Here is a 60948-nt window from a genome sequence, read left to right on the forward strand (position 1 = left end):
ACGAAATGGCCAACCAGAGGGAGGCACAGCTGATCCTAATTAACAAGACGAGACGCAGACCTTCAAAGTAAAACTGGAACCCACAGATTGAACTACCAACACAGACTCAGGGATGTGAAACAGATATATAAAAAAGAGAGAAAGAAAATGATGAAAACAAAGAAAATAAAAAGTGTGGAAGCGTGAGTGGGAAATTGTCTCCAACTGGGGGAAGCAGTGACGCTACAGGTCATCTTCTTCCCCTGCTGGACACAAAAGAAAACATAATTTGGAGTATTGTGGATGAAAATAATTAACAACAACATCAAGAAGATTTTTGTGTTTGCGGTTAAGACCAAATAGAAATATCATTTTTGGGGTTTAAAGTCAGTAGAGATCAAAACAAAATAAGTAGAGATGTGTTGCTTTAGGAGTGATGAAAACATATGCAGTCACAGTGAATAATGAAAGTCTCTCAGTCTGTCGATTACAGGTGGGGAACGGACCTGGATCAATTCTCCATGGGCAGCAGTCGGGAGAAAATTATAGGTTAAAATCATTAGAAAAAATAGAAACACCCAGCCAGAATTTTTGGCTGAATTGCTTTGCAGCTTCTCGTCCTCGTCCTGAACAAGCAAGCTCCAAGGAAGCTGATCTCTCCCTGAAGACACCGAGTGCAGTTTCAGAAGCACGAGCATGAACATCAACAGTGGACAGGAGTCCAAGAGACAATACCAGAGTTCTGAGCAGAGAGGTCCAGCAGCACTGTGGGCAAACGGCATCAGAAAGAGAAGAACCACCATCTAGATTGGATGGATGGAGATGCGTTTCCAGCAAGCTGCAACCTCACTGTGTGTGAAGGACTTTTGAGAAGACTGTCTGAGCTTGACATTTGCCATGTTTGGAGCGAGATGGCAATGAAAGAGACAGTGGGACAAAGAGATACACGAGACAAAGCTGAAGAAAACTGACTGCCATTGGACTGAAAAGTGGGAGAGAAGGAAAGGAGCAGAAGAGGACTGAGGCTGCTGTTTTAGTGTGGGGAATCAAATTAGGTTAAGGAATCTGGGGAGACAAACGACTGCCTGGAAGTGGAGGATTGACACAGTGTCCAGACCACCACAAAAGGGGGAGGAAGACAAGCACTGAGGTATGCAAGTGTACTGTTAGAAAAATGGAAAGGTGACACGTTAGAAAAATGGAAAGGTGACACCACACATGCAGATAATATGCACCAGAGATAACAAAAAATCATACACAAAGTGTTACACATTAAAAGAGGGCATTTGTAGAAGGGGTTGACAACACACAGCGTGGTTGCCTATGGTAACCTGCAAGCATTTGGGGTTTAGCTGTGCCTGACTATGACAGAGTTTTTCATTTAGATGTTTCTGAAACAAAATTTGGAGTGAACGGAGTTTTGTTTCAGAAAAAAGGGGGGAAGGTACATAAAAGGATACATAAAAACAGAAAATGTATTAACCCGACTAACACACACACACACACGTAATGAAGATCAAACACAATTTTAAGTAGGTAATGCTGTTACCATCATCCTGTCTGGTTTATTGAGTGGGTTGAGAACTGATACATAGACGACTGAATTAGTATTATTTTGGGGAACATGATAGCAGGGGTGAACAGAATCCTGCAGCCAGAGTTTGAATGAGTGAAACTAGCAGATTTTTTGTTTTTGTTTTGTTTTTTGTTTTGTTTTTGTTTCTGAAGTATGGGGGAGGTTTTACCATGGCACCAAGTTTTAGATTTGGTGTTTTCTCACCTATGAGAGAAAGAATATTCTGTGACAAGTCCTAAGACCGGGCTTCTGTATTTTTTATTTTCTTTTGTTTTTCAGTTTTATTTGTCATTTGTCATTTTATTTTTATTTTTGAACAGTGCACTGATTTCTGTTTGGGAATTTCTTTTCTTTAAGCAGATCTGCACGTCGGGAATTAAAAGTGCTACACGTCGTCAAGAAAATTGTTGCAAGTGAGTTTCTCCACATTAAAATGGGCTCAGGAGAAAGCCACTTATCTGGGACAATTAGAAAATGAGAGTCCCTGCCTAAAAAGGATTCAGCGATGTAATCCGATCTAAAGTTCTTCTTTTTCTTTTTGAAATGACGTCATTTTGCTGAGAGTGGAAACTAAATGCGACGATGAGTTCCACTATCAGCAAAGAAAGAAAGAATGGATGAATGAATGAAATGGAAATAAAAACAAACTGACTGACTGGTAAAAGCTGACAAGACTTGACCACAACTCAAGGTTAACCTCCACCTAGACAGGACAAAAGGGTGGATGAATTTATGTGTTTCCTTTTACAGGAGCAGAAAGATGACAGCAACATTCGAGGTTGCGTGACGATTTAACCTTTTAAGTGCCACTTTCTGTGTCTGTGCATCTACCAGGGGTGTTATTCACTACCTTGTGTTGCTCACAGAGGAAACTGTGAGAAAGTGTGTACACACCTGCGCAGCGCTAACATTTGCATTCTCTTTTCTACAGCATTACAGTTCTTCATGTGATTTGATGATGTGATTTCTAACAGAACAATCGGTGGATGTTTGTTTCTCTACTACAGGTTATGAGTTGGTGATGCTGTTACACTGTGTTGTTGGGAAAATGTTGAAGGTTACTTTGACGATGTGAATAACGTGAGAAATTTCCTGTGTTGAAACCAGTGTCATTCTTTTTACAGCAGGCTTAATTTTATGGCCTTTTACGGCACCTCTGGAATGTGGATGGCCGACGCCTGCCCACCACACGATCCATGTGTTGCTAATGTTTGTTTTCTTTAAGAGTGCATTGTGGAGGATTCAGCAGAAGCAGACAAGTGACATGAGAAAAACAAATAAGGGATGCAGTGTTTATGGAATAGTTGAAGATGGGCTCATTAGCTGGCCACTATTGAACTCATAGTGATAAAACGGGTGGAGTGACATTGCTTAAGGGAAGTCACAGATTAAATTGTGGAATAAATTGGGATGATTCATGATTTGGGACAAATTATGGTAATAATAGTGATTTAATGATTGGAGAAAACCTGCACATGATACTTGTCTGTTATGCTGAGTACTTTATCACTCTCATGATCTATAGTTGGTTGCAAATGTGAAGTTTGATTTAACAGATTTGTCTTCCAGGTTACAGGCTCCAGGTGGAGCTGGGAGTTAAACAAGCTTAACATGTGACTGCTGGTTAATGTTTTTACACAGGGTTACAGGTTGGAGTATGGCTGCTCCAAGTGGGAAACCCTGGAGATTGTTTTAGAGAGAATGTGCAACATTCTTGTACATGTCTCATTGGGGAGTTGACACATGGTGAAAGCCGTGTGGCGAGAGGAGTGTCATTTTTTAATCTGTAGATGTCATGAGGTGCCATGACGAGAAGGAGTGGCTGAGAGGATCGTCCACAAGATGGGAGCTGAGGCCAGGAGAGAGGCTTCAGGAGAATCAGAGATCATCTTCAGCACAGCAGACATCACACAGAGAGCTGTGCTACTGAGCTTCCAGGAGATCAAGAGGAGACTTCAAACAGCAAGATTTTAAATAAAATGAAAGATTCAATGTTGACGCTGAGGAAGACAACTAAGGTGTACGACGTGCTCTGCCTTAAATCTTCAGCAGCGTTGGAACATGAGAACCTGAGGGATGGAGAGAGCGTGCCAAGCTCCAAAAGTGACAGCGCAGAGGAAGTCCAGCGATTGAATTGTGATTCTGTGTAAGGCACAAATACTAGGAGACTGGGAAATAGTTGACACCACTTTTCCCAAGGATGAAGATCACCTAAAGTGTGTCACTTTGCCATGCAGATTTGATGCTCTGCAGAGAAGCCTTCTGCGAGGGAGAGATGTAAACAGACGAGCCTTTTTATCTACATTTAATTTATGTTAACTTCTCTAGGCTGGTTGAGGGGGAATTGGAGAGAAACGGTAGTGTTAGGTGTGACTGTGGTTATTGTAACTGTGATTTTTTTATAAGTGAATTGCCCAGAGACAGACCTGAATCCATTCCAGCGAGTCCACCATCACAGGCCACGGTGAAGCGAACCAAACGTAGTGAAACAGGTAAATCAGATGAGTGTTTTGATTATTATGGCGGTATAGAGTTGGACTACGTTAAAGGGTCCACAATCTGGTATACATTTGATCTTTGTGCTGTCATTAAATGCAAGGGCTTGCTGAACAGTTGAGTCCAACATTTTTAATGGCAGTACAAAATCGGATGGCGTTAGATATGTTGTTGGGAGAAAAAGGGGGCGTTTGCGCGATGTTTGGGGATATGTATTGTACTTTCATTCCAAATAACAGTTCCTGACGGCTCTGTGACCCGAGTTCTGGAAGGCCTAAAGACGTTGTCCACCGCAATGTAGGAGCATTCGGGATTAGATGACCCGCTGGAAGCGTGGATGACCTCTGTCTTTGGGCAATGGAAATGTTTCATTATGTCAATTATGGTTTCTTTGTTTGTTTTTATTGCAGTATTAGTGACATGTGGGTGTTGTTGTGTGCCTTGTATCAGAGCCTTGTTCGTAAGACTCATCAATCGTGCTGTGGGAGAATCTGATACAAAGGCCGACACCATGATGCCACTTTTGGGAAATGGGGAGTCACAGTATGAAAACATTATGGTGAGAGATTTAGTTTAGTTTTATCTGCCATAGGGCAGATAAAAAGGGGGATTTGTAGGAGTTTTTAGCTTATTTTAGAGTTTAGAAATGTGTTAATGTAACAGAGTCATAAATCACATTGTTATAATTACACAAAATGTGTTCTAAACCCCCAAACTGCTCCTTTTATACCGGACTTTTAGGACCTCCAAGCCTGTAGTTGTGTTCATTATCAGTTAGAGCCCCTCCTCATTCTTTTCTTCTTCTTCTTTGGTGCAATACTATAAATACAGTGTACCCCTTTTGCCTCTCCCCTTTTTCTACAATTCCCCTGTGGGAGAGGTGTGTGTCATTTCTTTCCAACACCTTGAAACACACATAATTCATATTTAGCCACCCTGATGTTTATGATTGCGATGTTAGTTCAGTTATTGTCATTATTAAGCCTGTTTTTGTAAGATGTTATAAGTGTGTAGTATGTGTGTATCATAAATGTGTTTTAGGCGCCATAAATGCTAGCATGAATATATACTCCTTGCTAGCTTGGGAGCTGTGGTGGGTTGAGCTAACCCTCTTCCCCACTGTTTGTATTTGGTCTAGGAGCTGGAGTGGGCAAATTATTTACTTGGAGGTCTTTCTTTCTTTTACCTTTTTTATCAGGTATGTCGGATTTCATGTTGTTGTTTTTGTTTTATCTTATGTCAAATATGTTACGTGTAAATGCATATTTTATGTTTAATGTAAAAAATAAATGCCAGCCCTTTTTCTACAATTCCCCTGTGGGAGAGGAGCTGGAGTGGGCAAATTATTTACTTGGAGGTCTTTCTTTCTTTTACCTTTTTTATCAGACACAACGCAGAATCACACCGGTTACATTAACATAGAATGTAGAACTATTGTAGAGACATTGACACTGCCCTCAATATAATAAAGGCCTCATTGTGTTGTGAACTTAGGAGTAGATTGTAGGAGACCCCTCCCCCACTTGAACTGTGAAAGTAAAACAGAGAGGAGTTAATGCTGAGTGGAAATTCCCCACAGAATGTTTGGGTGGGGGTCTCAACATTTATAACTGGATAACTGTGGTCTGGAAGAGAGATGGGTTTTATGACCTAGGGAGTCACCTACACCCACAGTGTTTTAACTGTCACGCACACACATCCACACGCACACTCACTCATGTGCACTCACACATACACACAGGTATGCGCACACAGTCACACACGAGCACTCACATAGACACGTGGGAACGCGCACATGTAGGCATTCATGTGCTCGTGCACATAGATACAGACAGAGTTTGCAGCACACCGTGGGGGGTTTTATGATGGGGTCGCCCCTACAAAGCTGTGTTTCACAGAGAAAGGAGTGAAGATTTTTTGCAGAGGGACACACCGGCCTGGTCTTCCCTTCTAGAAGTGCATGCTTAAATGAAGATGAATAAAGATGAATAAAGGTTTTGTGAAATGACTACTGAGTTCCGGTGGCGTCTCTGGAAGTTTCGACGAATAAAAGAACCGGGGTAAAACTGATTTCGTAACAAGACATAGGCTTTAAGCAACCATGAGCCACTGATAAGCGTGACAGATCAATAAGTCTGTGTAAAGTGCACCTCTTACACAGAGAAAGTCAATGAGCACGCAATAAAGTGGACTTGGTAGGGGTAGTTTATCACCAGCCTTGCTGAAAGTTGAATTTAATTTATATATACAGTCAGACTTTAAAGAAAATTTTATTTGAAGTTTATAAAATCCAGGTTTGATACTGTTACATATAAACTAAGAGATGTTCACTTCTGGGTCTTGCTGTATCGGAATTTCACCTGTAGGAGACCTTCTTGACGTAAGCTGTGTTTGTTACGGGAGGACGGTGGAGACACCGTACGAGTTTACTGTGTCAGCAGAAATAAGGAAGTCAGAATTACAAGACTTTTTGTGTTGTTGTTTTCTGATATTTCAGTGCTTAGTTGATTATTGTGAAAGCCCAGGACGGGAACCAAGTGAGGCAGAGCTGTCATTCTTTCGCTTGTGTGAGAGCACATTTGATGATTTTCAAATCCAGTTTTACTGGAGCAGATGGACCGCGCCCTAGTAATTTCCATAACGAGAAGTAGAGCTGTCTCCGATTAAAACATATCGGGGTTAAAGAGTGCTCGAGGTTCTGGGGAGATTGGATTTGGCTTTTCTCTCTCTCTTCCAAAAGTATAAATTTTATCCCTCAAAATTGAAATAGCGCTGATTCCTCTGTCCTCACACACTCAGGATCTGAAGTTGTTCTCTTACATTTTTTTCAGTATTACAGTACACTACAGTACTTTAATCCATATTTCCTGATTAATGAGGAGTTACTGAAGTACAAGCTTTTTTTTAAAAAAAAGTTACTGTCTTTACAGATGTGGCAAGAGACTGAAAGCATGCTGTTGTTTGCACATTTAATATTCAGCTCTGCACAGGAGCTGAAGCAGGATGCAGCCTGTTGCTTTTACAGTATAATACTTGTAATAAAAGTACAGTAACAGTAATTAGTGACTGAGTAGCCCGGGGCGTTTCTCTTGATTTCTTTAGTCGGTGTAAATTCATTCACCTGCACGGGTTAGCTAAATGAACCCTGACAGCCGAGTGCTCATTTTAGCTAGCTAGGTCTCAGGAGCTAGCTAAGGACGGTAGTTACGGATTAGCTTACAAACACGTTTAACTTACCGAAAAAGTGCAGCAGGGCCTCGGGTCCTTCTGTCGGGTAGTCCAGTTTACTGAAGAACACCTCAGGCTGTCAGGTTAAAACACTCAGTCGTGTTTTCGTAGTGTAAACACTGGGCATCCTCTCAGAGCCTACGCTCTATCTGCTATTCCCGGACAGAGATACGCAAGTTTCTCCGTGACTGCAGCTGCCAGTCAAAGCTGCTATGATAACGTTTCACCCCAATTTAACATCACCGCGGTAGGAATTAGAATCAAACTTATGGGAAAGGAGACTCATTGGACATCAATCAGCGGGATGAGAACTATTGATAACAAAAGAAAGAATCTTTGGAAAAAGTTTATCTTAGGAGAATTAATTTATTTTAGTCTGACCCCAGTCCCATCCACTAACATGGAGGAGGCGGGATTTATGACCTATACTGCAGCCAGACACCAGGGGGCGATAGAGACGTTTTGGCTTCATTTTTGGGGAGCTGTCGCGTCGTCCATCTTTTATACAATCATTGATACGCACCTACTGGCATGCCCCTTTAAATTTCTTCATAAATGTTATTTTCATTCATTCATTTTCATTCATTTATTTGTTCATTTTCAGGCACAACAAATACCTATATTGAACATAAAATGCACAAAACAAAAAAACTAAAATTGCCTGAAAAAGGAGTGGGGCGAAGAAAACTTATTAAATCCCACCCCTATACTCACTCATCAACAAAAAAAACAATAAACTTCCCGCAGCTACGCCCATCATTGCATACAGACCCATCAACAGCCCCGGGCAGATACAAGCATCTAAGCGGCAGCTCGCAAACAACAATTAGAGCCTTCATAACTGAATACAGAATATATAAATTATAAATGGCATTACCACAGGTAACAGGCAGTAATAACTACAAGTAACAAACACACATACATATACATACATATATATCTACACACACATGTACATATATGTACATACATACGCACACTTTTTTTTTTTTTTTTGAATCCATACCAGCAATGGTAAGAGAACAGACATTACAGAGCACACTAAAAACCATCATTGAGTATACTGTGACCAGACCAACTGTTTGTAGAGAAATGTAAATCTATGAATATTTTTGCATTGTTTCAATTGTAAACTCAGACTGTTCCAGATTTTCACACCACATACAGACACACAAAAACCTTTACGGGTTGTTCGAGTTCTGGGTAATTTGAATTCTCCAAAGCCTCTCACATTATAAACCTTTTCTCGAATTTCAAATCTAGTTTGTAAATTTGCCGGTAAAAGTTTAGTAAAAGCTTTATACAAAATTTTGGATGTATTGTAATTAACCAGATCCTGAAATTTAAGTAACTTTGCCTGAAGAAAGAATTTGTGAGTATGATCTAGATAACCAGCCTTGTGAATAATACGCAGTGCTCGTTTCTGTACTGTGACTAATGGATTAGTTGTATTTTTATATGTATTTCCCCACACTTCCACACAATATGGAAGATATGGAAGAACCAGGGTACAGTACAGAGTACGAAGTGCATCTTTATCAAGGAATTGTTTCACTTTGTTCAAAACTGCGAGGCTTCTGGAAATTTTGGTTTTTATGTGTCTGACGTGGGGTTTCCATGAAATTTTATTATCAATTACGACTCCCAAAAATTTGTTTTCACTCACATTATCAATTGGTACACCTTCAATGATAATTGGTAATTCTATATTATATTTTAAATTACCAAAAAACATTGCTTTAGTTTTATTTATATTTAATGATAATTTATTTATGTCCATCCATTTTTTTTTTAATTAATTTTAGCTCCCTGTTTATGGTCATTACAAGATCAATATAATCATCGCTACTGAAAAATATGTTGGTGTAATCTGCGAACAGTATGAGTTTAAGTACTTGAGAAACATCAAAAATATCATTTATGTATACATTGAAAAGTTTTGGTCCCAACACTGACCCTTGGGGAACACCACATGTATACATGTATACATGTGGTGTTCCCCAAGGGTCAGTGTTGGGATTACCAACAGTGTTGGCATTACCATTCAGAGAAACTTGGTATTATAATACCAAGTTTCTCTGAATGGTAATGCCCTATGCTAACATATTGTTCCCGACCCGTTAGGTAACTTTTTAACCAGTTACCAGCTTTCCCTCGAATACCATATCTTTCCAATTTATCCAATAAAATTGAGTGATTGATTGTGTCAAAGGCCTTTTTGAGATCAACAAAAATACCAACTGCATATTTATTTTTATCCAGTGTATCAGTAATTTCTTCTACTGCCTCAATTATCGCCATTGAAGTGGTTCTTTGCGTTCTGAAACCATATCTGACCAACATTTATTATTTGATGTTTTTCAAGGAATTTTTCTAATCTTGAATTAAAAAGTTTTTCTAGAACTTTTGAGAATTGAGGCAGTAGAGAAATAGGCCTATAATTGGTAAAACTGTGTTTGTCATTACTTTTATATAGTGGTATTACCTTCGCAATTTTCATTTTTTTTGGAAAACAACCGGACTGAAATGATAAATTACAGATATATGTTAAGGGACTAGCAATATTCAGAATAACCTGTTTAACTACAGACATATTTATGTCATGATAATCCATTGAAGACTTACTTTTACATTTTAATGTGATATTTATTACTTCTTGCTCATTTGTAGCTGAGAGGAACAGTGAAAAGGGATTTGATTTTATATTACTGATATTTTCATTTTTATGACACGGGATGTCTGCTGCTAGTTCAGGGCCAGCATTTATGAAGAATTTATTGAACCCATCGACAATATTACTCATGTTGTGATTTTCACCATTTGCATCAGTAAAATATTCAGGATATGATGTTCCAGAAGATCCTTGTTTAATTAAGTTGTTTAACACATCCCAAGTTCCTTTTATATTGTTTTTATTTTCACATAATCTTCTTCTATAATAAAATTGTTTGCTCGTTCTTATAATATCAGTCAATTTATTTCTATATGCTTTATATCTTTGTTCCACTTCTTTTGTTTTTACTTTGATGAACTGTTTATACAGATTGTTTTTCTTTTTGCAAGCATTAATAATTCCTTTTGTGAGCCAAGGACTTTTTTATCTTTTTTTTCTTTGTCATGTGTTCGTTTACAGGACAATGTTTATTGTACCACATAGTAAAAATATCTAGAAAATTATCATAAGCCTTGTCCACATCTGACTCTTCATACACCGAACTCCAATCTTGTTGTGCTAAATCTAAATTGAAGGCATGAATTGCTTCTTCATTTATTGTTCGCTTTGCTATCATGATCTTGGTATCTATTTTTTTTTAAATCACAGTCACACAAAGTAAAAACTGGTAAGTGGTCAGTTATATCACAGACAAGCAGGCCACTTATAATTTGGAAATCCATGACATTAGTAAAAATATTGTCAATAATAGTGGCGCTATGTGATGTTATTCTGCTTGGCTTTGTTATTGTTGGATATAGTGATAAGCTGTACATCGTGTCAGTAAAGTCATCAATGGCTTTTAACCTTGTTGGATTTAGCAAATCAATGTTAAAATCACCACAGATAAATAGTAATTTTTGGTTCACCGAAGCAAACGTTTTTTCTATCCATTCATTAAAAGTGTCAATACTTGAACTGGGTGTCCGATATATGCAACTTATTATAACATTTCTCTTTTTGTCATTCATAATCTCAATAGTCAAACATTCCAAAATTCCATCAATAGCCATAGACATAGTTGTTACAACATTATATTTTATAGAGTTATGAACATATATAGCAACCCCGCCGCCCGCCTTATTTAATCTATTCATGTATTTTAAATCATATCCATTCAAACAAAAATCTATTCCTTTATCGACATTGAACCAAGTTTCAGTGATGGCTATAACACTAAAGGGGCGAGAAAATTGTTGCAAATAGTCCTTAATGAAATCAAAATTAGAGTACATACTTCTGCTGTTAAAGTGAATTAATGAGAGCTTCCCGTCTAGGTTAATTTCTTTTTCATATTGTTCCTGAGTGAAATAATTACAATTTTTAACAGAAGTAGAGAGAAAGTTACTTTCAGAATCTATTTCTGGATCTATTATATTATGCTCCTTATATTCACAATCTAGATCAATTACTTTCTGTTGAAGAATTAATTTCAACGTGTCCATGTCATTTCCTGGTGTAATTGATATATTGGTGTCAGTTATACTTGTCCAGAACCTTACAGAGAATGTGATGATTTGATGGATAATTAAAGTCAGTCATATATCCACAAACACAACAAGCTGAAAGTCAGTGATGCTGCTCGGTTTGCAGTCCTGAATATCACGGCACAAGCAGGATTCACTGCACTGTTAATGTGAGCTGTGTTATATTGCTGCCTCTGTTCGGTGGTGTTGAGCCAAACGGACTTTAACGTGTGTTTGAACGAGCTGACGGTTCACTCGTTAAGCTGAAAGAAAGATGCTTTAATCACAGCAGTCACACATGTGTCCACTGCACCATCTGGAACTCTTCTTGTTTACACTCGTAATAACACAAACACTAAATCCTGCTTCTCTGGTGCTGTTGTGTAGCAGTGCATACACCTGAGACTGTCACCTGTCTGTCTGTCCTGCACTCTCTCTCTGTTTCTTTCTCTCTGATTGTGGAATAAAAGTATGAACATGTGTTTATAAGTTACACTTGTGTTTGAATCCTGCAGCTTATCACACATTTGATTTCCATGTGTGACAACTGCAAGTGTCCAGAGTGAGGACAGACTGAGGGACCCACTGCTGCACATCATCTGTGAGGCTTTGCACCCCTGGTGATCCACCAGGACAAACTCAGCAGTATGTGAGGAAGAGGAGGAGGAAGAGCCAGCAGCAGCTGACAGATGGAGAGAATAGACAGACTGTTCCCTGTTTGTGAAGGACTGCTAGGAAAGTTTAACATAACTGTCTGTCCTGAATCAGTCTTATTAGGTAATGTTCAAATAATTTTATCATCCCAGTGTTTTCAGTGTGGGAGAAAGTACTCAGAGTACTCAGGGCCTTCAAGTTACACACTATGAAAGGCAGCAACAAGTTTAATGTTCAGAAACCTAAAGTATGTATCAGCAGCAGAATGGACCTAAAAATAAATGTTTGTTTCAGTTCTATGAAGCTTTGAGTATTTTGGATCAGTACCTGCTGTGTTTGTTGCATCATATTGCTGTAACTGTTTATATGCTTTATATATTCTGAGCTAAGTTGATCTATAGTGTTACATCATATTCTATAAGGATGTTATGTGTTTGTAGACTTTCTGCCCAGTTTGACCCATTTAGCAGACGTCAGCCTGTTTAAGGCTCTGATATCTATTCTGTGTGACTTAAAGCAGTTATGACATGGTCTGATTTTCTCACCCAATAAAGGAATATTTCATATATTAGTCTACTCTTCATTCTATCAGAAACAGTTATCACAGCTCCTACATTTTGTTTTTACACATATATGTAAGCATTGAGCCAAATTTAGTAATGCCAGCATATTACAGTTTTTCTCGATTGGTTTGGCTCATTTCTTGAAACCGAGATGACATTCTCAAAATAACATGGACAAATCTCCAAACCACCTTGCAATTGTTCACAACAGAATGGCATTTTTCATTGGTTTTATCAAATTGCAAATGCTTTAGTACATGTCTCAACTGACTCTGTGCTTCTTTTCAAATGATTATGTACAAGTAGCTACAGTTAGCACAATGAGCCCACATTTAGCACATTTTCCAAATAAATAGATCTTGGCGATCTAAACTGATTAGTTGATTTTTCAGTGAAATGGTTACTCACTCCAAAACATATCAGCATGGTTTCATTGTGTAAGTCATCATATGCACAATTGTCTGTTCAACTGTCAAAATTAGTCAAAGATATAATACCATGGAAGAATATCTTGGAAGTTATGACAGTACTTGACAATCAATCAGGTGAAATTAGAACTAACGAAGGAGCAGTTTCCCACATCTCAGATGACCAATCAAACAGGTTGTTTAGATACCTGACAGGTGTTGTCTGTGATTATGGCTGCTGCCAAATGTATATAGACAGAGCTTGGCCTGGGGCCAGTTTCATTTGCAGTGTGAACATGGAAGCACCTTGCCAAGTACAACAGCAACTTCCTGCTCGAGGAAGAGGAGAAAGAAGAAGAGGAAGAGGAGGAGTGAGAATGCGTGGAGGAATAGGGGGAAGAGGCCGAGGAGCACGGAGGCACCATGATGTCCCAGATGAAATCCGGGCCACCCTTATTGACCACGTTATAAACCATCGCCTCACAATGGCAGAGGCAGGTCGCCGAGTGCAGCCTAATGTGCCTCGGTCTACAGTCTCCTCCATCATCCAAACCTTTCGCAGGGAAAACAGGTACAGAACTATGCTATTGAACTATTCAGTGTTGGTGTGTGTGTAGGCCTAGAGTACTGTAATATCTTCATGTGATGTCATATGATACTATAAAAATGACAAAGAAAAAAAATGGAGAAAATACTGTGAATAGTATTCCAGTCACTGTGCAGTGCATCACACTTTTAGTACCATAAAACAGCAGTACAATTACATTGGTAACTCATTTTGTAACAAATTTACAGTGTTGACCTTTGACTTGTATGTCTAGGATTGGATGACAGCCTCAATTGGGTGGCAGAAGAAAACTTCTAAATGAACAACAAGGACGAGAAATATGCAACATGGTCATTGCAAATAATGCCATCACACTGAGACAGATTCGTAATGCAATCCTGCTAGACAATGTAATGTTCCAAAATATAAACTCTATCAGCATCTCCACAATAGACCGGGTATTGAAGAAACATCAGATGACCATGAAACAGATTTACAGGGTACCATTTGAGAGAAACTCTGACAGAGAGCAGTGCGTCGATGGCCAGGGGGATGAGGATGGTGGCCAGGAAAGAGAGGGTGACAATGGCGACCACTGAAAATATTACTGTACTATAGTTCTGAAACTTTATTTACAGTATGGTAGGCTAGAGTTTGTTTTGGTTTTTTGTTTGTGTTTATAACTGTTCACATTTACAGAATCCTGTATATGTTTTCTTTTCACAGTATGTTCTCTAATGTTAACATTTCTTTGTACGAATAAAAATGTTTACAGTTTCCTTGAGTATGAGTGGTTTATTGGAGGCTGATTTTAATGTAGAATCTTTTAGTTTTATTCATAGTGGTATTCTGTTGCTAGACCTGTGCCTCAGTGACAAAACGTCTAAGCATTTTGACTTGCAGTGCTTAAACAATGCCAAAGGTATAATGCATTTTGGGGGCATTGACTATTTATAAGAGAAGGATATTTAGTTTTGACACATGGATAAACTCTTTTGGGAGAGATATGAGCTTTTGCAGGCGATCCATGGTGTTGTGCTAAACCATCCAGGTTATTTTGACAAAAGCACTAAATGAATGCACATGTGCCAAGGCAATCGAGAAGGATCTGTGCTATTTTGACTGTACTGACCTTTTATATGGGAAAGGAATCTGCTTTTGAAGCATGGACGAAGAGTTTGGGGAAGGATATTTGATTTTGCTAGTGAGCTATAATGTTGGGCAGAACTGTAAGACTGTTTGGCCAAATGACCTTATGGTTTTGAGAATGTCATCTCGGTTTCAAGAAATGAGCCAAACCAAGCGAGAAAAACTGTAAAAGAAAAATATTTGTCTCTTATGTATAATACATCTGTATATACACTGTCAAAGATGCTTGTCTTTGAATGAAGATTTTAGGTGATAGGAAAGATAAATAACTGCAACTTGAATCTCTGACCCAGAGTTCAAGCTCACTGCTGTAATGTAATATATATATATATATATAGATAGATAGATAGATAGATAGATAGATAGATAGATAGATAGATAGATAGATAGATAGATAGATAGATAGATAGATAGATAGATAGATAGATAGATAGATAGATAGATAGATAGATAGATAGATAGATATAAAAGCCATATTATATTTACATTACAGCAGTGAGATGATTTTAGTCTCATGAACAACATTAGCTAATTGTTATTTACTAACTAATCTTAAATGACTGTTCAGTACATAAATGAAGCCCAACAATCATGTTTTACAGTCCTGTGGTCTCAGCCTCAGATACTCAACTAATCAAAGTGATGTCATGACAAAAAAACATTTTTCTCCTTCATTTCTGTCACACAAAGCTGTGTGTAACATTTCTCGCAGTTAGTATCATGGTTGCTAGGCAACCTGAACAGCGCGAAGAAGGGTAGACCGTCCCATTTCACAATCCTCTCACTTCCGCACTTCTCGTACGCACCGTACGTAGTACGCGTAGTGCGCGTACTTCAAGCGTGCGGTCTCTTGCCAATCTTGTCATGATATGAGTGAACAGTTGTTGTTTAAGGTGCAGTTCATGTGGAAGCCACCGGAGGGTGGTGTGGAGATAATAAAAAAGTGATGGCTAAAACCTAAGACGGTGTCATGTCTGCTCCCTGAAGTAATATCGTAACAAATCTGACCACTACCTACCGGCACACTTTTGCACCGGAGGTTTTTGTAAAGCTTTTATTTTGGTATTTCCGTTGATCCGTATAGTATATAGTTAGTTTCCTGTAACAATGACATTTAACATTTAGATTTAACATTTAAAATTGTGTTTTAAATATGAAAATTTACAAATATTTTACTAAATGTTGTAAAAAATGACTCGAAAAAACATGTTTTTGTAAGGTTTTGAGCTAAATGTGGAAAAATGTTGCCGTTAATTTCAGCATGTTTCACTTTACAAACGGCGCCCCATAGTTAAAATGCAGCCACCAAATAGCGAGCAACAACAGATGCCGTCAATGAGCATAGGGAGGGAGGTGATAGAGCCTCGCTTAAACCATCCTGCTACATGTGTAACGCTGATAAGGTCTCATAAAGTCTGCAAATTAGGTCAGAAGCTTCATTGTAACCAAATGCAGACAGACTAGCTAATATCACCTGTTACTTTTATCAGTGAACTCGTGCTTCATGACGTGTCCTAAAGGAAAGTGAAATCAGCAGGACTGGGAAGCATTTGTGCAGGGTGTCCAGAACTTTCTTGCCAATCAGAGAGCAGAGAATTATGCTGAGCTTGTGTATAACATGCTGGAAGCATTTCAGCTCATGAGTACCAGAATGTCAGTGGAGATGCACGTTTACATTTCTCATCTCAACCAAATCACGGAGATGTCATCGATGAGCATGGGGAAATATGTCATCAGTGATGGGAAACCGACATCAGGGAACTTTTAATCTGAGCGTGATGGGAAAATACTGTTGCGTGTCCCTCAAACATCTTTTCTTTAGAGCTTAAGTGGCAGGAATGTGCTCTAACGCCGAATAGAAACATCAAAACTAACATTCTGGGAGAAGGAAAAAGGATCGATCGGATAGTTTGGTGATGTTCATCTCAAAAACGTGACGAGCAAATGTGAGTCGGTCTGCTTTCATTAGCTGAAATGTTTCGATCCGAGGCATCTGGGGTGAGTGCTCCGGAAAAAGCCGAGGTCTTACGACGGCTCGCGAGCACTGGTGTCTTAGCAACCAGTGTGTTTGAAATCTAAGTTTCCGATGGGAGCAAATCCTCAGCTAAATTGTAGCCACCGCTGAGCCAAAATGCTTAAAACTGAACTACTTTCAGAGCGCCTCGCCAGAGCCAGTCTGGAGAAGCGTCGCAACATAGAGACTGAAAGAAAAGAAAGGATTTTTAATGACAAGCTGAGGACGATCGGGGTGCGTGTTTGAGGCTCTGCTGTGGGTCTGAATTAAACAGAAGTGGAAAGTCCGCGGCAGAGAAGCTTAACGCACTGTGTTTGTCTCTAAATGACTGTTCTACAGGTTGACAAGGAAGCCCTGGATGAGCAGGTGAAAGAGAAAAGGGAACAAGTAGAAGCTGCAAAAAAGGAACAAAACGCTTATGGTGAGTTACTTCAAATTTGTTTCCTGATGTGATGTCATTCAATCCTTCATTAAAGTGAACTGTGATACATGTGTGTCATGTGATCGTCATGCAGATGCTGATATGCTCCGTTATGGCAAAGTAGCTTGCATTGTCGACAGCCGCCAAATGAAGGAGAAGCGTGCACTGGAAAAAGCCGTTGTCGCCTACAGGCAGCAATACCAGCACCCTGAAGATCGGCGAGAGTATGATTTGAATGATCCCAGCCGTATTAAAAAAGTAGAGCAGAGTGATGCACAGATGATGCCTCCTGGCCTGGTGGGTGAAGACCCAGAAAGTAAGATCAGGCAGCAGAACCAGAGGGAACAGCTCAGAGAGTGGCTCACCCAGCAGCAGACTGAGCAGGCAGCGGAAAGGCATCAACAAGAGCTGGAAGGTGGGTTTTGCCTTAAAACCATGCTTGATACACATGCTCAGTTCAAACACAAAAGTCAAGCTCACGTCATAGTCTCTACTGAAATTTTTAGAGCAGCGTTATGACCAAAGCAGAGTAGGAATGGACAACAGAGCTGTGCAACTTCAGAGCCTTGAGATAGAAAGGAGAAAGGCAGCTGCCATCGCCACTAAAGACTTCAATCGGTCTATGGTGAGTCAGAGGAATTTAACTGCATTAAACGCTGCTATAGGCTTCAATAAACATTTTTTATTTCCACCTTGTTACTCATGTGTCTCCACGGGCAAAGGCTGAAGAAAAGCGCTGTCAAGACAAAGAAATCAATGGCAGGCAAAGCCAGTTTCAAGGTACCCTGAGTACGGTGGCCGTGCCCGGCCTGAGTCCCAGCAGTGACAGGAGAACAGCTCCTGAGAGCCTGCAGCAGATCATTCAAATCCAGAAACATCAAATGGAGGAGAAGAGGGTAAAAAAAAAATACATGTTTGCACTCAAAGTGTGGATTATTTAAAAGTTAGCCCATATTAAGCATTTTTCTCCTAATGTGTGTGTTGTCTGTGCATGTAAAGAGAAAAGAACTGGAGAAGAAACAAGAAGAAGAGCGGCACGATCGCGTGCGCCTGAACTCAGCTCGTACCACTCTGCTTATTGAGCGGCAGCAGGCACGAATGAACAGGCAGCTGAGGCGAGACCTGGACAGCGCCAACGCCCAACTGGCCGAAACACACAAACAACAGTTAGTAACTTTTGAGCAAAATTGTTTTTATTAAATTTAACACAGTGTACACTGTCTCGCTGTTTTTAACAACGCTTCATTTTTAAGGAAACCAGACATTAAAAGAGGATGTATTGATGACAGCTTCTTCTCCAAGTTCAACACCTGCAGCAGATGAGGGGTGATGCACCGCTCTGATACCAGTGATGGTGTTGCATAAAAAGAACAATGAATAACCAGCTGCTTTTATGTGAAATGTAGTTCAGAACATTCATGTTTGCATGATTTGAAAACTATTAATTAAATTTCAGATACTGCTTTAAAAAGTAGCCTCTGAAAGATGATTACTTTTTGTGTTTCAAGTCTTTCGCGCAGTTTTGCCTGCATAAGCAAATATTAATTACTAGTCAGTTGAAGGCATAAGTGTTAAAATTACATTCAAGTAAAAAGTCTTACAGATGTTTTTTTTTTTTTTAAAATGCTGTCTTTAAAGAAAAATGTTCCATAGGTCATGTGATTTAAAACACACACACACAAAAGCTACCTGTCACACTTATGCAACATGCGAGAGAACCACAGAGAATAAAACAGCAGTTAACAGCTCAATCACTTAAAGCTGTGTGACACCGTTACTGTATTTAACATGGCATTGTGAGTCTGTTCTACCTTTTTTAAAGGCTTTTTTTCCCCCCCACAGTAGCCGACATGTTATGACACATTATTTCATTCATTACAAAACATTGTGGGCAACAACACTATATTTGTGCCGACCACAAACCTACTCAGTGGCTGTTTCAGCAGTTTTTGACATTTACACTCATGATTCAGCTTCGACTGTCCTACAAAAGGCCCCTTTCACAGCAGAAAGGACTGCTTGTATCATTGTTTGTCGTTTTCAAATGCAAGTTTACTACTAAAAGGCATTTTCGGAGACAAACTTATCCCATCTTCTCTGCCACAGAGACAGTGCTTTCTCCTTTTGCTCGGGACTCAAAGAACTATACCTGAAACACAGACACAGGAACATCAGTCACCCAAAAGCATGCTAGCGCACACAATGCAACTACAAGTCACATCTTAGCAGAGCTTCACCTGATAGAGTTTATGGCCAGCTGTTTAAGGGAGCCTACATGGGAACGCATGCCCCCCAAACCAACGAAAGCTTCATAGAAGTCATAAGAGAGGCCAAATGCACCAAATATGGCGGGGTCATCAGAGCTGATGACAACCGGGTGGTTTTCAGACATTAGTGCAGCAGCTGGATGGTTTCGCAAGTCTTTGACCAACTTCAACACCTGGGTAAGGGTATGTGGAAGGAGAAGATGAGACAAAGGGTTTTAGTCCACTCGCACTACAAACAGGAAAACATTACCATCCATGTATAGCAGGGGTGGGCAACTCCAGGCCTCGAGGGCTGGTGTCCCTGCAGGTTTTAGATGTGTCCTTGAACCAACACAGCTGATTTAAATGGCTAAATTAGCTCCTCAACATGTCCTGAAGTTCTCCAGAGGCCTGGTAACGAACTAATCATGTGATTCAGGTGTGTTGACCCAAGGTGAGATCTAAAACCTGCAGGACACTGGCCCTCGGGGCCTGGAACTGCCCACCCCTGATGTACAGTATAGTGGCAGATAGCAGTGTACCTGGTTGGAGATGGGGCACACCTCCACAGCAACCCCATATTTTCTAGACCACTCTTTGGCGACTGGATGGCGCGTTAGTGCAAATCCATGTCCAATGCGTGACGTATTAAAGAGAAGAGCATCCAATATGTTCTGATCTACTTCCGTACCCTGAGAATCTGCACACAGTAAAGACAAAGAAAATGAATGACTTACAAATACTCTTTTGCACTCTCTGGATTAAACATATAGTAAACTTCACATTTGTGCAGTTTTACATATGGGGGTTAAAAACAAACTTGTGATTGTTATACTGGTACACTGGAATCATGATGAATTCTCACTTGTCTCTCCAGCATGGAAAAAGAAAGGAAGTGGGACCCCTCTCTCTACAGGGAGCGACAAGGCATCTCTGTAATACCACAGGGGTCTCCCGCCATCCTCCCAACCCACCTGTAACGCAAACACAAGTTTTCGTGTGTTCTTGTTTTCAACATATATAGAAGCCATGACACCATTTCAGTCCATTTGGGATCTTCCAGCATGTTTTGTTTTCAATGGTTTCAAACTGTAAAAGTGTTTCTTACCAGATCAAAACCAGCCATGATATCAGGAAAGTCTCTGTACAGCTCCATAGCCTGCTCCACAACTTTAAGCATTGTGTTAGTGTTTATTGTCCTGAAATACACAGGAACAGAATACTTTATCAATTCCAGTTGCTCCAAGACGGTAAGAACAGTAACTAACTAAATTAAATAAGTTACAAAATATAACAAAATAGCTCCAATAGTTACAACCCAATCGCTTCCGTTTATCCTTTTTTTTCCAGGGTCGCGGGGGGCGCTGGAGCCTATCCCAGCTGTCATAGGGCGGGTACACCCTGGACAGGTCGCCAGTCTGTCGCAGGGCCAACACACAGGGACAGACAGCCATTCGCACTCACATTCACTCGCACATTCACACCTAGTGGCAATTTGGATTATCCAATTAACCTATCCCCACAAGCTGCATGTCTTTGGACGGTGGGAGGAAGCCGGAGTACCCGGAGGGAACCCACACAAACATGGGGAGAACATGCAAACTCCACACAGAAAGACCCCGGCCTGATGGTGGAATTGAACTCAGGACCTTCTTGCTGTGCAGCAACAGTGCTAACAACCGTGCCGCCCCAGTTACAAATACCTCTAATTATTATAGGCAGAATTGATCAGTGATTAAATCCGCATTTTATCTGTCAGAAGCAGTGTGGAATTATAAATAAATAGTACTGACTAATTTTTAAAAGCACTCAGAGCAGCAACCTTTTGGCGGTAAAGATGATTCTCACGCCAACAAAGTCAGGATGGTTTGCTACAAACTGCCTTGAGATGTCCTGGCAGGTCTTCAAAATCCAGGCCTTGTCATAAGTGCGGCCATCCAAATCATATATCTAAATATAACAAAGAAGAAGAAATTAACACGTGTGAATCCATTGGGTACATCAGACACACAGGGAAATCAGTATATATAGAGTATAGTTAGAATGTAAGTATTAAAATACCTTTGGAAGTATAGCGCGAAGTTCAAGATACATAACATTGTCCATGTAGAACTGGCTGAGGCCCTGGTAGAAATAGTCTTTGAACACAGGAGCATAAGTAACCAGACCATACGCTGCCTGGAAGGTCTCTTCAAATATACTCCACACCACAGTCTGAGTGGGGTACACTGCCTCTGGATCCTTATCAGTGAAGAGCGTCAGATTGCCCATGATGCTAAGACCAAGTATGCAGATATGGTTGTGATAAGACCAACAACTGGCTTATACTCCATACATCAAACATGCACAAAACATTATATTGTTAACATTTTCCTGAGGTTGAAGTTAAAACTATGCAGGATTATTATTAACTCTTTGAAAAACAACAATCACTACATTGTCAAATTAAACCGTCCTACCTTTCATAATAGCCGGGCTGTTTATGATTACGATAACAGACTTCATTCCCTTTAATGAGACTTCACCTTGTTCCTAATAGTTTCAGTTAACTGATAATATCCGGATGTAATATTTCACAGATTTAAAGCCACTTAGTTGTGCCAATAAAATACAAATACAAGAAGGACAAATAGGGATGGGTATCGTTTAGGTTTTATCCGATACCGGTGCCAAATCGGTACTTTTGAAACGGTGCCGGTGCTTAAACGGTGCTCGAACCGGTGCTTAAAGAATGGAGAACACAAACTTTGTCCAAAAACCTCTCATGTTTAGCTGTTTTCCACTTTTTCTTTGGTCATTTTAGCCTTTTTGTCCAGGGTGAAGGGAGTATCTGCCATCAAACAAGAAGACAGCCGCATGTAGCTATGATGGTGTTTGTTAGTTCACCTTACATGCATTAATGTAATAACGTGGTTAGCCTACTCAATGTAAATTACACTCGAACAACATTAAGCGACTCACGCAGAGAAGAACGGCTGCTGCTGCATCATCATCCTCATCATTTCTGCTACACTGGCAGGGCTAGGGGCCAGGACTCTATTCTTCGGGTTTTTGGGGGATGTTGCTCCGGGTCCGATAACTGGCAACCCACCCAACGTGCACAGTGTGAGGTCTCGCAGCAAGCTATCAAATACAGCGCATTTCTCGGCTTTTAAAAAAACGCTATGAGTCGCCAGGTGTTTCATCAGTTTCGAGGAGTTACCTCCTTTGACAGTATCACAGTATCAGCTTAAAGCACTTGTTGCTGCTGAGTTTGCATATTTTGCTGTGAAGTACAGCCAGACTTTTGACCGCTTCGCCTTGGACATTTTTAATCTGTAGCTCTGCTCTAACAGAACGTACGTACCTGGCCCCGCCTACTATGCTCGGAAACGTAAAATGATTGGCTAGAATCTAAAGTGTATCACAGCTCAGGAAAAAAAAGCACCGAAATAAAGCACCAAAATGTGCGCTGCTTTTCGGTCTGGTTACTACCGTTTATGTCAGAACCGGTGCCATCATGGCACCGGACACCGGTACCCATCCCTAAGGACAAATTGATACTGTTGCCTATTAATTTTAGGAGGCCAGAGGTCAAAAATCAGAGGTGCACTCGAGGCCATGTGTTACGGGGGTGCTCTCACACATGATCTCAGCATTGACAGGAAAATGTATGGAAATGCAGAGAAAACTAAATATACCAATAAGAAGCCTCACAGAAGCTTAAAGAACTCGGTGGGACGATTACATAAAAGTTACGCAAGAGTGTTTCTGTCTCTTTCTAAATTATTATTTTTTGCAACACAGACAAGATCACCTGTTGTCGAGATCTGTGGTGTTCACGGTCTTGGCCCTGAGGCTTTCCAGCAGGGACCAAGAAGAGCAATATGGCAGAGGCTTCGGTTGCTGAGACGAGAAGATGAATCTGACGGACCGGCTAGTAAAGCAAATATAGCAATGTGGCCGATAGCTCGCGTTCTTCACCAGCCATTCTACATCTACCATGGAGAAGTCATGGAGATGTAGAGCTCCACCTGAAACCGTGAATAATAAAATTATAATGAAATAAAAACTGTGATACTCTGCATAAATATTTTGCAACATTTCCTAAATGAAAATTTTGTTATTTTCCAATATCTTTTGAGAATACAATATTATTGTGTCAAAATTAGGTTCTATCCATGTTTCTGTCAGTAGCTACCTTTAGGCATTTTCTGCAGCAGCTTGAAGATGGGACTGTTCCTGATGAGTTCCCTGGCTTTGAAGAAGTGCATAGCAGGAGGGAATTCCTCTCTTTCCATCTCGTCTTGTTTCATTTTTAACAGGCGAGCATTCAGACGCTGTTCGGCGTCAGTCAACACCTGCTGCCCACCTGTCTGCATGGAGGACTCCTGCTTTATTAGAGCCTCTCTCTGCTTGGGGTCCGGGATGGACATGCCACCGGTCAAGTAGAGTATCGACAAACAGAGCACAGCCGCGTGGGGTCGCTGTAGCAGGGCTGCCATTTTAGGTAGAGAAGGTGGGAGCTGGTTTAAGACAGAAAACGCCACGAGTTAAAGCAAACTGCACTGAGAAAGCACGGCAGCCTCTTTGCGGAACAGAAAACAGTTGTTCTGGGGTAAAAATAAAACGCCAACCTATAACACCGGCGAAACAGAGAAAACAACCAGGTGCCGCTTCCTCAGCGGTTATTTCCCTTACAAAATTCTATCGTAATCAGAATTACTTTTTAGAAGACAAATTCACAACTTATCACAGCAGACTAAACACAGAAAAAGAAACAGGGGCTATCGTTAAGTTACCTTAGGCTAACAGCAGCCCGACTTACTCAGAGTGTTGGTGCACAGCGACTAGCTTAGCTGGTGAAGACGACTTTGTAAACAGTCCCGGCGAGAGTCGCTTTATGAACAGAGATGATCGGAAAACCTTGCACGACTATGTCAGCTAAAAACGTCCGCATTCTCTTTTAAGTTGCGCTTTTAAGACGACAGACTCACGAAAGTAAACACTCTGCGAGACGCAACAACCTCCGTTGTATGTTTTCTCTTTCTCACTTCGTCGCTTTGCTTAGAAGCCTAATGATTGGCTAAAGCTTTTCCCTGGAATAATTTGATTGGTTACTCTAACAGCGGAAACCAGTCGTCAAGAGAGAAAGAGAGAAAACAAAGTAACGATTAACCAAACAAGAACGAAAAAATATTTTTGCTGGTGACATCATAATTACCCTGCAAACAAACAAAAAAAGAGGAAAAATACGGAAAATTCATTTCACTGTTTGTAAAACAAAACAAAAACCTTATGGTTTTGTTGATAATAAAAACGAGCAGTGGGTGGGGCAAGAGATACACAGAACTTGCCATCCTTGTTTCCTTTGTATAAAAGCAAAACAAACTTTGGTTATTGTTTCCACAGCTTCATCAAGTCAAGTTTTAGTACATTTTGATCATATAGTAGTTCTTTAGCATTACTGGCATGTTGCGTTTTGCATTTCCGTATTTTAAAAGCTAGTTGCACAACAATGTGCGTAATTGGGCTCAATTAAAGCGCCTTAATTACATGCCTCATTTGCATTTTCTTTCTAATGCCAATTTTGGCCTCATTAGGCCTAAACAAAAGAATATATTACTTTTTATTAGGAGGAGCCCTCTGACGTCACATCTGTGACTCCTGCTGACAGGAGAAGGGTCAGACAAAGCAGCATTCAATCTGTGGAGGGTGTTCATCACGAGGATAAACACTAATCAAAAGTGATGGTGTAAAGCCTCCAAATACATTAATGCATTGTCATGCATCAGCCGTCACATTGTGGACTTTTTCATTTCATTATTTTTAACGTTTCAGTTGCTCCAATAGTCATTTAAAAAAATAAATAAATAAACCCAACCCAGTGTTTATTTCTCAAAAAAAAGGCCAAAGTGATGTTTGAGAAACATTTTTTTTTATTCCTAAGAAATGTACAGTAGAGAAAATACTCCATTCCATTTCCAAAATAATCTATGTCAGTCAGATAAGAACTTGTAAACGTCACTTCAAAATGAAAGACAGGTCTTTTCTTCTCCAATGGCTACTGAGGTAAAAGACGACTGCTTAAAAACATCAAAAACATTGAGAGAAAAAGAGACAGACGCCAGAATTATATTAAAACAAAGTCCAAAAATGTACAAAAATTCTTAAAACAGCAAATAAATATGATTCACATTTAATCACGCCTAACTGGGTTACAACTAGTGCAGAGATGACAGCAGAGTAAAGTGAAAGATGAACGCGCACTTCCAGTCATCTGGTGCCGATTGTATGCACCAGAAGAAAAGAGAAAAAAAAAAACCAAAAAAAAAAAAACATCTGTACACACAAACACACACACCTGTACATCATAAGATAACATCACAACCTTACAGACCTTATTAAAAAAAATAAAACAAACTGCCCTTCATACATTAGACAGCACGAGTGAACACACTACCTCCTTAGTGGCCCCACTGAGCTCACCAATACTGCCTATTTTAACAAAATAGCAAATCATCTATGACAGGTCTTCTGTGATACATTTACAAAATTGTCTCATAGCGTCTAGCTTTCCCCGACCCAGCTTCTTTTCTTGAATATTTCATTACAACATCCTATAACTTAAGACAGTCTAATGCTGCCAAACTGTATACAGCCCATTACAGACCTTAGACTGGACTACTGCCCACAACCTGTAGGTGAAATGGCGTTTGATCTGTAGAAGTTAAGACATAGTCCCATCTTAAAATACTAAATATTGTCCATCATTCTCTAATAATATTTTTAAAAAATGATGATAATGAAGGTGCAATACCATGGAACAGTGGACGCCTCAGCACCTGCAGACAGCCGAGTAATCACCTCTACTTGAGGTCGTCAGTGAGCACCATAATTAGTCACAGAGATCCGACACACAAGCTTTTTATTTCCCGCCAAAGATGGTAAAGCATTGTAAGGCAATTTCATTCTCAGTTCTACAGTCATGAGATCTAAAAGTGGTGCTAACATCAATTCATGCTGGTCACAGAACGTCACCCCACAGGAGTCTGGCAGAGTACGAGAAGAAGTGGATAGACTTTGTAGATGCCACAGACTGGCTAGATGAGGTAGATTATTCTTTTTTTCGCCATTGCTAAACTTCCCCAGTGGGGCTCGCAGACAAAGAACCAAAATTCATTGTGATGACAAATGATTTGACATCAAATTAAGTGGAATGTAGAGTAACAAATTAGATCCTATTAAAATCCAATTAACTCTGACGAAAGCAATATATTTAAAAAAAGAAAGAAAAAAAAAAAGGGGGCAGTTATTTATTATTAAGGCCAATGACTCTCACAAATCAACTTCTTCATGAGGTGGATTGATTTACCACAGCTGCAGTCTCATTTTCTTTATGCTGTTCCTCCTTCAAATAATTCAGAACAGTACCCGTATAAAGAAACTGTACACCCTGAGGATATGTTTAGTACTGACACGGGGAAGGAACCGTAAAGGAACAAAGAACTAAAACAAACTTGTTGGAGGACACTCGAATAGCCAAATAATTTTTTTTGTGTATGCATTTGCTCTGTGCACGTATATACACCAGTGAGTATATCGTCCGAAATAAGTCTGTGCAGTGAAGGGCGGTGATTAATATAGTATACACTCTTAGATACATTTACGCATTAATAAGTATCGACTAAAATACGACTATCCAAGGCCACTTGGTTCCAGGATGTCCAGACTAACAGAAATCCATAGTGCACAACAGAGAATCACACATATTTAGATAATAATGACACCACCCTTGCCGGTCCCTCTCTGCTACTCAAAGACATTCAAACAAATGAAGGCAGCTTTGAATGATGCATATACTGTGTGTGTGCTCCAGAGAAAGAAAAACATTAGAGATTGGGTGGAAATGAACAAGAAATGGGTGGGATGACTTGTGCTTCAGATGGATGATCAGTGTTGTTTGTTCTTTCACAAGCAGCTGCTGCACTGCATTTCCTGTCTACACATTCACTCATACATTCATAAAAACAAACCAAGGCAACTACCAGGGGCTTTTGAGTTGACTAGGTTAGGGTGACAGTCTCATAGTACCTCCTTTTGTACACCTGAGTTTAGATATGGTTGGAGAAGAAAATCGTGGTCAAAAAGAAAACAAACAACCAACCCCAGTCCATCTCTTCTTTTTCACAGTCCTGTCAGTAGGTGCAGTATCCTGCCCTACAGTCAATAGACAGGATAAGAACATTATGTTCAGTGGTCACTAATCCGTCCTTTTACAATCTGACGGCTCACGTCGAAGAGTGCTGTCCAGTGTTCTTGAAGGCAATGTCTCCTGTGTTTAACAGGTTGACATAGTGGTTAAAAGGGGCGCCCCTTCTGCAGGAGGTTTAAAGTTCAAATGCTCACGCTGGGAAGCAATCATGCTACTGGAGTGTCCTCGAGCAAGTCGGTGAATTCCTAACAGTTTCACAGCTATTCTGTCAGTGACCTCCGTGAGCTCTTGCGGTGGAGGGCACACGAGAAAGAATTGTTCTCCAAGGCTCAGTAACATTTCACATTTTAAATTCTACTTTGTAGTACCAGCTGCCTGGCTGGATTTTTAATCCCACTGCTGAACAAAACTGTTGCACAGTGGCAGAATATCAGTAGGAAATATATTCGGAAAAAGTGTCTCTTCTTCTCAGAAGCGGTTTGGCTCACTGGTTTATCCAGATGTTCGTTGACAACATCATCTCTGAAAGGAGAACAACAACAATCAGTTAACAATGCCTCTGGCAGTATTCATCTTGCTGTTTCGACTGGAAACCTAAAAATCAACAGGATAAAACACAAGTTTTAACAATTTATGAAATGTCTTTATACTCACTTTAATCACAATCCCTGTTTACTGCCAAGGCCGCTTGGAGCAGCCATCATCTGTTGTCTGTAAATAAATAGACTTGTTAGCTCTTGCAGTCCGAGTGCCATTGGTAGGACAATAAGACTCTGCAACATTATGCTGCTTGGTTAAGACTGTGAGACTGATGTGGTCATTTTATTTTCTTATTATAGTGTTAGCCTTTAAAACAAGCAAACTAAATTACAGTAGTGATAAGGAATGCCCACCAGAGTTTGAGATCCAAGGGGACATTTTCACATTTTGTTTTTGACATAAATATATCAGGTAATAAACAGAACATATTTAAGCCATCATAATTAACAACAGTCAAATACCCACTGACAATATAAACTTTGTAGGAATTTACCCTGGATGCATGAAGCGTTCTGGTCCCACACCTCGCTGCTGAATCATCATGCCCTGAAAGTGCCCCCCAGGTCGGGGGTGTCTGTACATGACCATGCGTGTTTGGCCAGGGGAATAGGGAAGCTGCTGGGGCCGCTGCAGAGCTTCCATCAGGTGTGAGTGGGGTCTTTGAGCAGCATAGTGTCGTGGATCAGGGTATGGTTGGCCAGCGTAAGGGGATCCATTTCCAGCTCCACGGGCCTGGGACATCATATGATGGACGACACCTTGCTGCATTCCTGGATGTAAGGCTCGAGGGTCGTACACAAAACCGGACGTCATGTGCGCCACAGACGCATGTGGATGCTGCATGCTACGGCGTTGAGCAGCAGCATTATGGCTGTCAAGGTCCAGGATTTCTTTTGGGCTTTCAGGTTGCTCTGAGCCCTCATTGTGGGGCCGCTTTGCTGGACTGCCATTAATGCTGCTGCCTCCACCAGCTTGCTGGTTTTCACACTTCCCTTCGCCTGTGCCTCCAGGATGAGTCCCTGTTCCTGGCATTGGGCCTGGGGAAACCAAACTTGTACCGCTGGAGCCTTCAGACCCCAGCGGTGAGACACTGCTCTCCTTTAGCTGACCATTAGCTCTGGCACTGGCTACAGGTAAGTAGGCATTGTGTGGCATTGCCTGGTGAGACTGATAATGAGGCCGATGCCACTCCTCTGGAGGGTAACCCCCTCTGCCCGTGGCTTGGTTATGGGCCTGAGTTTGGGGATGGGGTTGGGCATAGTAGCGCTGCTGCTGCTGCTGATACTGATGAGGTGGGTACACATTGCCATGACCATGAGGGTGCGGTTGACCTGGCACGTGGTAGGGGTAGGTTGACCCTCCCTGCTGCTGCTGGTAGTTGGTGTTGGGAGCAAGATTGTGGAGAGCATTAATGGACTGGTTATGATATGGGTGGTGAGCAGACGGAGGTATGGACCTATTCATATTAGCTCGGTTGTAGTGTGGAAGTGGAGGGTTCCCCATGCCGTAAGTACTCATAGTTGAATTTTCTGGGCCTTGCGAGTGAGGAGGTACGGCTGGATTGTGCCCATCTGATGGCCCGCTTGGAGCCTGTATTCCCACATTACTACCCACCAACTGAGTTTGATGGCGATTTGGACTAAAAGCCGGGTGTTTATAAACACTTGATGTCATCCTGGTGTGCTGTGGAGACATGGCAGTGCTTCTCGTGTCCAGCCTCGTAGGCTCGCTAGGCCTTTGATCTCCGAGATCAGCTGGACTGGGCTGAGAGGGTAATAGAGGGGCAGGATGGCTGGGTGGCAAAGAGGTCAGAGGGGCTGGGTGTGGGGGTCCAGGCTGGGCTCCTTGAGTAGCGCCGTGTGGCATCCCATGCATGGGACTGCTTTGTGTAGTGCAGTGTGGTGAGATGCTTTGGGGGACATGATGAGAGGTTAGCAGAGAATTGTGTTGCTGTGTGTTCTGGTTCAGTGGCTGAGGAGAGCTCTGAGAGTGGCTTTCAGGAGAGGTGCTGCCCGCCTCAGGTTGCTCATGTTTTTGAATGGCTTGCTGGGGTTTGCCTTCCTGATTTACACCATCTGCGAGTTTTAAGTTGTCTGGCATTTGCTGAGTGGAATTCTGAGCTGCTGCAACATCCAGTGGTGGGAAGTTCTGAGGAAGAAGTGCAAGGCTTGGAACATTTGGCTGTGGACTGTTTGGTTTAAGCTGTGGGGGATTGTGTAGAGCAGGATCAGTGTTACTCGAGTTGGGATGGGATGAAACAGGAATGGTACCATTACTTTCACTGGCAGAGTGTCCCCGACTATCCAACTGGCTTTCAGCTGAACTCTGTGCGGCCGCTGATCCAGAAGGATTCTGTTCTGATCTGGCCAAGGTTGGGGCTGGGGGGCTCTGCATTTTATCCGCAAGCCCACAGTATTGCCTTGTGGGGCTAGGGTTGGATGGGCTCTCTTGGTTAACTGGAAACATGTTTTTGTGTGATGGAGCTTCTTCGGAAATGTTGCTGGCAGCCATCTTGTTCTCTGACGTTGTGCCTGTTAACGTACAGGAGAAAACAATGTTGCAGGTTAGACTGTTTTACTATGACTAGAAGTACAATGCACGCGTTGTCCCCGTTTTATGCCACTTATCCAAAAGAAGCACAATACAAATCAAATTTTAAAAAACGTTCTGTTCCATTTCTTTACAATTAGGTTATAGAAACATTTAAAGGCGTCCCCGTGAGGCTGAAATGATGACATGTAATCTCTTTTATATTTTCAAAGATATCAGCAAAAATGTAACCAAACTGATGAATATTCAATTTGCTGCTTACTGGGAGAAATAATTAAAGTCAAATTGTAAGAAGTACTTGACAGAAGATGGGGGCTGTGCTGATTAACAAATGAGACACTAGAGTCTAGTGCTCTATCACGCAGACTGGTGAAATACAGCAAGAGGAGGTCAGGTCTACCTTTGGGGTGCAAGTTTGTCTGCTGGGGAGGCTGTCTATCTGGGCCTTTGTCTCTAGCAGGATGCAGCAGCTGAACCTCAGGGGCAGGGGGGAGCTGTTGAGAGGGGTGAGCTGGGATGCTGCCAATTCTTGATGGGGGCCCAGGCTGCTGAAAGTTGCCTGTGTGCTGATGAGGGGCACCAGCAGGGGGTCCAGAAGAGGCTGACAGCTGCTGCAGGGCCAGCATCTCTGGGCTTTCCAGCATGGAAGCCAAGCGTGTCCTGCCGGAGGAGTCTGAGTGGGGCACAGTGGGACGTGCAGACATGAGCCCAGGGGAGCTGGCTGCTGCAGTCATTTGAAACTGGGCATTGGAAGGATGGTTGGGATATCCGGCAGCTTCTGGCCACGGTTTATGACCCACAGGTGGGGGGATTCCACCATAACTAAAGTTGCGCTGGTTCACCATGTTTGGGTCTTGAATAGACATGCCGCTGGGCCTCTCCTGCCCCTGTTGATTCATACCACTCCACATAGTAGGTAGTGGCATGCCAGCAGGTCTCAAGCCTGGGTAGTTGTGCTGAGGTGATCCTTCCGGGCCTGAGAACCTGTTCCCCATAGGATGCATAGTGTGGCCCTCTGGACGGTGGTGGGATGGGTAGATGCTGGCCTCAGGAGGAGCTCCAGGCTGTAGGGTCATGGGACGTGGTCCTAAGCATGGGCCATGAGTCGGACCCATGTACGAGTGCTGCTGCTGGTTTGGATCTGGACCCACTGGATACCTAGGCCCCATGTGGTGTGGCTCAATCATGCGTTGCTTGGAGGAAAAAAGGAAAATAAAATATGAAATATCTGGCTTTGTCTGTTATAACAGCATCAAGATGCATCATACACACAATTAGGTGGTTGGTTGTGTGTAATAGGTCAAGCATACCTGAATGTTAAAGTTGTGAGGCAACTGGTTTAAGTTGGGGTCTCCTTGTCTAGAAAAGTGAACCTGGTAGGCAAAGCGGGGATCCATGGCCATTCTTTGGGCATACATGTGTGGACCATGAGGCCCAGGGGGACCAGGCTGACGGAGCTGTTAAAATAAAGAATTTATTATATTTTACCCCTCTTGCATTTCAGACAGGAATTAAGACTCCCAATAAATAAATATATTTAAAAAAAGGATTAAAGTCTTATCTGTGGATACCTGTTGCCCTGGGTGGTATAACCCCCTGATATCTCCTTCCCGGATATGCTGCTGGCCTGGAGGCAAGCTGTGCGGGTGAGGGGGGCCGTTAGCCCAATGAGGATGCAGCCGTGCCAGCCTGGCATCCTCCTCTGAAGTTGCGCTACTTTTGCCCTTTTGTGAGCTTCGCTTACGTTGTACTTGCTCAGTAGCCCTGATCAAGCTTTCAGGCCCGAAAGCTTTGCTGTTACGGTTGCGTTTTCTTTCCTTGCGCTCCTTGTCTTCTCGACTGATGTGGAACTCTTCGTCCGTGTCACCATCCTCAGATGGAAAATGTTTTAATAAGGCTCGGCTAAAACAACGCTCCAGAGACTCGGCCATGATAGTGTATTCTGAGGACAGGAAGACACCAACATCAGCGATTCTTTTGTGATAAAACCCTGAGAACTTTTTTTTTTTTACATAAACGCACATCTTCAGCAAAGGAACAAACATACATCACATGTCTATAGCATCTACTCATATACTCAAAGAATAACGCTTCATTTACATGCAGTCACTCCCACAAATAGCCACTCATGAAGTGACCATTAGGTGAGACACATACCAACAGAGCACAAAAATCCTGTCTTGTCCTGGCCCAGTGCTAACCAGCTGACCAAGTCAGAGGGCGTAAGTTTGACCCTTGCTCCTTCAACCCCTTCCCTCTACTCTTGCCCCACCCTGGGCCTCCTCACCACTCACCTCCCCCCATTCCCTGAGGAGAGTATTCAGTTGGATGGATGGCTCCAGACAGGGGGCTTAGGGGCTGGAATGTTTCTCTGGCACTGCAGGACTTGAATCCCCCAGAGCACTCGAGCACAACTCAATCACTCCTCATTAATCACTGTCAAGGCTGCCCCGGCCCCGGCCCCAACACAGTACTAAGACCGCCCCCCTTTCTTCTGCGATCTCTCCCACTCTCACCCCCTGCGTCTCAATGTCCATATGAAATTCTTTTTTCAAAATGCATCCATAACGCAACGGATTTTGATGCCTTTAACAAAGTTATTTTAAAAATGGTTTAGAATGCTTAATTTACCGCTGTCTTCTCCATTGTACTCGACACAGTTTTCAAACATCAGCTTCACGTCGGAAACAAACTCCTCCTTAGCGACATACTCCCCGTTATTGAGCTTTCTCTCAATTGTGGATAGGTCCATAGGAGTCTGAAATTAGAACGACAATAAAAATAAAGCAATTAAAATTATGACTCAATAAACTTTATATATGCATTAATGCACAAACCAGACTGATACAAACATGAAGCCAATGTCACACATTTGTAAAAACAACAACAGTATTCTGTACCTGGATGATCTCATGATAATTGGGAGCATAGGAGTCGTCAACGGGCTCCAAGAAAGGCCAAGAATCTTTATGGGCTTTCAGGGCTTCAAGCACTGAAGAACAGAGTAGAACAGACATTGACTGTAAATTGACATCGACATGTTTTAAACCCAGCAACTGCATTTAGTATGGAAAGGGAAGATGTAAGATTTTTGGAAATAATGTCACAGACCCCGACATTGGTTCTAAAAACAAAATTAAATATCAACCAACGGTATCACTAAACTCGTATACAGTTTGTGGCTTATTCCTGCTTGTTTGCCATTACAATGGTGTGTTATGACGAGGAGTAAAAAGCATGAAACATGTAAGCCGAACCATAATTAATACCTTAAAACTGCCAGCATTTGAAGTGGATAACATTAATTATTGTGTAGCAGTGTTGTCTTTCTGTTGAGGATATGCTGCTGGTAAATCTAAGGCCCTGGTATTCCTACAAAGACTAAAACTGCTCAGGTACAGTTAAGGAGCACAGCTCAATCCCCGCAGGCATCACCTCAAATCCACGGATAAAGCTCCAGCGTCAGACACCAAAGAGATTTTGTATCTTTGCCTGATGGGTCAGAGCCATTCTCTTTACACAAAGACCAGCTGTTACTTGTGTGTTGCTTTGAGTAACAGTTCCACTTCATTGTCAACTAAGGAAAAGAAACCGCTGGTCTTACTTTCTGCAATAGCTGTTCTTCTTTTTACATACTTTCTATAAGCAGCCAACTTCTGCTTCCCGTTTACACTACCACACATCTGCCCAGATGACGTGAATTGTCATGTGACGGGTACATACATGTAAACATAGCAACAGGTAATAATTCTGCAGGCATACCTTTATAAAGAGCAGTGTAGTCATCATCAATTTCATAGCTGAAATGTTGAACATACGGCATGTTAGACGGGCTAAAATAACAGCAATCATGAGTCGCTAAAGCAGATAGTGAATCTGAAACTAAATGTGAACAACTTCCTACAATTCTTTATTCTTGCGTGTTCTCTGGACGGGAGAGGATGGCTCCAGATTCAGGAGTTCAGGTGGTAGATCTTTTCCTTGAGACAGCAGCCAGGCCTTTTCTTCTCGCATCTTACGCCTTTTTGCACGCTCTAATGGAAAATCGTGAACACAGGGGGCAATTAAAATCACAAATAATGAAAAACGCCGGTCTCAGAGTGCAGGTAAACAATGTTTGATTGCTTATTCAGACCCTACAGTTACAGTATTGATGTCTATTGAGACTGTCGGGAGCATTGATGAAAACCAGGCCTCAGATGTGACACGCAGCAGCAGCAGCTCAGATAAGTGAAGGAGAACGATTCATCGGCCATCTTTTCTTAGGCCAAGTTGATCAAAAGAGCAGAACAGAGCACAGAGAGTGCATATGCATAACCGCTTTATCTTTCAACATGAAAAGCACAGAGGCCTGGCAGCCCCCCTGCCGTTTGGATTAAAGATGTTTGAAGGAGGATTCCACATATGCAATACACAGAGTGTAGGGCCAGGTCCTGCTGTTCATCTATAATACAATAATGAGGCTCCTCTACTGAAGCACAATCAGCAGTTCATTAACCCTTGACAGATGACATCAGAGAAGAAGAAGAGTGATCCTGTGATTAAAGGCCCTGAGCATTCCCTTTCACAGTGTCTGTGTACTATACATAAATCTCAAGGCTTCAAATGCTGCTATGCTACTGCAGATTTTTCAGCTGGTGAGAGCCAAAGCACGGCAAAGAAGATGTGAAAGCCTGTGTGGGGAGTGCCCTTCATGATACATTCTGCCCTTGACAGAGCCGCCTACCTGCTGCTGATACATGACTGATGAGAGAATGTGAACTTACTGCTGCTTCTTAATATCTTACAACTTTCTGCATATACTAAAATTCTTGGAAAGAGATTTTTCAAACTTCTTTTAAACACAAACAACATCTTGGCAGTGTGCTACTTGTGTTCCATCTATATCGGTAACCATCTTACCCTCCACAGCTTTGATCTTCTCTAGCTTCTCTCTCTGCCGTTCTTCCTGCAGAAGCCTTTCCTCTTCTCGTCTCTGCTCGGCCAGCAGGACCTGCCTGTCCAGCTCTTCATCTTTTTTCTTCTCCTCCTCCTCCTCCTCCATTCCGGCCTTGAGATTGTCCTGGATGCACACACCCACAAAGTCTATTAGTCTACTCTTCTCTCACACCAGGAAAGCTAGATGTATAGAAAACTACACATTTCTGTACATAAAAGAAACAATCAGGCCCTAAACCAACATATACAGCAGAGAGAATAAATGTACACAGTGCGTGTGCAAACATGTACTGTGCTGGAATGTCTTGCACTAAATATGTCTGTGGAGGTTCTCAGTCATCCAGGTCATAGTAGTCAAAGGAGCTTGCAAAGAAAAGCGTCTGGACTTCTTTAAGTTGCTTGAAGACGTTTCACCTCTCATCCAAGAAGCTTCTTCAGTTCTAAGGTCAAATGGTGGAGAGTGAACACACCTGAAACTCTGGCTGATTGGGACCCACACCCAGTTTCACACCTTGGCTCAGGCGATTAGAGGATCATCAGGGGGTCCTTTTGTCCCTCTGTGGGGGGGTCACTCCCACTAGGTTATATCTGGGACTCTCCACTATTTGACCTTAGAACTGAAGAAGCTTCTCGGATGAGAGGTGAAACGTCTTCAAGCAACTTAAAGAAGTCCAGACGCTTTTCTTTGCAAGCTCCTTTGTCTTGCACTAAAAACCAGATAAGTGGATGACATGCCCGTTGTATTGCTAAATAAATCGGCACAGCTTATTCTGACATTGTTAGGTGTGTAACACTACCTAAAAAGCATAGCACAGACAAACACTCACCCTCTCCTCGTGTTTTATGTGATTTTGAGAGAACCGCTGGGAAACGCGAACTGGGTTTGGGTCCAGCAGCTTCTGCTTCTGCTCACGCTCCTGAAATAAAAGACATGTAGTTTGGTTCTGCTCCTCATGCCTCTCATGACACACAGGGACTCATGAACTGGAAACTGTTGTGTCTGTAATGCTTTCTCGTCCACAAATGCAACTTTCTTTTAAAACATCACATACGGTTTGTGTAATTCATTTTGTCTAAAGCCAACACACTGACAGACACTCTGGTGTTGCAGTGCAGCAGTGACTATAGCGAAGTCATTGATTTATTTCTCCCATCCCCCAAGTGACTCTCTCACCTTTGCTCCCTACTCTTCCATCTCTGCTTGGGAAGAAAATTAACATACTTGCACCAAAAAATAAATCACAACCTGTGTGATATTATTGTTAGCTTGTGGTAGTGTACAATCTGTTCTACAATAGCCTATCTGGCAACTTTTGAGCAGGGAACTTCATCCAAAATATACAGTACAGAGCGTGGAGGGTTAATGAGCGCTGACGTGTCAGAGAACCAGTTAGAGCAAACAGAAAAGGAAGGAAACACCAGCCAACAGAGCGCCAAGTGGTTTCTGAAATCCTGTCTATATCAGGGACTGTCCCCTGCAGCTTATGTCAGAGTACATCCAGGATGTAGGACTATTAAGGGTTGCCACCCTGGCACAGGTAACACCTTGCTAGATAACAAATAGAGAGTCCTAAATATGCATTTGCCGCTATATAAACAAAGTCAGACTGTCTGTGCGTGCAGGTAGGGAAGCAAACAAATGAGGAAGGAGCCCACTGCGGAGAAGATTAAAATGAAAAAATACTGTTAAAAGGAGACAGACGTTTACAACCTAACGTGCTTTCTAAAACTAGATAATGTTTTCAAACACCATCTTTTCATAAAAAATGAAAATAAGATCATGTCTGCCGTTGTCTCAAGCGGTCCATCGTGACACGTATCTATCAACGGGTCCACTTTAGACATGCTCTTACTGGAAAAGATTCACCTGATGTGAGCAAGGTAGCAGCGCAAGCCCACGTGGTCACTATGAATCAATGGGACAATTAGCTGTGGAACTATCACATGGGCGCAATCAGAAAGCACACCGACTCTGTATCAGGGAGCTGGCAGGCTACAGACGTCTTACACCCAATCACACTGAACAATTGGGTTCTCACATTTGCCTCCGCCTGGTAATGTGTAGAAAAGTTCAGGGCGGCAGTCCACATGTGTGCTTGAGAGCCCCCGCGCCGTCTCTGTCTCGCCTCAATGGGAAACACTGACATCTCCCCAGGCTTCACAATTCTTCCCCGTATTACCGCAAGTCCATCATCTGACACGCACACACATGATCGAGTGCCTCTGGTGTCACCACTTAGAGAGGTCGACAGAATCCTGCAGCACAGCAAAGCTGTCACTCAAGAGTCTCCATTCTGCCCCAAGGTGAGCTCCTGCCAGCTGTCAGTGCCCCGTGAAATGGCTGATGACAGCAGACTGAGACATGTGGAAGATTTGGGAGAATATACACACTGACACTCTCATGTGAACACAGATATTTATAGCCACACATCAGGCACTAACACATACTTTGAGAGCAAGACAAACAATCCTACAAAATGGCCATGCAAAACAGATCACAGTGCAGGCTGCAAACTACATGTACGTACTACATGCAGCCTTGTAGAAGCTGTATATCACACAGACACTTTCCCCTTTGCTGTTATTTCAAAGTGCAAACAAGTATTTACAAAACTTTCATTTCATAGCACAGACTACCAAACAGAAAAAGTATACATGCACCATTTCTGAAAAGCTTTCATTTCTGGTTGTCTAATATAAATTTGGTCTATGCAGCAAATCAAGCACAGAATCTATACACCATCACAGCAGCAGTGTAATTAATATAATTACCAAGCACAGCATCCTAATGTGATCTCCTGCTGTGTGATCTATATTATAAATAAGAAGCTCACTATGGGAATGTGCATTCCTTTAATTGAACCTGTTATTTGAGCAAATTTAAATTAATCCGTTTTCACCCCATACTGTGATCGCGTTTGGCAGAGAGCCATCTCTTCAAGTCCAGAGTGCGGCGGCGCGGAGGAAACGCCAACAAGCCAAAAACCCCTCATCCAGCTCTACTTATATTATGTAGAGAAGCTATAGACAGACTTTGAATGCCATAGAAATGTGCGCACAAGTAGAACAGCAGAGGGTGTGACTGATGAACGACTCAACCAAATTCACTCATTCATAACCATTTGCAATTACTGAGTGACCTCTCGGCTGACATTAACCTGCCTTCAGGATTCTTGACTTCAATGCTGATGATGGCAGAAAAAGGATCGTTCCTATAGCAACAGCCACGGCTGGTTATACATCACTGGAGTAGACAGCATCCACTGATCTTTATGCAATCAGGTGGGATCAAAACAGGAACCTAGGTTTTCTCGACTAGCTGTAGCCGTCAGTGACTCAAATTAATTCCTTTGCAAAGTAAAGAAAGCAGTGCTGGCTTAGACATGCTGGAGCAGAGTGTGCATATTATCTCCCATTAAAGCACTCAACACCAATTATACCTTAAACGACATATGACCAATCCCAAAAAACTGACTAGGGACCAGCTTTCCTTGACTCCACCTATTGTGTAGCACAGTCGAGAGGTCCTACAAACAACTATTGTAAGACAACCAGAAGATAAAAGCAGCTGAACTGAGATGAAGGAATATCAGTAATCTTAAAACCCGAGATTAGATTAAGAAAACAGGAAGAAAGAAAAGACAGCAGTCAAGTGTACATCAATAAAATTCAATTTGCATATTCAAATGTCATCACTGTCACATTTGGGATGTCTCATTTAGCCGTTTATGAGCTGGTATTTCATCAAAATCGCCCTGGCGCTTGTGACTTGTCACACAAACGAGGACAAATTAAAGTCTGTGTATAATCGCTTTCATATTAACGAATCTACAGCCTATCAAAAACAGAGGACGCATAGAAGGCGTTGTATGCTGGTGTAATGGAGACTGATGGTGGTGTCTCTGGTGTCTGACCTTGTGCTCAATCATGTTGCTGATCTCAGGCAGGAAGTTTTGGCTAATGACACGGTAGAGGTGGCGATCCTGTGGGGAGGTTTTGTCCTTGATGCTTTCTGCCAGACTGAGCCACTGCTCCTCTGTATCACACACCAGCGACCAAGCGCCTCGCTTACGGCCTGCACAGGAAAGAAAGGAAAAACAACATCGGCCCACTGATTCTAGGAAAAAATGCAAACAAAGGGAAAAAAATGTCAGGATATAAAGCACAAAGTTTCTTTACCTGTGGTTGGGGGAAGATCTTCCAATTCATGTTCCATCTTCATCTCTGGCACATCACTTTCCACCTCACTGTAAGAAATATAAAGCCATGAAGTCCCTACAAAAAAATGGCATGCTTAAAAGTAACTCTGGTATAAGAGCTGATCCTCCACAACTACTTTTTGGAATTAATTAAAATTCCTCGCTACACACATGGTGAGAATATGGTTAGAGAGCGTGTGCTCAAGAAATACTCCATTAATCATTTATTACATTTTGGGTCCAGCAGTAGGATAAAGGTCAAGTCAACAACTGACTGAGAGCAAAGGACATGAAGACCCAGATCATCAAAACCTGGGCGAGTATCGTTTTCACACGGGAAACAGACGAGCTCATCTGCACAGCACATGCCCAAATCTAAACGTCTGTGTCTCCGCCCTGTTAGTACTGACCGCAAAGTTTTTCTTGTTTTTGTTTACCTTGGTGAATCTTCCAGCTTTCTCTTCTTTGGTGGTCTTCCACGTTTCTTTTTCTCTGGTAATGTTAGTTCTGTTGTTTCATCACTGGGGAAAAAAAAAAAAAAAAAAAAGCAGGTTAAAAGGTTAAAAGTACAGCTTAGGTAGACAAGTAAATTAACCCTTAAGAGGACTCTAAACAAGTGGTAAAATTTTATTTCAACTGAACACTTCAACATTCAGCTAAGTGCAGATGATTCATTCTTGGTTGACAGAAAAAGAAGCATTACCTGTGTTTTCCTACTTTCTTTGTCACTGGCTCTTCTTTGTACATGCGAGTGCCGTAAAAGTACCAGTAGAGGGCTCCATTTCCATCCTGCCCCAGGGGTTCCACCCTCAGGCTGTCTGCATCCAGGCCCTGGAGGTGGCGGGGGTGGGGATATAACATTTCTTAAATAATATGCAGTGTGTCATCAGAGGGTGATGTCATTTTAGCTCTTTGATCGTACAGAGGCGTGAATCATGTGCTGACAATAAGTACTTTCGATATCTTGTTAAGAGTGTTCATGAATTATAGCAGTTTACAGTTTAAAAATTAGAAACCGATTGACAGTACAGGGGTAAAGCCTCAGATTATGATAACTCCACCTTAGTTCATGGCAGTAAATATACTTTTAAAGAACAGTAAAACTAAGATCTTGCACTCTTAGGCCAAAGTTAAACGAGGCAGCTGCTCAGTGACAAATATATCTGACTATGCTTTAAAGCTGAACAGCTGGGTGAACGAAATCATTCATCATGTTGTCAAAAAAGCAAACTTTAACAGTACACATGTACACAACTCGGCAGCATTAATGGAGCATGGAACCTTTTATGTACAATTACTGACTCAATACTGAGTGAATGTTTAACTCTTTAATAAATTGTGAATACATTATTATGATCACATGTATTCTTTTAGTCACCTTAAGCAGGTCAAAGACATCAGCAGCATCCAGACGGTAATCACACAGCCGGTGCAGCAGTTCCACCTGAGTGCGAGGGGGTAAGCTCTCAAAGGGCCCCTCTCGAAGTGGGTTGGGTTTCCCCTCTTCCAGCTCCCAGCGGTAGCTGATGATGTCGTCCAGGTAACTGCTAAATGCCTGGGGGCTAAACAGTAGAGCGGCCTTACTCATCTCTGCCGTATTGATTTTTAGATGTCACTCTACTGGGTTAGCTACACCTCGAGTAAATTTGTCCTTTTACGCATCTTAATCATGAAAGATTATTAAATCAGAATTAAGCACTAGCTGCATGTCAAAAATAACAATCCAACACAGGGCTTCACTTTTGTACTGAGATTTCTATGGATGGCTAGATTCAACCAATTCAGTTGCAAATCTTGGCACTGTAAACCCAACGCAGCATGCTTCAGTACAAACTAGCATCGCTTTCTAGGAAACAGGCAAGGTTCACACTATCATACAGGCTGGAAAAAGAGAGGAGGTGGGGCTGGTTTAAAAAAGAAGAAGAAAAGGACTAGTTTCTTTAAAGGGGAGTTGTGTTGTATCTATGAGTGAAAACTGGTAAATAAATGTTGGTTCCGGTTCAGGTCTAGCCGATTAATCTGTACCGTTCAGTTCCAGCTCACATGAACAGAACAAGAGCTTGGGGCAAGGGTGAGCATCTATGGAACAGCACAGAGAAAGAGGGAGAGAAAAAAAATGGCTTATCTTGAAAGAGCAGCGTGCACTTTTCACACAGCTGCAGGCTCGCCCCTCCTCACTACTACCCCATCTCTCTCCTCCTTTCTGTCCTTCGTTTTCTCCGACATCCTCCCTCCCTTCTTTCCCCCGCTCCGGCAGAGCGTTTAACGCGTGCGGATGAAAAGGGCAGCTCTGTGAAAGGCCAGGGCTGAGCAGCCACCCCCAGGATGCCAGAGCCTGTCCAGTCCAATAAAGCAGGCTGTCCTCTTGTTACCGGCTGCCTGGCTGGAAAAACTGGATCACTCCTGCTCTGTGCTTATCACTGTACTGTACCACTATGCTACTCTATAACGATGGGTTAGATTAACAGGCGTATCGAAGGGGAAGCCCCATGGGAGGTAGAAAACATTTGCGGATTTGAATAACAGCCTCTGCTTCGCGTTCACTTTCTCCCACCACTTTATAGAAAAGTTTCTGTGGCTACGCCGTTTTCGGATCACCGCGGTAGTAAACATGATGTCACCATACCACCTATCACTACTTTCAGCACTCCTTATGGTGACTAAGTTCTGACTCCTCAGTGAGTTATTGCGCTCGTGACTCAGACTTCCTATGAAGCTTCCTGGGTATTATGACTAATTTGAAGAAGATGGAAAGACAAGTTTTATCTTGACACATTTAAGTAAAAATGGTAATTCTTTTCCATTGTGCCTCTGCTTCATTAAAAAAAACAAAAAACTCTAAATTTGAATTCCAACTTCCACCACTACTTAGACCTACAGTCAGCTACGAAGTAAATTTCCCACGCCACTTGGGGCAGTTTTAAGCAGCAGGAAAATGTGAATGTTCCTGCTTATATTCACCTATTTATTATCTTTCAGAACAAATGTAACTAAAAATATTAAACATACTATAAGAAAGCCAAACATCAGCCATCTACACACTGCCTCATTTAACACGTTCAATTATGTAAAAGTAGCTAAAGTTGGACATGGTCCTACACTCAAGACTCCATGATTAGGAGAGTAAAACTGGGCTTAAAATTAAATGTTAATGTTCTTACCCTCATTGTTTAGAAAACTGTAATAAGTTTTGCTTTATTTCTAAAATGTGAAAAGATTTAAGGGGACCTCCTTACTGTACTGGACAGCGATCTCAGCTCTGAAATGTGCACACCTCTATCTGCAACAAGTCAACTTGTTGCATTTTTATTATGTCCAAATAAACTTTGGTTCAACCCCGGGGTTCTATCATGAATCAAAACTTTTTCGGTCGTCCCCTTCAGACACGTGTTTCTTGCCAAAAGTGACCTACGTCACGATGCCAGCCGTGTTACGCATCCCACGTCTGAAAACGGCTTATGTGTTACAGGTGGTGTTACACAAGCAGACCTGATGTGACCTGGCAGCGTTTGCTATATGCCAGGTTCTTTATTCTTTACTTACGTGATGTCAGTGCGCTGGTAGCATCCCTGCAACAGACAGGCAACGAGATCCCCAAGGAAATCCAAGTCCTGTTCTGACAGGGCTTTCTCCAGCTCCTGGACACAGAGGACACAGTCAATCAACATGTGAAGAAACTACAAGCACTTAGCAAGCGATAACTGTGCAAACATGCCGATTTGCGCAATAATGGAAGCAGAGAAATGCATCTCGCAAATGAAAACTATCTAAAAAAATAAATAAATAAATAAATAAAAGGCAAAAGTATTGTGACTGGGAAATAAACAGGTGGCTTTCTGTGTGTTTAGACTGTTGGCCACTATAAAGGAAGTGGTATGTGATCAAAATGGAGAAACTGCTGGGATGAGTGTAAGGTAAGCTGGCAGATTTCGGTGGGAGGTGTAACAGCTAGAGCTCGCATCCTGTCTCATTAAGGCGTCTTGGTTTGCTGGTGCTTGTTGGGCTGTAGCTGAGGTTCAAGTTCAGTCATGACCCCTCTCCTGCCTGGCATTGTGTTATAGTCATTTAGGTTTTATGAAGCGGCAATAACCGGCAGAGCAAAATCTCAAAGATCTGAAAGCACCAAGAAAGGACAGCAGGCAGCAGAGACCGAGAGCTACAACACAGACATGCCCCTTCTCCTCTGCTGATCAACCAAGACACTGGACACCACACAGCTTCCCAGCATGCACAGCTCTCCTTGATCACACCCAAGGACTCTGAAGTTGAGCCAGAGGGAAGAGAAGGAAATGCAAATGAACAGTGTTCCATCAACCTAGTGTCCGTTTCATTTAAAAGCACCCTCCCGCAGGATACAGAGCAAACTCTTCAAAGCTCATACAGACGGCTCGCAGCTAACCACTCCCACCCCTAATAACCATTGCTTTCACACCAACAACTTCTGTTGTTGGTGTCACTCTTGCCCCTCTTTCACAAGTACTTCTGCACCTGTAGTACTTGTGAAAGTCCTATAAATGCTGATCGGTTCTCTCAGCTTTAACCAGGGAAAAGAAATGACGCATCAATTACTTAAGGTCCTTAAAGGTCAGTGTACACACCTCTTTGCTGTGGAAATGACAGAAGCCGGTACACAACAAGTTGGCTCAATGAAAAAACAAAAAGAGCCAAAAACAACAAGGTTGTGAAAGAAGTTGAAAAACAGGATAAGATCAACGTTTCTGCTCGAGGTTAGGAACGTAAAGAGCATGAAGGAAAAACGAAAGAAAAAATGCAAACCAGGAGGGCGAGTTTCATAAGAGCGGATAAGAATCACGTCTCGTGATTGAGAAGAACAGCTCATTATGTTTACAAGCGCACTGAGGCTATTTTAAAAGCAGTGACCACAGTCAGACTGTAATGGATTTTAGGTGTACGGCTTAAACTGTAGGCTTTACGAGTGTGTGACTGCCAGGAGCAAATCAAAGTCTATTTTAAGTTCTGAAGTAGCCAGACATGTAAGATTTACCGACCACAACTTTTGCCTTGTTGTGGTTAAAAACGAGGCACAATTTCTTGTCAAGGCCAGTGCATACCAATAATTGGGTGATCATTACCAACCGTTTTAAATACTACAGAATTGCATTTGTATTTCTACAGCATTTTTGACAAGTTTAATAAATCTCCTGGTTGTGCAGCACATGCTACAAGACCAGGAGTAACAGTGATAGACAAACTCACAGTAATGTAAGCAAGACTGCATTTAAGGACATTATTTTGCCACTTTGCTTCGAGTTATGAAAATCAGGTTGGAATACCTTCCTAAACGGCAGTACTGTGTACTGTATATCAAGTATAGATCAGGTAGACCGAGGTTTAACAATAGAGACTCCTTAAAGTTCTTAACATGTGCTCAGGCTAGCTCACTCGTCATGGGGTGGTCACATATGCAGAAGAGCTCTTTCGCAGCGCGAGCTAACTCTGGATACAAAGACACACGTGGGCGTTTGTCTGTAAGCGCATGTGCATAGGACGCAGTGAGATCCTGTGTCATGCTCTTCCACTTCCAGGTCCCCTGTCAGGCAGCCTCTGGGCCAAAGTGAGCACATCCATCAGAGACAAACTGCACTTTGATCACACTTTGAAAAAAGCCGGGGCCAAGGCTGGGGAAAGAGTTCAGAGTTGAGTACAGAACAGCAAGTGGAGGGCTCGCTGCAGCCCACTGGATGAACAACTCTTCCCTAACTTTGAAGTGCCACACAGTCTGTCAGATGGCAAAGGGAGGGGAAATTACTGGGGTCTATTTGCTCTTTCTTCTCTCACCCATCCATTGACCAATCCCTCTGTGGCCTGTTGCTAACAAACAGTTAGCACGATAAAGGACTGCAAGGGACACCGCTGCAGCTGGAAGCGTCCTGTGGGAACCTTTTGCCTCGATAAGCACATGCACACACGCAACGCAGCACCCAAACTCACTGCACTGACACTATAGATAACAGGAAAAAAACACACCAATGACAATTCATTCAAACGTGTACTTTGACTGCCTAACATTAATGATCAATGGGGCCGAACGATAAAAAAGCTGAATAATTGATAAGATATAATTTGGCTATAATTTGCATAAATCAAGGTGAGCTGTCAGATTTATTGGCAAGATACTGCTGTGAAAAACCGGCTATTCATTTCAGATACTGGGACAAAGATTGGAGGGTGAGTCAAGGTTTAGTCAAAAGGTGTGTGTCATCACTTCAGGCCTGGCTTGCAATCAGCAATTCGCCCTGAAGGTATTTGCCACTTCTTTCACCAGACGCCCCTGCTGTTTCTCTCTCTGCTCCTCTCACTGGCTTAACCTCTTATTCCTCTCTTTCACACCATTTTCCTCCCCCTGCCCTGCTGCCCAGTGTCTACAGGGCCTCTGAGGCATTCTATTATTCCCCTGACAACACCCTTGCTCCACTCTCCACCCCGCATTTTCCTTTCTCCATCTTCCTTATCTGTCCTCTCCCTCCGCACATTATCCACACCCAAACCAGTTGTTGGCTTCACTGGAGCTGAGGGCAGAATAGCAAAGTAGAACTCATTTGGCAGGTATTCTCCGCACTCCATCATCAGTGAGATGGACCGGCCACATCCACTGAAACAACTTAAACTGTTTGGGTCACTGCTTTGTCTATTCAGAGCAGCAGACAAGTGCGAAAAGTAACACCCATGGTGACAATGTGGCTAACCACTTGTTCTTTTCAAAAGGCCCAATCACACCTAACGAGTCTTCATTAACATTTGCAGAATAAAATGCCTACATTCTCAGTTCTGTTATTCAGCCCAGTTGACACTATTACTTCTGAATCTCATTTTTATAAACATGTACAAATTATTGTGTCTAAAAAGGTTCCAGTTACTACTCACAGCATGCCTGCCATGACTAAAGTCAGAACACCAGCAAAGCTTACAGATACAAACAAATGATTGTTTATTCTTCTTCTGTAAAAAAGAAATTCAATTTTGCTATTGAAACTTCTAAATGTATTATTCCATCATTTACACCAAGCTAAATTACTGCATTTTAATGAGACTGACTATAAAAATAGATTAATGATTGTATGTTTTGGCTCCAAGTATCTAACTATTTACAAATGTCCAGTCATCTGTGATAAGCACTTTCAGAGTCTTTGTCCACCTCATGCAGATAACGGTAAAAAGGTATCTTTTTTTATGCTTACGGCCAAGTAAGAAGTGGCAATATAGACATCTCAGGGGAAAGATTATTAAAGCTATACCTATTTAACTGCCAAAACACCCCAGAATTTACAGTCACTTCATTGATAAAACCTACTATTACTTGCAATGTCTTTAACAATATGATTTATACAGGCAACTCCTTATTCAAGAAGAAACCATGACAATAATGTGCTGTGTCTGACTATATCCGACTGTATCTGCCTGAGTCAACAAGTTTCAGTCATTTCTTAATTTCCTCCTCCTTCAAACTTTGTCTAAACATAGACCACAGGCCTGGTTTGGTAACCACGCATCTGTATCAGGGCTGGATTTTGACAAAGAACTTTATACAAATGCCTCCTAGAGACGGTGAAAATAAACACTAAATTTGCAAAACACAAAAGATAAGGAGACATATGGACAAACCAGGACAACGCTTGATTTAAGCTCGATTAAGACTTCTGCAGGAAATAACTTATGTAGTAACTGAAAAACTCCTATGCTTACACCTCAATCTTCCACTCAAGTCGTGGTGGTATGAGTCGCCCCAACATCTCGGGAGGTGCACATCGTGCTACGTAGAAGGTTGTAGCATAGGATTAAAATGGGATTCTGGTTGTGGTGCAAGTTACAACGTAGCTCTGACGCAGAAGCATAATTTTCATGTTAAAAGTTAAATCTTACCCCATCTCTCCAGCTAGTATTGATCCAAAACACATGTGTGTGTTAACAGTTTACTGAGATGTAGACTGATAACTCTCCCAGCTGTATTTAGTACTAAAGGAGGCAGACACGTTCTATCCAGTCACAGCTGTCTCATAAGAGCGGGTCCATCATGGACTGACTGTGTATTCAATAAACCTGCATTATGTGCGGGCACATCTGCTGTTATAAGGGTTACAATGATACCACTGGGACAAAACACAGTCTGACTCTTTGATATGAGAATCAAAGTGGTAAATGTTATGAGACATGAATCAACTGAAAGGAGGAGAAGACCTGACTTTCTGAAAGAAACACTATCAAGGCTAAAAGCAGCCAACAGATTTCAATGCAAAGCAGAAACGCTGCATATCCACATAGAAGTGAAATGTGCTTTTGTCAGTGGATGCTAACGGACCCATCATGTGCCCCAATCCATATCTGCACAGAGAGAAAACCTGAGATAAAATGTGTGCATGTGTGTCTCTGGCCAGTACCACCTGTAGAGTGAAAAAGAAGGGGTTTAGATAAGTGGCATTTTGTATCAGCGGCTCCAAGGTTAAAGCAGATCCTCAAAGCCTTTAATATCTGGAGGTTGGCCTCTCCGGCTACCCTCACAGCAGACACTTTCCATGCCACTGCCGTTAACAGCTCCTCCGGGGTCTATATCACCAACAGTTGGAGGACGTGTGCATGGCTAGCTGGAGGGGGAAGGGATGTCTGTTTGTTGTGTAAAGGCTCCTCTCTTCCTCTCCTATACTTCTTTCTTCATTTCTTCCTCCACCACCCCCCTCCCACTTTCAGCTTACACATGGCTCCTCCAGGAGCCATCATCTGACAACACCCTCCACCCCCGCACGTAACCACCTCCTGCCACATGACAAACATGAACACATAGCCGTAACACCACAGGAAAACGCCCTCACATCCTCAGGATGTACGGTTCATCTGATCAGAGGAAAGCATCAACAACTTTTTGTTGGTGCCAAATGCATTTGACTGATTCATCAAAACAAGAACTTCTAAAAATATATATGTATATAATAAATTTAAAATAGTGAAAAAGTAATGCACTTTACACTCAAGATTCACACAAGGCATTCCTACAAGAATTAGATCTCTTCATGGACATATGTGACAAGGAAAACAAACAAAATGAACAAAAAACCCACCAAAAAAAAAAATAATAATAATAATAATAATAGTTCCATGCAAATTAAACCACTCTTAGAATAGAGACAAAAACAAACATGATACACTCGCAGCTTCTGGGTCAGTTTAAACATTCTGCTAAGTAGGGCTGAACGATTATGGAAAATAATCTAATTGCGATTTTTTGCCCCAATATTGCGATTGCGATATGCGATTATTTTTTAAGGTCTTTGTCTTCTGTATTATTAAACAAAGACAAGCAATACATCATATAGTATGGCCAATACTATATTACATTAATTTTAAACTGTTCTTTCCTGGAAGACAGACCTCTGTTATGATGACATGAGGTGATGCATGAATTGATGACTGACATTTTTATTTAACTTCTTCAATCACAACAGTATATTTGAACATACACAATAGTTTATTTTTAGCTTACAAACATCTGAGCATAAAGTGCTGACAAGGAACCCTGGTGTAAACATTAAAATGAAAGTCAGTACAATGTGCAGATTGCAGAAATATACATAAACAAAATCAGTGGCTTTACCACACTCAGTTTTTCGACATCTGTGAACTACTAGACAGTCATTCAATTAAAAAATAATATTAAATAAATAAAACTAATAAATAAAAAATACACACATCTTACTGATCTCTGCAGTCAGTAACATTACACATAAAGTGCAAACATAATAGCAATTGTATAAACACACACACAAACACGCCTTTAAAGTTTAAAGGCGTGAAATTGGACGGTCTAGTTCTGATTAGCGTCGCCGCTGTCTCGGTGGAGTTTAATAAACTCGGCCGTCTGCTTCTTGCTATCTAAAATATAACCAGACACTGGCGTAAATTCTCGACTGTCTCATACTTCTGTTTAATAAGTTTTCTGTTTGACGTTTAGTCAGCTGTGTGAAAACCAAGGAGGAACCCACCCGGGGGATTAATAAAGTTTTATTTTATCTAATCTAATAACTTTAATCTCAGCCAAACCGATTTACTCACGAACAAACAAAACACTGAAAAAAGCCCAACAATAACATTTTTAGGTTGTCTAAGTGACTTATATATCACGTTTAACCCGAGCAGCGAAACTCCGCGGTGATCTGAAAATGATGTGCCGGGAGTTGTGCCGTTCTCGGCCGCATCAGTAACCCTCGAGCTCCCGGCTAGCTGTCGAGCTGGTGGGTAGCAGACGCCTCTGAAAACGTCGAAGCACTTTTGCAAATATGGGATATCTTGATAAACCGAGCAGATATTTGATGTTTACACAACTACTTTCTCGCCTGAAAATATGTTAAAAGTTTATTTTGTGACCCAGAAAGATTAGTATGAGTAATTTTAAAACTTAGTAGCGGCCGCCATTGCTGGAAACTGGAGTTTGGCTGGGCCGCGCTATGAATTCTGGGATATGGTAGTAATTTGGACAGCCTTCGGCGCGTCGCTGTGACGTAATCGGTCTACAAATGCGGCCTCAGGAGGATGCAGCCCATGAATTTGGACATGTCCAGAGTATAATCGCAGCCTTTGCGGTTAGAAAATTGCACTTGATCATGTCGCGATATTATCGCAAATGCGATATATCGTTCAGCCCTACTGCTAAGTTTTATTTTAGTATCAGTGTCATGGCCAGGTGGGACAGGTGGCTTGGCTACAGAGTAGGAGACCGCGGGAAGGGAGGAGAGGGATGGGCATTGCACAGATCTTTCCTCAGTTGAGCTCTCTCAGACAGACGGAAACCTTTTACACGAACTACCTCTCCGAGTATGTGGGAGAGGATCATTAAGCACAGGAGAAGGGGAGGCCACCCAGTACAGCGAGCGTTTTGTGTGTTCACTGCCAGCTTTAAGGACACATAGCATCAACTTTCTCATATAAAACTGAGCTTCCTGCTTCAGCTGACATCCCAGTAGAATCATACACACACACGCACGCACAGAGAAAACAGATGGTTCAAACACACACACAAAAAATAAAAATCTCACATGTGTAGGGAGCCTAAAAAGATTATGTGAAATATGCGCTGCTAATTCACATAAATGTCAATTATGTGAATTAAAGATCAACTTTGGATCAATTCATTTTACTTAAGGAGATGTACATCTTTCAAACTATAATCTGGGCATGTTTTAAGGTGGGATGGCTGCTGAGTGTAGCACTGCCTTTAAATGGAACATTTCACAGGATAAGATGCGACACAGCACAGGGTCTTATAGCTCTTACAGTTATGCCAAGGTCCCGACTTTCACAAACAGCGACGCAAAAGCTCCTAGGGCCGTGTTCAAACCGACATTAGCCCCTGTGTGAAGGAACCCACCCCCCTAATTCATTTGAATGCTCTGTCGAGGCATCAGAATTGCTGGAGGAGAACAGCGGGCCTTCCAGTAAACACGTTGAACCAGGCCACGCTTTTGCTGTTACAAAATGAAACATCCACCGGTAACTCGCTGGACCGGTTATTCAAGTAAAATCTAACCCTACCCTGATAAACACCCCTCTTCTTTGTGCCAGCACAGCTCTAAAATACTTCCACTCCAACTATTGGAGCAATATTATGTAGATACGTAGGAAGTGTTCTGGATTTGTTTTGCAGCTTGATACACTAGTGATCCTGCGACATCTGTCCAGGTACCAGGGATCCTTTAACTCTCATACCAATACTAGTTTCATGTTTCCTAGCCACCTCTTAAACAATTGTCAACATTACTGCATTGCTAAAATCTGTTGACACAAACATTCTCAAAACTGCCTGCATGGTTTTTCTACTACGGTAGCTGACTCCAGGATGTCATTGTGCCATTTTCTCACACCTGATGAAAGCCACGCTGTCTGTAAAAACTGCCTCTAGGTCGTCTCCTTATCTGCTGACTTGAGTAACACCATCTCACTGGATGAGAACTTCTTATGTTGTTTCTTCGACACTTCTGATGTCTGCTTCACAACCGGCTGCAAAGACGCTGAGTGAAAATGCAAACTGAAGGGATGCTGTCCTGACTAGAGACAGAGGGAGGGAACCATGGGGTGCTGCAACAATGGAACTGTGAGGAAAAAACAGTATATGTGCCCTTCTACCTCCCCCTCTGTGCACATAGTCCCCATGTGAAACCATCTGATGCATGTACTGCTGCTCTCACTTGTCAATCACAACTGGGGGAGGGGCAGCAGACTATTACAAAGCCCCCCCACCCACCCACACACACACTGCATGGAAGAGAGGGCGTTAAAAAGACATGCAAAAAGGTTCTTGTCACAGCAGCAGTTGCGGAGTGTGAAAACTCTTTAAGGGGTTACGATCTAGAAAGGAAGTTATTAGAGGCTGGCGTCTGCAAGGCAATAAGCAAGGTTGAGCTGGGATGTTTCCGTGGGTGGGACAGTAGCAAAGAAAGGCAATGGGATGCCAGGGATGACTGATCAGTATAGCTGTGGGAAGAGAATGGATCATTGTTAATGTGTGCAGGGATCCAATCTCCTGCCAGGAAATGACCAAAGAGGTAAAGCAGCCCAAGGTTGAAGGTAAACGTCAGGGATTCCCATCCCATTTGCTAGTAATGTCCTGCCATCTTCACAACAGCCATACTTGGCCCTCACATCACAACCTCTAACAGAGGCCAGGCCGGTATTATCCTAAATGGCTGCTATCTGCAGTTATAATGCAGGATAAGTGGGGAGCAGGAGAGAGTCTCACTCTGAAGTTGGGCCATGATGGAGCAACACTTAAGCCTTGATCCTACTCCCCCTGTTAATCCATTTGCTTTCTAGACAACAGAAACAAGGGCATGCTCACAGACAGCCTGCTCTCACTTATTTACCAGATCTAATGGGACAAAATCTTTTATAGTCATACAGGAGGCTATTACAAAAAACAGAAGCCCCCCTCCCTCAGAAAGGCTACAGCAGCAGCGACAAGCACCCAGAGAAGAGCCCTCTGGGGGGGAAGGGAGAGAAAGAACCACCATCTGGGGTTTAGTCATGGTGATGCCAGGGGTTCGTGCACAGTAACAGGCAAGGCAGACTGGGCCTCCAAAAACGAATAACACAGAGGAACGGTTGTTACGTATGAGGTAAGAGGACAAGTGGCAGTTAATTATATTAAAATGTGTATAATTCATGATTTACATAAAAATCAAGCCAAAGAGGGTTTTTTCAGTTCTTTAAATTAGGACTGAAGTTGGGTGTCAGTGTATTAGGACATATAAGATGTCACCAACTCCATGAAATGTTGACAGCGAGACCGTTTCGAAACAGGATTGGGGCAATGGGCAGCAGGAGAAACTGTAAACATTTTGCATTTCAACACTGAATATGTTGATCCAATCTTTTCAGGGGGACGTTGACTGTATTGCACTGAGCTAACCAAGAATACTTTTTCCATTGTTGTCCAAAACGTGAGCAGCGTGTCATGGTGGCAACTGTCTAAGCCAAGCCCTTGAGGATGTTTGGGTTTTTGTTTGTTTTATGGTTGCTGAGAATGGACAAATATTTAACTTCGTACAAAGCGCTGCACTTGTTGCGGTTACTTTTTAGCCAGGTGCCCACAACATTATAAAAACTGTGCAAAATATAATCTAAACATAATTACACACAAGAAACAAACTCAGCAGAGATACGTGTCATTTCCCTGCATGTATTCTAATGTTGTTTGATAATGACATCAGCAGGTGCTCATAACATCATATATTTAAAGGGAAATTTATCAGAGATCAAAATGTCAGATATTGCCATTATAAAACGCACTTCCCTCCTAGAAGGTGGCAGTGTTCAAAAGCACTTTTATTAGTATGACCTCCCTGATGCTGTCAACTAGGAGAAGAAAAAAAAAAAAAAAAAAAAAACTTTAAGGAGCTACATAGCACTTCCAGAACTCTCAATAGAAATCAACAGTGACTCGTGTAATGCCAGTGGCAGCTGTAGTTCTGGCCCTGCCCTGAAAGAACCAATCATTAGCTGAATCAGGAAGCATATAAGTTAACGGTGTTGCTCCACCGATGAAAGCTAACAGTTAGTTAGAACTTTTTGGCTAACCGTATCCGTTATGCAATTTAGCATACTATTTGAAATGACAAATCAGCACTCTTGATTTAGCAAGAAATGGAGCTGCAATGCTGTGACACTTTTGAGTATTTGTGGTAGATGTATAACATGAAGTCTTTATATTCCGGGTTTGAAACTGCAGGTACTCTCGTATATTGCTGGCACACAAACTGCATTTGAGGTGTTACAAAGATGGCTATGAAGTGGGAATAATTTTGGTTTCAGTCACTATTAGAGAGTGGTTCCACTCTCTGCCATGTGTATTTTGCCCTGTTTCAGGATCTTGCTGATATTACTGAGTCCTTAAATTGATGATATATGATTATTATTTCTTATATTGATACAATGATTGGCATAGGAGGAATCAATGACACTGAAGGGACCAATCACAGTAGCTGCAGGCTGCACTGATGCGATGCATTGTTACATTTCAAGGGAGGTGCACGTCAGGGTACAATGTAGGGTTTCAAGTGGGATGCAGTTGTGATATAACTACGCAGTAGCTGAAGCATAAATCCCCAGTGAGGATTTTACTATTGTTTGGAAATATTGCCCCTAAAGACAAAAGTAATATTCAGTGCCTCAGATGCTGTTAGCGCACAGGGACTATTGTTTTTGATCTTACAATAAACCAACAGCTGCACAACCATTTCAAGTGATAATTTGAGATGAGCAGAAAAGCTTAACAGCTTTTTCACCACAGTAGCGATGAAATATTTGAGTTTTGCAAATTTCTGAAGTGACAGTACAATTTTTACTGAAAAGTAAAACAACACTACCACCGAGTGATCCACGCTACTAAAAAGCTGCACTCGCTGCCCATACTGCTCATTTTTAACCATGTCAAATAGGATCTGTAGTGTACAGACGTGCAGCAAAAGAGATTGGCTACCCTAACTAGACGTGTTTTTGTTGTTTGAGATGAAAAGGGATTGCAGAGGAGCTCTTATCATAGTGTGGGATATTGAAACTGCCTAAAAACATCAAGACTTATTGTTAGATTTGTCAACCCACTCCTGGGCAATCTCGTTTTCCTCTTATTACTCAAAGTACATGAAAGACTCTCGTTTAAGTTGTTTTCACACCAGCTATTAACTACGATGAAATACAACATCTCTAAATCTACATCTCAGTTAGAAGATGACAGGCAGCTAATGAAGACACATGGAACAAATGCATGATGATGTGCCAAACAGGCTGCCAGCAGAGCACCGACTTACATGAAGCCAGGGACAGAGGTCCTTGGCATGAAGGGCACATTATTGAGGGCTAAGCAACAGAAGACTACACTGTGGGATTTCAGGAATCATTTACCAGATAAACAGCCAAGGAACCTTTCACAAGCCGCAACACAAAAAGGCATGAAAAGAGGACGGCTACTCATACTAAAACACAAGTTGCTTCCTCACCTCTAAGACTCCTCTCAATCTCTCATCCACACACATGCACTGCTTTCCCGGTTTGCTGCCTGTAGTCTCGAGGAAAGTGGAAACCAGCGACAGTGAAGTGTATCAGTGCTGGAACAATGTGCAAGGGGCCGTTCTGTAAGGCTAGCCAAGGAGACTGGGAGTGCTCCATTATCACTGACCAGCACCATAGAAAGAATAGAGCTGCCACAACAGTACAACAGCAGCGAACTGGATCACAGTTTGTCAATATCCATTTTGGTGGTAGTCTCATATTGCTTTAAACACTGTGGTCTCACATGTGGCAGCCTTAGCAAAAGTATCCATTATGAGAAAAGGAAACAGGTGTTTAAGGAGGCGGCGGGATCTGTGGCCTGTCTGATCACCACAGTGGATAGAGTTGGAAATCCACTCTTTTTGATGTTATATTCACACGCTGTTTGCCATACTCAAAGTGACTTCGGATGAGATGTGAGTAACAAAGTGAACTCGTGTTTTTAATAATAATAATAATAATAATAATGGATACTTTATTGATCCCCATGGGGAAATTACTTGTTTTTCTCTGCATTTGACCCATTCACTCAGTGAAGCAGTGGGCAGCCCACTAAGCAGGCGCCCGGGGAGCAGTGTGTAGGGACGGTACCTTGCTCAGGGGTACCTCAGGGTAGCCGTTAAGTGGATTCGAACCGCCGACCTTCCGATCATGGGGTGACCACTTTACCTACTGAGCTATCCCTGCCCCTAATTCTCATTTTAATTCTCATTCCTTAACTTTCTGCGATGCCTTTCATATTCGCAAACCAACTCAGCTCTAATCTGGCAGAAAATCAGGGTAAGGCCGACAATGTGCCACAGACACCCACATTTTTGCTGGGAATTCTCAGATTCATCTGTGATTTGTATGGAATGCCACTGTAAAATGCATGTTTTTTCAAGCTGTTTTCAGAGCTGCTTGAGGTCCTCTGCAGCATCAACACTGACCACTGCTCTCTAGAAGATGGCAAAAATGGACATTGGTCAATAAGAGCCAATTAAACATGCCATCTCCACAAGAGAAGACAGAAGGAATGCCAACGTTAAATCACTCAGTGGGCCCCACTCCGTCATGACCACTAACAGCCACTTCTGGACCCTACCCTGCCCCCTATTCCCCCCTTAATTCAACCTGCACAAGCTAACTGATGTTAGCCAATAAATCGTTTTCAGTCACCTCCCCTTATGAAGCACCTCTTGGAAGACAAAAGAAAATGAACCTCAAGTCAAAGGAATTAATCTGAGGCCAAAATTATCCTGATCATTAAATGTGGCGCAAAATGCCTCGTTGATTTTTTACTAACGTTGACTATACAAGTTTAAAACAAACAAGAAAAAGCAAAGGTAAATGACAGTAAGCCTAAACTGCTGCCTTCATGGGAGTGCCCGGGCCAGCTTGTCTTGTTGCTGCTATGTGGCATTAAAGCAAAACAAACACATCAGCCAAACAGTTTCTTCTTTCCACATTGCAAAGTCCTCAGAAAGTAAACATGCTGGATCCAAATGTCCAGACTCAAAGCCAGGGAGGATATTTGCAAACCCACAGTAACAAAACAGCATAAATCAGCCTGACAGAGGGCCGTGTCAGCTGATTGCTCATTATCATAATATCCAAAGTGCAGGGATTTGCAAGGAGTCTTCCAGTTGGTATCTGCACTGTAAAAGATTATTTGAATGTTGTGGTCTGAACTGCTTAATTTTTACAACTTATTAACTCTGGGGCCTGGCCGTTCACATGCTCTTACCTCTGTGCACACAGCAAGGTGTACACAGAGGTAAGAGCAAAGCTCCAAAGACTGAACACTTGTTGCAAAGATAAGAGGCGGTGTATTTTTTTTTTTTTTTTTAACCAAAAAGACAAGTTGCAAGCGTCTGAAGTGCGCCGAATATTCGAGATATTGTAAAATTATTTTGAAAGCTCACCATCTTGGTCAGCTACTATAACAGCACAAGAAACCCTTTCATTTCAGTACGTGCAAATACTAAACATCACCTAACCCAACCAGAGCATTTGCAGCAATAAAGATTTAAATGAAGAGCATAAATTTACCTGGCAAATTTTTTGAATGGACGTGATTTACGCATTACTTTGAATATGAATGTAATGAAAGCCCCAATAAAACACAAGCAGCCAGATCACAAGACATATGCCGCCTGCTTCATTTGACTCACAAATAAACTACAGAAAAGAAAAGAAAAAATATTCACTTCAAGGAAAAAAAGTCTTTTGTATATCTTGTTTTGGGCACAAAGTCAGCAAATGTTAAAAAAATATTTTGACAGGTGATTCTATATATGGAATCATCTCCTACGGATCAGTGAAATATAAGGTAATTCCCACAATATTTCAAAATAACTGCACAAATCAGTGCCTAGGTAGATGCATTTCAAGATGGCTGCAAAGTGGGAAAGCCTGCCACCAGAGGGATTTTGACAACATTTGACAATGTGGGCTCTACTTGCATTTTCCCCACCTAAAACGGTTTCTTTTGAAGTTTTGGTGGGAGGGGGGTATTACCACTGTTGCTAATGTTGCTCATTTCCCCTTGAAAGACACGTACTTTCCACTAGCTTTCAATAAAAGTTATAAGCTTAACTACTTAGCTCTTATTGTAAATTCCCCAGTGGATCATTATAACGAGAACCAAAAGAGTTGTGACCTTGGACACTTCTGTGCCCAATTAAGATGTCAAAGTGTAAGACTACTACATCAATCTCAATATTTCCCCGAAATCCGGCTGAGTAATGGAGCCAAACACGTGATCTGCTTAAGTTATCCTTTTAAACAGGAATACATCATTGAAACATTACTTTGAAATCAAGCCCATCGGGCCTTTAAGGAGATCAACTTTCATGTAAACTAGGCGCAATGCTAGTCCCCCATCTGGCTGCCACTTCGTTCAACAACAAAGACGATGTCTACGTGATTCTCCCGAAGGGGGTGGGGATGACTGAGTGATGGAGACTGTTGATGCGCGATGTTGACCTCGCCGGTTTCTTTAAAGTGCAATTACTGCTCGACTAATTAAACAATCTCCGTGATCTCTGTCGTAAATGTTGCACATGTTAGGCGTCGTGAACTACGCTTTCCTATCGACTCTGAACACATTTCAAGGGAAAAGGGGGTGGGAGGCCAAATCGAGTGATGAAGTTGAATTATGTAATCACAGTGTAATAAATAGTTTATTCTGCGACAGAACAGTTAGTGGAGTAAATAGTCCACCTACTAACTTGCCCTAGACAATTAATAACCTTAGAAAATCGTTAAACCCCTCGCTTCTTGCAACAAAACAGGACTTGGGCGAGCAAACAATGACTGAACAGCATCTGCGTCCCCTGGCTACACAAGCCAGATGGCCTCCAAGACAATAAACTCAAACCTCACGCCATGAACTTAACTTTATCTGACAGAAAAGGGAAACCAAAACACAGCGGCGCCGTACAGTTACTTAGCTCTTTCACTCACAATAAAATAAAATATTCACACAAGTAAAACCAACATAAATCTAATTGGCTGAAATATTCCCGTCACGTATCCTTGACCACTTTTCTAACTATATTTCCTAATCTTCCCGACCGTTCCTTAGTACCTTTAATTTAATTTATTAAATGACCTGGGGCACGGTTGCTCTGCAACATAAACACGGGCCTCGGGCCAAATAAAAACAAACGAGAGGCACATGGTTCAAGAGGACGTCTATGTAAAGTTTATCGAACATCTGAGCATCCTTGGATATAGACAAACACGTACAAGTCACTGTAAATACTGGACCACAAGCCGTGTCGTCAATGCTATATTCCGCTTAAAGTTTAACTTTGGAGAACAACATCAACGGGCAAAGCGAATACAGCTAGCTTGAGCTCTGCTAACGAGCTCGCTCCTTTAACAGGATTGCCTCAGTGTGAGAAGTTCAGAGAACATGCTAAGCTGGTTACCCAAATACTAAGTTACACAAAGTGCGCTCGCACCAGCACGTACGCAAAAAAGCTGACACAAACAACTTCTCATTTCCGCAATGAAACCCATTGGTGATACTACCAGCAATCACAATTCTTGTTTACCTCTATTTCAAAGTCTGGAAGGTTGAATGCTGTCCTGAACAGCGAGCAGAAGTGGGCTATGGCGGGGACTTCCCACCAAGACTGGATCTCTTCCACAGAAACGGTACATCCCTGGGACATTTTCGGGCTGAAGAAATTCTGTAACGTTTATTTCTCACATTAGAAAGTAGATTCTTCCGCGACGTATAGTGCCTCCGTAACATTAAAAACATGAAAAAAGTTGGTGTCGCCGTCCTGTTGGGACAGTTGCCATTGCGACCCGGAGAGCGCTACAATCTGTTTCAATCAGAGTCTCACCGGAGCTGAACAGATGGGAAGGGCGATACCACTGCAAGACGAATAGGGGTGTCCGACTACTTAGGTCGATATGTTAAACTTTCTGTGAACATAAATAGTAGCTACAGTGGCGAGCATATTTGCCTCTTTTGATAATAGCCTGTAACTGTTAAACCTCTTTTCAATTGTGTTTGACTGTTCGGTTTAATAGTAATCTCCCACAGTAAATAGTCCCCAACCGATTGATAATGGCCTCGCCGTTTAAAGGGAACCATTGTAAATGGTGAATAACTGAAAACTAAAACATTAAAACCAGGTATGGCCCTACAGCTTAAGTTCGTTTATGTAAGGTCTTGCTGTAGGTTTTAATTGAGTCCGTCGATATTACTTTAGGTAAAAATTCCTGACTGTGAAAGCTTTTTTCCCCCATTGTGAAACGAACACCCCTTTCACTTACAGCAGTCCGAAACTGTCGTTCAGTTTATTACTCAAGCGCAAGTTTCAGGTACATCGAGATTTTGTAAACACTTTAAGGGAAGGTTACTACACAAGGACTCCCTCTATCGTAATATTAGAGAAGTGCATGCTATGGCACAGCGGAGGCGCTGAGCGCACTCAGAGCAAGTTCATTTTATTCTGATGTCTAGTGTTTATTTGTGTGTGTTTTACTTTTATCTCTGCAAGACAATAAAATACAAGATGTATAATTTTAACGTAGTATAACAAACGTTTTCATTTGATGCATAAAGCATGCGTAGGAAACCAGCATAAATTTTCAGGCATTACCGTACACTAAACTGCGAGATTTAACATAGTGGTCCCGTGTGCAGGCCCACACTTTGGTCTGAAGGTGGTGCTCCTGAATTTAAAAAGAAAGAAAAAAAGGGGGGGACATATATACAGACTTTACATGAACGTAAATGTATGGCACATAATACATCGCACTTTCTATTCTATAATGCGTGCACTAATTAAATGCAATAGCAAGCATTTTCCATAAACGGTGGCAGTGGACAGTAATTTAAATATCCTTACCTAAATATCTCCCCACCAGCCTACCAGTTTAAGTTCAAGCCCATCTTCTTTTTCTAAAGACAATCAGTGTGGTGCCAGTCTTTGCAATGAACAACTGACATTGACTGAAGTTTACAAAAGTTTTTCATGCTAACATATTACCTAAAGAAGCATTGTAGTAAAGTA

The 60948-nt window shown here is 41.9% G+C and overlaps 3 protein-coding genes across 5 annotated transcripts; 1 reads left to right on the forward strand and 2 right to left on the reverse strand.

Annotated features, from left to right (window-relative positions):
• The first annotated feature begins 16433 nt into the window (after positions 1 to 16433).
• ribc2 (RIB43A domain with coiled-coils 2) lies at positions 16434 to 18705 on the forward strand. 2 transcript variants are annotated; one of them, XM_076885549.1, is made up of 7 exons: positions 16434 to 16724; positions 17132 to 17213; positions 17308 to 17628; positions 17720 to 17838; positions 17936 to 18109; positions 18213 to 18379; positions 18467 to 18705. In XM_076885549.1, exons 3-7 carry the CDS (start codon positions 17316 to 17318, stop codon positions 18534 to 18536), a joined length of 843 nt encoding a protein of 280 aa, XP_076741664.1. In that variant the 5' UTR covers positions 16434 to 16724; positions 17132 to 17213; positions 17308 to 17315; the 3' UTR covers positions 18537 to 18705. The 2 variants fall into 2 exon arrangements, with proteins under 2 accessions (XP_076741664.1, XP_004568286.3); XM_004568229.3 differs by lacking the exon at positions 16434 to 16724 and adding an exon at positions 16776 to 17026.
• Positions 18385 to 24510, reverse strand: ada2a (adenosine deaminase 2a). 2 transcript variants are annotated; one of them, XM_004568227.3, is made up of 10 exons: positions 24267 to 24510; positions 23640 to 23964; positions 23256 to 23472; positions 21521 to 21734; positions 21282 to 21409; positions 20568 to 20658; positions 20325 to 20433; positions 20002 to 20159; positions 19451 to 19653; positions 18385 to 19362 (listed from the first exon to the last, which is right to left on the reverse strand). In XM_004568227.3, exons 2-10 carry the CDS (start codon positions 23941 to 23943, stop codon positions 19272 to 19274), a joined length of 1515 nt encoding a protein of 504 aa, XP_004568284.2. In that variant the 5' UTR covers positions 23944 to 23964; positions 24267 to 24510; the 3' UTR covers positions 18385 to 19271. The 2 variants fall into 2 exon arrangements, with proteins under 2 accessions (XP_004568284.2, XP_004568285.2); XM_004568228.3 differs by having other exon boundaries at positions 24241 to 24510.
• An 844-nt stretch (positions 24511 to 25354) lies between these two features.
• Positions 25355 to 59737, reverse strand: cecr2 (CECR2 histone acetyl-lysine reader). The gene is made up of 19 exons (XM_004568230.6): positions 59473 to 59737; positions 43424 to 43518; positions 41259 to 41442; positions 40584 to 40711; positions 40318 to 40401; positions 39861 to 39928; positions 39596 to 39756; positions 36509 to 36598; positions 35646 to 35805; positions 34648 to 34777; positions 34506 to 34543; positions 33644 to 33735; positions 33375 to 33501; positions 32315 to 32685; positions 32054 to 32200; positions 31144 to 31936; positions 28687 to 30724; positions 28308 to 28364; positions 25355 to 28175 (listed from the first exon to the last, which is right to left on the reverse strand). The coding sequence occupies exons 1-18, from the start codon at positions 59590 to 59592 to the stop codon at positions 28313 to 28315; spliced, it is 4878 nt and encodes a 1625-aa protein (XP_004568287.2). The 5' UTR covers positions 59593 to 59737; the 3' UTR covers positions 25355 to 28175; positions 28308 to 28312.
• Between the last annotated feature and the right edge of the window lie 1211 nt (positions 59738 to 60948).

Source organism: Maylandia zebra, linkage group LG7 (assembly GCF_041146795.1).
Source record: "Maylandia zebra isolate NMK-2024a linkage group LG7, Mzebra_GT3a, whole genome shotgun sequence".
Lineage (NCBI taxonomy): Eukaryota > Metazoa > Chordata > Actinopteri > Cichliformes > Cichlidae > Maylandia > Maylandia zebra.

Excerpts from the sequence above, each read along its gene's own strand:
- ribc2 (XM_004568229.3), top strand. The coding sequence starts at position 16,910 with ATGCTTAAAACTGAACTACTTTCAGAGCGCCTCGCCAGAGCCAGTCTG. Across the intron at positions 17,027-17,131 it reads ACAAGCTGAGGACGATCGGG|GTTGACAAGGAAGCCCTGGA; the intron begins GTGCGTGTTTGA and ends ACTGTTCTACAG. Across the intron at positions 18,380-18,466 it reads GCCGAAACACACAAACAACA|GAAACCAGACATTAAAAGAG; the intron begins GTTAGTAACTTT and ends TTCATTTTTAAG.
- ada2a (XM_004568227.3), bottom strand. The coding sequence starts at position 23,943 with ATGGCAGCCCTGCTACAGCGACCCCACGCGGCTGTGCTCTGTTTGTCG. Across the intron at positions 21,735-23,255 it reads ACCACAGATCTCGACAACAG|CATCATGGGCAATCTGACGC; the intron begins GTGATCTTGTCT and ends ACTTGGTCTTAG. Across the intron at positions 21,410-21,520 it reads TTCGCGCTATACTTCCAAAG|ATATATGATTTGGATGGCCG; the intron begins GTATTTTAATAC and ends TGTTATATTTAG.
- cecr2 (XM_004568230.6), bottom strand. The coding sequence starts at position 59,592 with ATGTCCCAGGGATGTACCGTTTCTGTGGAAGAGATCCAGTCTTGGTGG. Across the intron at positions 41,443-43,423 it reads TACCAGCGCACTGACATCAC|CCCCCAGGCATTTAGCAGTT; the intron begins GTAAGTAAAGAA and ends TCTACTGTTTAG. Across the intron at positions 35,806-36,508 it reads ACATAAAACACGAGGAGAGG|GACAATCTCAAGGCCGGAAT; the intron begins GTGAGTGTTTGT and ends GTGTGCATCCAG.